The following is a 72,089-nucleotide window of genomic DNA, read 5'->3' on the forward strand; positions in this document are numbered from 1 at the left end:
TTTTCCTTTCCATTCTTTTAAAAGCAGGTTTAACTTTTCAGTGGAAGCATTTCTTTAAGCAATTTCTTCCACTGAAAAGTTAAACCTTCTAAAAAGAATAATGGAAGATTCTTTCAAAGCATTTGTTTAGCTGCATCTAATCAACTTCCATATGCCATGTTTTCATTTCCATGTAGTTCAAAGTGTTTTTAGCCAGTATAGCTTACTTGGCAAGTTCTAGAATAATAGGAGATCCTGTTTCAAAAGCCATTTTTCAAAGTCATTGCCTTCTTAATATATATTATACTTCCATTAGAAATTAAAACTATAATAATTTAGAAATATTTCTTCTGATTAGAATGATTTCCTCTCCATACCAGGAAGTGTTCTGCCCTGGAACTTTCAGTTTAGCTCTGTAGGACTCTCAGCATATGGTTTCATCTGACATTGTCCTCCCAACCCCAAGAATGGTAGCATCCATACAATGGTCAGAGGAGAAGAATAATGCATAAGCTGCTGGGTTTAGTTCCTCTTTTTCCCAACTGGAGATCATCCTGTCTTTTGGATTATTTGCATCAAGGCAAGATCTGGCAGACATGTTTTGAATATTGAGAAATAAATAGAATTTGTCAACGAAAGAAAGGCACAGATCTCAGATTATATTCATGTACCAGGACTTCTTTGGGGCTACCAACCAGCTCCCAAATGATGACATGGAGATTTTTTTATTAGTTATGAATTCTCAGCTTTATCTTATGCTTGTCCCACTAGCTCTTATAACTTAACCTGTGTCTCTTCATCTACATTTTGCCTGAGAGCTTTTAACCTTTTGTTCCTTCTGTACATCTTACTTTCACTGTTTCTCATATCTGGCTCTCTGGTGGCTATCTGGCTTCCAGCCCTGGACATGTCCCTCTCTTTCTCACTCATTTTCTCCTCTTCCTTCTCTCTAGAGCCTAGCTTTCTCCTCCTACATATTCTCTCTGCCTGCCAGTCCTGCCTATTCCCTTACCTGGTATTGGCCATTCATCTTTTTATTAGACCAATCAGGTGCCTTAGGTAGGCAAGGTGAAACAACATATTTTACATAATTACAAATGAGACATATTTTACATAATTAAACAAAGGCAGCATAAACAAATGAACACACCTTCAAATAGTTAAAGTAATATTTCACAACAGATTCATTTCGCATGGACTTGAATGTACAGGCATGGTTCATTTGTTAGTTGCTAAAATCTTATACTGTGTCAAGAGAATTTCTACCATTACCCAAAATCCTACATTTTACTGTGACAAGTGAATGTTGTTTATGGTCATTTTTATCCAGAGACAAATGACATTTCATAGAAGCAAACATATAATGTTAGCAATGCATTAGCCTTCTAGTACTGTAACTGAATATTTAAAATAATCTACTTACAAAAGATCAAAGATTTATGTTTGCTCAGAGTTTTGGAGGCTGGGTCCAAGTTCAGGCTTCAGGGTTTGTAGCAAGGTAGATCATCATGGTAGGATTGTATGACAGCCATGGCCTGATTACTTTGTGGTAGAGAATGATAGAGAGAAAAAAAAAAAGACATTGGGATCTCCTATCTCCCTAAGGATCAGAAGATCTCCCATGAGGCCCCACTTCTTAAGGGTTCCACTACTTCCCCCAAGGCTGGAGAACAAATCTTTAACATATGGGCCATGGGAGAACAGTTATCCAAAACATAGCAGGTGGCTTTATACAGATTGTCTTTGGATTGTGTGGGTTTCAGATGCCATGACGGAGGAAGAACTGGGATGCAGGGAATGAAGTATGAAGGGATGCAGTTTAAACCTCAGGAAAGATGAGTATCACTTCAGCATCCTAAGAGAAATACTGGAGACTTCATAAGGTAGGCTGCTGCATTTTCTTTCACAGGCACGTCTGAGGCAAAGATTCAAGTTGGAGACAGAAGATGATTATTCCGAATTAGACAGAACAATGACAGGTGGATCAGTGCATTGCTACTGTAAGGTGCTGGGCAATCACACCTTTATATTGTTAGAGCCCATGTAGCAAAGAAACACTCAGCTGCCCCAAATTCTACTCTGAAGTTAGCACAAGGAGGTCATCATGGAATTTTCCAAGTTATAAAGCAGGTTCAAGAGTAAGAAAATATGTAAGAATGAATGGGAGTGTTTCAGGCTAATTGGGTTATTGTTAAGTGAAATTCAGGTACTTCACAGGTATGAGCCTGACTGAAAGAATGTATGGAACTCAGCTGCAAAAGGAAGCAAGTATCTGAAGAGCAGAAACCCTTTAACAGTTTCCGTGGGTTCCTTGAAGTGAGTGCTTCTCAATTCAGTTTCACACTATCACCTCGAGTTACCTCAACAGCTCAAGGGACAGGACCCAGACACTGGTACTGAGGCATTTCCTGTAGAGTACCTAGAGCTGAGACTGACAAAAAGCTGACATCTATTATAGAATGTCACTTCTTGTCCCCATCCTCTCTCCTGGACCTTTCATTTTCTTAAGATTATTAAACAAGTTGTACAAGGAATTTGTGCTTTTGTTTGTTTTATTTTTGTTTTTAGAGACAGGATTGCTCTGTGTAACAGCCCTGGCTTTCCTGGAAATCACTTTGTAGACCAGGCTGGCCTGGAACTTACAGAGATCCACCTGCCTCTGACTCCAAAGTGCTGAGATTAAAAGCGTGGCACCATCATGCCTCACTGTAAAATAAATTTTGATAGTCTCACAAATATTTTAATCTACAACAACAAGCAATCCAACATTTAAATATAAGCTATGATCCTAAGGGAAAAGAAATGTTAACAGCCATTTCTTTTGCTGACTTAGAGGTCTCTTAATCATACATATCTCTCTTTTATTTCTCTTTACCCAACTGGATATAACATTTCTTCATCTTTAACCAGCAACATGAGTACCATTTAATCATGAAGATAATTACATGTGTGAGTAAGCTAGGTGGTAAGGAAAATAAAAGTTCTGGTTTATAGTTCTCTTAATATATGGTGTTTCCAGGATATTTTTAGATTTATTTTTATGGCTGGATGTGTTTAAGAAAAGAAAGTTGGCTTTTCTCTTGGAAACTTGTTTCTTCTATCTAAGCATTTATAAGATCTTTGGATCTTTTGAAAGTAATTTTCCAAAGTGAAGACTTTTGAGCCACTGAGGAATAATTATCTAAGATTTTTTAAAAGAAAAAAAATAAGGTATTGGAGACTTACTAGCATCACACAGAGCCAGCCAAGGTCCAATTTATAGAGCACAGTTCCAGCTTGTAGGTCCATGAGACCCACTCATCCTTAATTTAGCAAGAGCTGGCCACATTCTAATGCTTATTATCCATCACTACACACTTACTGGTACCTAGTTTATTTCAGTATCAGACATGCTTGTTTGGTTTAGTATGTGTTAATTTCCCAATTCTATATCAATGTTTATTTTTTAACTAAAAAGTTTAGATGTCAGTTATGCCCTTTGTTTATGAACTAGTTAATACTTTCTGGGTTGTTTACAAGATTCCTAATAGTTTTCATCTTTAGTTTTGCTGAGAACCCTAACCTGTTTTCCAGAAACAACAATTTCTGTTGAGAACAACATGTTCTATTGGAATCATTTGAAATCGTGTCACAGATTTACTCTTGGAGACCCCCGTGAGCCAGGTGTGGTGCTGTGCTCGCCTCAGCTAGTTATTTTGCTCTTGGCTTTGCCACAATCGATGCTCAGGTTGTATTAAGGACGTGACTTATTTAGGTTTCTGCTTGCCAACAGAGCCCAACATGCCCTCTCTCTGCTCCTCCTGACACATGCTGTTAAACATCAGAAGATGGCCAGCCCGATTCCTTTTTACTTACTGCCTTTCCTGGGCTGAGGTTCTGTTCTCTGCCCCGTCTCTGCTTTGTCTGTTAGGCTCTACTACCTAACACACTATCTGGAGGGCAGCCTTGGAATGAAATTCTGAGCAGAGGATTTAACCTTTCTTGAGGGAGTTGTTGTCAAAATCTATTTCAAATGACATGGCTTTGAAAATGAAGTTTTTGATGGTCCAAACTTTCTTTGAAGTCTGAAGAAGCTTCCTAATCCAAAATGAAATGCACATGCCTTTTAAGTCATTTAATTGTAGTAATTTATATAATCATGATTTTGTAGATATTGACACTTACTGAGTGCTAACCATACTATATGTACTGAACAACTTGTGTGTGTTATCTTAGTTAATACCATGGCCACTCTGTAGAGACTCATCTCTTCATCCTCAGTTCTTGGATGAGTCACAGGAACATGTCCAGTATCACTCGACTCCTGGATGATGAAGCCATGATTGGAATCTGCTTACAGATTCTGTAGCCTGCAGTCACCATTCATGGTAACAGAAGAAGATGTAAGTGGTAATTAAACAAACTCTTCTCATGGAAAATAACACTATAGTCTCATCTTATTTTGGAGGTCAAATTAATTGACTGTAGTTGACATACCTTATTAACTGTCTTTTGTGAGTGTGGCCATTTTGATGTCTTTTAAAATATAAAATCTACTTCTTACTCATTCAAAAGACATTGTTTGGTTAAGCATCTACTATTTGCCAAGCTATAAATGGGTAGATCATATAGGTAAGAAGGAATGCATTTCTTTTATCAAATTGATCCTCCTCAGATAAAAGATATGGCCTGGAAAACAAAAGTGAGGTAAACATCATGATGGGACATACATGGGACATCAAAGGATGAGGAGAGGGGAAGACACTCCGTTGCATTTATGACATTCTGTCAATGTAACCAGATGTTCATACAATATCCCTAGCAATTTGGCCTCTCGGGAAAGAACCTAAAACTCAAATTTTAGTCAAATCAACTTTTTCTCCAGGATATGTATTGGGGCTTAATAATGTAAAGTGGATCCAGGGTACCTGAGTTTGCATCTTGGCCTATAAATTTGTATAGAATACTTAGCTTCCCTGTATTTCAGTTTCCTCCTCTGAACACTAAGAATAGCTTTAATTAGAGAATTGTTGTGAGACTCAAACAAGCTCGAATTCTTTTGAAGAATAAATATATATATATATATATATATATATATATATATATATGTTGTATATAATAAGTAATTTGGCAAATATATAATATTAACATAATATCTATCAGTTACCTTGTACACTAGCTGTACATATGTATGTGTATTAATATGTATAGGCATACACATTGTAAGTAAACCCTGATCTTCAATGAACCATCTTTAAAGTCAGCATGACTATGTTCTTTCGATTGAACCAGGTGATAATAAAAACTGCATATACTGACTGAGCTGTTAATGTATTCTAGTTACCATGCTAGGATTGTTATACAAGTTCAATTCAGGATCTCAGGCATCATCAAATCCAGTAATTAAATACAGACCAAAAATAGCTAAGACATATGAGGACTTGTGTATTTAAATGGAAAGCTTAACTCAGTCTTGATTGGACCCAGAAATGCACCGTAAGGAAGGTGAGACTTCAGTTAGACCTCAAGGTACCCAGCTAAATGATATGATGGTCACTAACAGTGTGGGAACCAGGCAAAGATGGGAAAGTTTGGGGGGTATACATGGAAAAGAGCCTAGAGAGGATCGGGGAAGACAGACTTGGCTCTGATGATGAACTTTATAAACTACAGTTGACCATAAACATATCCTAGAACTTGAGCAAACAAAATGACATAGTAACACTTGTATTCTAGACAGATGACTCCAGTGCAACCAAAGTCAATGGATTTTAAGGATGTAAAATAAGTGTGGAAAAGCCTATTGAGAGATTATTGCAATGGGGCTGGAAAGAGGGCTCAGTAGTTAAGAGTACTTGCTGTGCTTGCAGAGAACCAGAGTTCAGTTTCCAACTTGCTCATACCAAACAGCTCACCTGGAACTCCAGCTCTGGGGAACCCAATGCCCGTGTTTGACCTCCATGGAGCCTGGTGCACACCTGAACAGATGCACACACATACACACAAATGAATAATAAATGAAATATTTTAAGAGGTGATTATTACAACAATTTTATGTGAGGAGAGACCATAAAAATAGGACGGTAACCAGGCTTGGTGGCGCATGCCTTTAATCCCAGCACTCAGGAGGCAGAGGCAGGCAGATCTCTGTGAGTTTGAGGCCAGCCTGGTCTCCAGAGCGAGTGCCAGGACAGGCTCCAAAGCTACACAGAGAAACCCTGTCTCGAAAAACCAAAAAAGAAAAAAAAAAAAAAAAGGATGGTAGTGAAGGGAAACAGAGAAGTGAGTAGATCTGAGAAACATGTCTAAGCCTTGGTTTGAATTTCCTATATCCAAATATAGGAACCGTGTATAATCATAAACATATTGAAAAATAATACCTATACTCTGAATTGGGGAAACATTTTCATTTTCACTGAATTAGCAGTTTAGTGGGGGAAATTCTTTTCATTTTGTTCTTGCTATGATTCTTAAGTGATTAAAAAATTTCAAATATTGCCGGGCGTTGGTGGCACACACCTTTAATCCCAGGACTCAGGAGGTAGAGGCAGGCAGATCTCTGTGAGTTCAAGGCCAGCCTGGTCTACAGAGTGAGTTCCAGGGCAGGCTCCAAAACAATACAGAAAAACACTATCTCGAAAAGCAAAAATTTTCATATATTTTGTAATATTCTAGTTTGGTCTTGCAGCCAAGAAGTAAGAGATGAATTTATTTTTAAATCAGAATTTAACATCATTCAAAGTAAAAGCTTCCCTTGTAATCACATCCAGAGCAAAAAAAAAAAAAAAAAAAAAAAAAAAAAAAAAAAAACATAAAAAGCAAGCAAATTATCAAAAGAAAATAAACATTTTAAAACAGCCAAAGCAGAAGCCTGGATGTGTTTCAGAAGCTGATACTCACAGAGTAATGTCTGTAAATTTTAATGTCTTCCTGATAAAAGTTGTTACCTAAAGAAGAGGAAATTCAAGAGACTCATGAAGGTCGCAAAGCTAACAAGTTGTCAAAGCTCTTGCTGGGATCTAGGTTCCTGTAATGCATGCTTCGGAAGACTGTATCCAGGTAAGGCTCTTTACTGCAGCTGCTGCTGCTGTCACAGATGGCTGTCTACTCAGGCTCTCTCCACCCTGCGCAGCACGACCGACATTTTGCACTGGATAGTTTTAGCTGTTGGACAAGCTCGAGTGCACGGTAGAGAGTGACAATATTCCTAGCTTTCTGCTCACCAGATGCCAGTAACACCCTCCTCTGCCCACAATGCTGATAACCAAAAGTGTCTCCGGACATTGACAGATATTCCCTCAGGGGAAAATGGCCCCAATTTAGAACAATTGCTCTCAAGTCTTCCCTGTCCTTTAAATACCATCAACTTTAGCCAAGAGGGGGAAAAAATGGGAGAAACTGCACAATTTCTCACACAGATTCTAAAATCCCTTCATTGGTATTTTCACCACGTTTGTACCCTTTTCTCAAAGTCTGGCTTTGAGATCGTCTTTTCCATTTCTGCCCGCACTCGGGCACAACCCCAGAGTTATTAATTTTGTTCCACGTTACATTTCAGTAAAATGTAAAATTAAAAACGTTTTTCTACTAACTACAAAGAAAATTTAGTTTTAGCTGTTGTGTTCAATAAGAAGATCCAGAGGGGTGTGATAGACCCTAGTGAGATATGGGCGCTCTTATTTATTTATTTGTTTGTTTGTTTATCGGCACTTATAGTACATCTGAAGCAAAACACAGACACCATAACAATAAAAAAGATGGTGATTTACACATCTGGATCATTCTTCAGTATTTCAACTTGAGACAATCTCATCATCAGTCATTGATATACCCGATGAAACGGGTTTTTGAAAAATCAGTGCTTTTGAAAAATCCCAGATTTACTGCCCTACAATTCTCTTGTCACTTAGAAATGAAGTTATTCCACTGCATAGATCCAGATGAACGTCGCCAGAAGCACAGAGCCACCTGAACACAATGACCAGACACCAAAGAAGCATCAACATAAACACTTTTTATTTTGAGAGAAAAAAAATACACATTCATGTTTTCTTATGCCCCCCCAGATTTAAATATGCTAAACACATGTGAGGATATCTGTAGTCTACCTAGGCAAGACATTAGAATAAGACTTTTGTTACTGATATTTACAGTACTCACTTATTTAAAGTTACAAAGCCAAAGCCAAAACTTAAATGGTGTTTATATAATAACTTGGTAAATCCGAGGATTCATTTGCTCCCAATCTGGCAGTACAGCACCATAGAAAACACCAAACCAAGAATCTAGAAATAAAACACAAGATTTAGACTGAGTCTCTCATGGGAAATTAGACTCCCAAGGAACAGAACAAAACTGAAGACTGAGCTCGGATCTCTCTGTTTCTGTCTCTGTCTCTGTCTCTGTCTCTGTGTGTGTGTGTGTGTGTGTGTGTGTGTGTGTGTATGTGTGTGTGTGTGTGTGTGTGTGTGTGTGTGTGTGTGTGTGTCTCCCTGCTTCATTGTGCAGTATTGACTATTACAGGATGCTCTCCCTTTGTGGTATACACACATCTTTCTGGAAAGCATTTGCCTCTGAGCTCTGGGTACCACCAGCCTGCGGGAGCTAAATATACTTCTTGATTCCACTGAAAGACCCTGGTCATCTGGTTTGGATCATCTGCATAGAAATCAAGGAGTCTAGAATTTCTCCTACTGAAGTTTTAGGCAATGCTTAGAAGTGAAAAAATTATGTACATTTTTTGAAGAAGGAAAAAAAGCACTTGTAAACTATGGGGAATAGCTTAACTCAGGAATTTTCTTTTGAAGTCACAAAACACAATTGAAAATCTAGGGCGTGGATTCCATCTCATTAGTTCTTCCTAGAGTAAAGAGCCTCCAAACTCACTCTAATTGACTCCGCAGTTGGTAACTTGAATGCTTTGGTTTTGATGTAGGAATGATAGAGTAGGGGTGTTTAAGATGACTCAGCAAATGGCAACTCCCTCTGCCCCAGCCCCCTTTCAAAGGAGACATAGAATGGGGAGGGTATGGGGGAGGCTGGGGGGAGTGGGGATTAGCAATTTCCATCTGTACTATGCACAGATTGAAGAATTTAATGAAACACTTTCAAATGGTAGTTTATATCAGGATTTTATCACTAACCTCACACTTCTTTCATTTCTTTATATCTGTTAAGAACATTCATGCTCGGAAAAACACAAAGGAGAGTCAACATTTTATGATGTGTGGACAAAGACTCACAATAAACTTGCTGCTGAGTGTTTAATCGTAGACTCCCACATGCCAAAGCTGTTTTTTAAAATGTGGTGAAATGACCATTACTCTGAATTGCTTTGTTCCTAGGACCTCATGTGAGGTTAGCTTTTGTCTTATCAAGTGTTGATTAGTCCATGTCATTTGATAACTCTTTGTTTAGTGAAAGTAAAACCACAAAATACTGACCACTTTTTAATAATAATAATAATAATAATAATAATAATAATAATAATAATAATAAATAATCTGCCTATTTAAATCCAAATAAGGATTCCAAACATCCACAGATGAAATTTTTCACAGAAATAAGTATGAGCACCTTATATGGAGTTTCTATTATGCAAGCTGAAAGGAGCCCCGAAGGCATACAGTGTTAACAAAACTTCCACCTAATGTCTAAATATGGAATATGATTTTTTTCTGAGAAGATTGTCTACATATATTTTCTGCATTAGGTCTGTACAGAATTGCTTCTATTTCCTTAGAAATGTTTATGAGAAGAGATTTTTCTCTCTGTTCATCTTTGTGTTTCCTGGAATTTAGAAGTCAGAAAGATTTAAGTGCTTCGAGATCCATCTAATGACTCTAAGACTGAAGCCTGTTTGGGGGCACATTTCTACTGACTGGGTAACAGGGGGCCATTTGCAAAGCTCTCTTTTGAATAAATTAAAATAAGGCACCAAATACTTTTTTTTTTACATAAAACTCTAGACTGAGAAATCAAAGAAAAGTGTCCAACAATTCTGCCAGTTAATTACTAACTATATCTACATATAATCAAGGCATCACAATTTCACTGGGCTCGCTAATGATTACACATTATGATAATACCACAAAACTCCTCAGTGGTAAATTACTGTACATAAAGTATTTTATTCAAGTATTACTGGAAAGTCATAGGAGAATTAACATTAACAATGTCCCTAAATGTGTGACAAGTACATGGAGTATATCAAATTCATAAAATATTAATATGTTTTATTCCTCTAGATCTGTCTAGATTCTTGGCAATAACTTTAGCTATGATATGCAAGACACCAATCTTTCCAATCAATCACATCCTTATTACTTTTGGCTCAGCTTCAACAAACCCCTTAAAAGCATATGTGAACTGTATTCAGTCAACGGCAACTCTCTGAATTTGAATCTAACATGAAATTTAATACTTAACCTCATTTAATACCTGCTTTCCCAATTTTAATTAGTTAGTTAGTGATTAAACCCTGGTCTCTGAGCATATTAATTTCATGCTCTACCACCAACCTATTATTCCTTTAAAATCAACTCTATTGAAACATAACTGTGTGTGTCATATGTTTATATGACCATGAGTATATATGTGATTCTTTACTCACCTTTGCAGCTATTATCTGTTATTTCTAAATTAGCATGATGCCAGAATACAAAGTAAATAATCAAAGGACACAGAAAAATTGTCAGAATCAACAGAAACAGACCTAATGCAAAGTAACATTTGACTTTGACTCATTTGGGCTATAAGAAGAGTAATTTTTTTGATGCTGGTAGTATCTAGGCTTTTCTAATACATGACTGAGAAATTCCACCAGTAACAACTTAGAACATTAAATTACTGTAATCTCAGCCAAAATTTGGACCTAGCAGTTATGTGACAGGAGGCTGCAAAGCCTCCAAAGGTCCTAAAGGGGCACTGCCCAGCATTCCATGAGAATGAAGCAAATGTCCTTTAGCAGCAGTCACCAGGGAAATACCACACAGTGCTTCAGTTCTTGCTAGTGTATTGACATTTACTCCTGAGTGATTCTGATTCATTTGGTATCTACATTTCTCAAGACCTGAGATAATTCCATAAATGCCCCTTTGAAAATATTTCATTTCATCTTCTTTGCAAATATTTGGAGGCCATATAAAAGCTATCCATCAGGTTGTAAAACGAAATGCCAAGAAAGTTCAAGATAGAAATCCCATGGAGGATATATTTTTCAACATCAATAATTAAATTGATGCAAGGGTCCACAAACTCCACCTGAAAGCTTTCCTGGAAATATCATCTAGTCCATTTATAGTATCTAAGCAGAGAGAATCCAAGGAAACTAATGAATTGGAGCCAAAACGTTTCCCCACTCTTGTGAGTTTGGCTTCTATTTTCTGTTTCAAGATTCTGGCTAGAAATAGCCAACTGTGATGGTTACTTTTTTTTTTTTTTTTTGCTTTTATTTCCTGCTCTTTTCCTCACTTCAAAAAGTTTTTAAACTTGTCTAAATACAGTTTTTATACAAAAGGGAGTATACCTACAAATAAGAATTATATAGATCTTAATTTTTTTTCTTAAGAAAACAAGAAGACAGTTACAAAGTAGCAGCCTCAGCCCTTCTTGGCTTACAGTACTATAATACTACCTGTTCCAGATTCAAGACTGATTCAGGGAGATGCTGCACCCTAGGCACTATGTACCAGTAATTTTTAGGCACCCTCCTTTGGCTTACCACAAGCATTTGTTACAACCAATGAGAAGTAGAATGAATGCAGAGGCAATGAAATGTTATACTGTACCTCAACAACTGCCAGTCCAAAAGCAATTCCAATGACTATAATAATGTTCTTTTCAAACAAATGTTTTATCGAAGAAGTACAGGTCTATCAAAACAAGAAAACAAATAAATGGCTTTAGTAAATTTTGACCTCATATTTATTCTACTTGACTTTTTATATTGTTAGCAAAGTCAACAAAAAGGAATTGAACTATTTCTTCTTCTACTGCCTTCATTCTTACTCTATGTGTTAAAGAGCATTTAAGCTAGAAAATGTTTTTTTGTTTTGTTTTTCGCTTTAGCTGCATAGTTCCTGAATGTTGGGATTGATAATCAATAGAGTAACAGTGGGTATAACATCCACTCCAGAACAGGCCTCATTGTCAGAGTACTTGACCAACATATATATAATCAACCCCCCAGTTTTTGTGTGTGTGTGAGCTTTTATTTGGTTACAGTTTGGTGAGGTTTTTTTGGAGGGGTGTATTTTGTTTTCTTGTACTGGGTTATTTTTTTTTTAAGAACTTAAAATTGAGATGGTAGGTTTGGGGAAAGGATCTCGGAAGACTTGGGGGAAGGGAAGAATATGATCAAAATAGATTTAAATTCAAAATTGTTTTAATACTAAAAAATATAATAAAAAAGAAAGTGAAAACTAAAATTATTTTGTGAAAATTTAAAAATAAATCCACACCAATATATCTCCAAACTATAATTTTTATAATCAAAAGAATATAAATAATTGTATCTTGTTTTTGGATTATTTATTTAAGAACTGGTGTTCCCCTAACTATGGATTTTTATGGGAGCTTGTGAGGTGCAGCAGGGAAAATCTCCTGTTGAGGCTACATACAGATATAGTACAGATGTTTCTCTTAAAGCCAAAAAGTTAAAATACTTTAATAATAAATATGAGTGCTATTTTTTACCTTAAATACATAATGTATACTTGTGCTATTTAAGTAAAAAGGAAAATTTGAAAAGCTGTTTAGCCAGTATATCGTTTTGAAATGTATTCAAGCAATCCTGGAAATCAAACTTTAAAGCATTTCAGGCAAATTCTAAACATTCCAGTAACTGAAAATTACAAAGGCAATTTTTTAAAATGGAAAACCACTGCACAACATAATCTGTAATGCCATGAGCTATGTCATCCCTCATGTGTGTGTGAAGACTGACCAAGTCATGCTCCCAGCTAGAAACAGTGGAAGATCTCCCCAAGGCTGGAGAGGTCTTCCCCTCCAACCCATTCCATTCCTTAATGTGACAGACTTCTCCATTCACTTCTGATCCAAAGCAGCAAACATCTGAGATTATCATCACATCGGTTAGGATCAAGAGGGGGATGGATGACTGTATCTATTGATTCACATTCATTATATCTGTCTTCTCCTGCACCCAAGACAATAAGGTTATCTTGGCAAGAGAGGGAAGAAAATAAAAGGAAACATGTATAGTGGCCATTACAGATTTCCTATTTTTCCAGACTTGCAAATGACACATGGCAGATGGAAGTAGTCAAAGAATTTATGACTTTCCTTTTAGGGTACTAAGACAGCTGTTGGCTTTTACTCAGCTGAATTATGTGCAAACTTTCAGAAAATATCTTTTTAATAAGGGCTTTTCAGAATGTATCTTAAGGGAAAACATCTTTCTACCGATCCTTTCGTAGGAAGCAGACATCCGTTCAACAGAGCCTCTGAATTTCCTCATCATCCTAAGTGGAAGCTTCCTACATTCATCTGTACCAGACAATGATTTCCACTCTACCTTAGAAACAGTGTGTTGGAGAAGGAAATCAGAGAAGAATACAAAATGTAAAAATAAAAAAATTAACTGCTATTATTTTTGACAATGAAATGACACAGTAATATTGCAATCTGGTAACTGCTTCCCCCATGGATCACTGTAAATGTGAGCTCCACCAATGCCACTTCAGAGAAGAACCTCATGAGCTCTGGAGACAACGTTCAGTAGTCCAGAGGAGAGAATTTTTCCCAGCAATTAAGTATTTTCTTTCATTTATTAATGACATCAACAATAGGCAAACAAAAACAATGCTAAATTGGGAATAACCTTCGGCTATCATGGACACTAATCTATTGTGAGCGGTAGTAGCATTTGTGGATCCCTCATAACTAGATATTAATTTAAAGGATGCTGAAGCCTTTTGATGTTACAATGGTAGAACAATAGAGTAGTCTCCAAAGAACAGCAGTTAAAAAAATTAAACATTAATGCCAATTGTCATGTCTGTACTAAGCCTTTCCAGGCAGAAGGAAGAGTGTAGAAAAAGCCTTGTGGTGGGTACGTGTCAGGACCTCCACGAACTTAGATGGGGACCACAAAAAATTGTGTTGTCTCCTACTCAAGCATTGTAGTTATCTTTCTAGCTGTCTAGTTATTTGGCAATCACATCTGTGAGTATAGGCTTTATACCATATGCATATACTGATCGCCAGGAACTAAATGACAGGGGAACTGTCCTGAGTGTTCACTGCTTTGGATCGGGTGTAAATGAAGACTGGACCTCCAGCAGGCCTGGCTTACAGGAGGTAGACAATAACTATTTGATAAATAGTCATAAATTTTTCATTAAGAAAATGCAGGAGAAATAGGAGACCATACCCACAAGTCAGACAGTTAGGAAGTATATAATACATAGAAGATAGAAACTCACCTTTTAAATTTATTTCAGACATTCAAAGCAATTTCCCAATGGCAACAATAAGTAGATTAAGATAGCAAGTATATTTAACACCCGGAAACTAAACTCCTAAATATTAAGTCCTTAATTTATACTTACATGGGTTCTTGGAAAAAGGTATTATGACTAGTGAAAAAAAGACTGCCTTTTGAAAAGTAAAGAAAAAGTATTAATTTCCAGAAATTTTATTACTATAGAAAACATAGAGGGTGTCAATTGTAGTCACCAAAGACAGAATAAAATAAACTTTCATGTTAGTTTGTACTGGACCTAACTTTGATCTATGAAAGTTGGATTTAAATGGTGCTAAACTCATTGACAAAAATACTTTCATTTTAAAATATCTTCTTTTATATTTAATAAAGATTGGTTTTACATTTGGATATTTGCTGTATTTTCACATCAGAGTTCCCCTGGTGCTTGCTGTATTTTAAGTTTTTACAGAGACTGTCATTGTGAAAAGAATATAACAGAACTACTTAATGTGCCAGATTGGATCTTATTCTCACCTGTGAATTAACTTCATTTCCCAGATGAGTAGAACACTGAGCTCCTGTTGTATCTGTACATTTACATGACTCTTGAGCCTCTGAAAAATTATTTCCCCAATCTTCAGCTCCTTTAACCAAACCACAGCATTGAAACTGTGAAAAGAGAAGTAGAAGGAAACACAGTCATTAACATAACCAAAAACAAGCCATGTATTGAATTGTTCTTCTAAACGTCATTACAAAGATACGTCTTATGCTACAATATAGATTTTATTTTATTTATGTGGTGTGTGTGTGTGTGTGTGTGTGTGTGTGTGTGTGTGTGTGTGTATTCGAGGTATGCCAGTCACATGCGCAAGGAAGCCAGAAGAGGGCATGGGATCTGATGGAGCTGCATTAAGGGAGTTGTAGCCCATTGTGAGCTGACACGGACCCTGAGAACTGAACACTGATCTGACCTCAGGCACTCTGAAAGAGCAGCAAGTACTCTTAACCACTAAGCCATGCCTGCAGTACTCTTTATGCTAACATATGACATGTCACCTTACCCGCACAGAACAAATGAACTCTATTTTGAGAAAGGAAGCAAAGTTTCATTTTGGTCTGAACAGAAATAAAATGAAAAATGACTGAGATAGTCAAAGTTTGAAGACATTGGAAATGGTGTTTTAAAAAATAAACAAAGTTCTTAACTTTTTTAATGGCAAGAGAAAGGGTAAACTGAGCTATGCACCCCAGGTACACAAAAAAGTCAAGTTCTCATTTTAAATATATATATATATTTAATATACATATTAAATATATATATTTATATATATATATGTATATATATTATATATTATATATTTTATTATATAATATAATATATATAATATATTATATATTATATAATTTTATATATAATATATATATATAATATAATAATTATTATATATATTATATAATATATATATTATTATATAATTATTATATATAATATAATATATATATAATATATATAATATATTATAATATATATATAATATATATATATATATATATATATATATATATATGGTGTGTGTGTGTGTGTGTGTGTGTGTGTGTGTGTGTGTGTGTCAAATTTTTTGAGAAATTAAAAAAATTAATCCTATCCCAGGATCCCTGGAATAGATAACTTTCAATCCCAGAACTTCCCTAGGATTTAATCTGTAAGCAAGCACAGATTAAAAATCAGTCTTTTGAAAAATAGAGATGAAAGCCCAGACTACAGTCCCTAAAGCAGGAGAGGTTGTGGCCATGCTCCAGGAAGGCAAGGAAGCAAGCATGACTCAGAATGGCACACTATGGATGAAGAAGAGAAAGCAATAATCTCCACCCCTCCTAACTCGTCTACTGAAAATATTCGTGGAGAAACTATTGGGAAAATTGGTAAATGAATAAATAAATAAATAAATAAATCAAACACTGGCTGATCTCTCAGGCCTGAACTTAATCTCAGCACTAGGAATCAGGCAAGTATCTGTGAGTTCGTGGCTAATCTGATTTACATGGTGAGCTCCAGGACAGTCAAGACTATATTATGAGATACCGACTCAAAATTTACTTAATTAATCAATTAGTAATTAATTAATTAAAATTTCTGAGAAAATGCCTTTAATCTCAGCCCTTGGGAGGCAGAGGCAGGCAGATCTTTGAATTTGAGGCCATCCTGGTCTACAGAGTGAGTTCCAGGACAGCCAGGGCTACACAGAGAAACCCTGTATTGAAAAAAAAAACAACCAATGTCTGCTTTAATTTGAGTTCCATACCAAGAGAGGGAGCCTAAGTCTTATAGTGCCTGGATCAAACAGAGGGTAGAACCAAATACAAATTTAAAAACATCAGTGAAATGATTCTTAATGATATTCTGCTATACTCATAGGCCTGTGCCTTGTCCAGTCATCATCAGAGAGGCTTCCAGGAGAGAGGGGTTGGGATGTACCCATAGCTAGACATTATGCAAAGAGAGAGTCTAAACTGGAGCTCTCTATCAGGTCCCTCTCCTCAGAAACTGGAAAGCCCCTCAGAAGAGGGGAAGGAAAGATTGTAGGGGCCAGAGCACGGAGAACATCATGAGAACATGGCCTACTGAATCTATTAAGAAGTGCTCACAGAGACTGAAGCAGAAAGCACAGGTCCTGCAGGGATTTGCATCAGGTCCTTAGAGTATATATTATGGCTGCTGGCTTGGCATTTTTGTGTGACTACTAAGAGTGGGAGCAGCTATGTTTCTGACTCTTTTGCCTGCTCTTGGGACTGTTTTCCTCCTGTTGGGCTGCCTTGTCCCCCCTTGATATGAGGCCTTTTTTCCTTGTCTTATTGTATCCTGGTTTGTCCTGTTTGGTTGTTATCTCTTGAAGATCTGCTCTTTTGTGAAGACAAGACAGAGGGGGGATGGATATGGGGAGAGGGCAGGTGGGAGGGGAAGCTACGAGGAGCAGAGGGGGAAGGAGGCAGGAAGAGAGGCAGGGAAAGAGGGAGCAAGGGAGAAGAGGGAAGAGGAAGAGATTTCTGTTCAAGAAGAGATCATCTCAAACAGCCAACACACAGTACATTTAGTAAGACACAGTTGGCACAGAGACCTTAACTCCCTGGAAATGGGCAGTACATGTGGCTCAGCACCTGTCCCAGAATCCCATTAAATCTCTATGATCTTTTGTCCCAGGCAGTTCACTAGAGAGGACCAAGTTTGCTCTGTATGCCCCATGGAAGGGCTCCACTATGACTGCCTATTGTCAACTAGAACTAATCTGTGCTCTGGAAGGAAATCATGTAGGAGGGGTGTGGGCAAGCAAAGGACACAGCTGTGGGAAGTTAGGAAAAAAAACTGCACCTCACACAGGAATTTAGGTGGGACCTAGCTCACCAGATTTCAGTTCTTGAAAACAATTGTTTTAAGCAGAATTTTTATAAGTTGGAGTCTGTCCAAATAGGAACTGGTAAATGATCAGGGAAAACCATGCCATCTGAGGCATAGTTTGAGAAATCAAGGATGTTTTGGCTTGAAAAGCAAACTTTGGGAATCAAACAACTATTTTCAAAGAAAAGGCCACTGTGTTTACAGACGTTCATAGACTTCTTTTTCCTATAAGTTTCAGAAATAAGACTAAATGATATGAATTCTAGGAAGATAGTTGGGTGTTTTTTTTTTCAAATTGAGGAAGAACACACTGTCAGCTAGTATAGAAGTGAGATGAGCAAAAATGGGCAGACTTTCAACTCAATAAATGGTAGATGGCAAATGCAAAATATTTCAATCAAAGAAAAAGGAGAATGGATAAAAATCCAGCCTTCCTATAATCTTCTAAGAATTTCCATGCCAAGCCACACCTACAGTGAATACTACATGTAGATAATATGATGGGATTTCCAAAATCTAAAGGTGTGGCTAGGAAGCCTCAGACTAAATAAAATTCCATCATTCTTTAAGCCCATGTATTCACAAAGGGGAAGAAAGGCAGGAAGTGCACTCCAAGGATATGGGATGATATAAAGTCAGGAAGACAGAGTTTCTCTATAGACCTTGACCTCACAAACCTGGTCTGACACAGCTTCCTTCGGAAGTAATACTCAGTAAAGGGAAGGAACCAGATCGTCAAATAGCTCTAATGCCTCCATTTGATTTTACCTTAAAACTAGTAGCCCCAACATAAAAATTAGGTCCCATGGATCTGGACTCAAATTCCAACCCCTTGCTATTTCAGTCCCCTCTCAACAATGGCATGCATCAGCATGATGTCACCATCTGCTTCGTTTTCATACTCTGTAGTCTTGTGTTGCAGCATTAGAGAACTTTTGTAAGGTGGGAACTGGGCCAAAAGGAATCACTCTCATGAACAGATTGCTGCTGGCTGCTGGTGGATAGGTTTGCAGGATGGAGTTAGTTCCTAAGAGAATGGGTTACCATGGAGGGGGGGAGGTTTTAAGCGAGATGGGGGAGTGATAGGATACATGTGACTTGTAACTTGAAAGGGACTACTAGGACCAGAAGGGTATAAGTGGTAAGAGGGGAGGGGTGGTGTGGAGGAGAGGAATCAAGCAAAACAAAGTATGCACAAAACTGACATCATGAAATCCACCATTAATATTTTGTAACGTGTGCTGATTATAGAGCAAAATTTTAGAACAAAATTTAAAAATCTGAACACTCAGATACATGAACAAAACCCAACAAAGAAAGAGCAGGACCTCCTCCTTTCCATACTTGCTTCTTGTCTGGAGTGGTCTCCCACCATTGTGACACCCTCCTCTGTGAGGACCTGACAGACCATGTCCTTCAACCTCCAAAACTGTGAGTACAACATACCTTTTTTCTGCCTGGCATGGTGGCACACGCCTTTAATTCCAGCATTCTGGAGGCAGAGGCAGGCAGATCTCTGTGAGTTTGAGGCCAGCCAGGTCTACAGAGGGAGTTCCAAGACAGTCAAGGTTATATAGTGAGAGCCAGTCTAAAACCAACAACCAGACAAACACACAAACAAAAACCCCATTAAACAAATAAATAAATATCTTTTATGTATTAAAGACTTAGTCTCAGGCATTTAGTCATAGCAACACAAAACAAATAAATCACCAGTTCATAGGGTTGCAAGGAATGTGAAGTGTTAGTTTTAAGTGGAAGGAGCTGACTTCTCAACGCACTAATCTTTCAGATTGTAAATATTAAAATAATTACTGGTTTCTCCCATAAAAGCTTTATTTGTTGTAAACATATCTTCTAATATATCCCCTAAATTGCATCAAATCCTAAGGCATTAGAAACCATTACAGATACTTCTTTTCTTATTACATTGTGAAATAATAATCGGTCAAAGTCTGCAAAATGGAGAATTTATCTTTATAGAATACACCATTTTTTCTTTTTTGGTTTTTCAAGACAGGATTTCTCTGGGTAGCTTTGGAGCCTATCCTGGCACTCGCTCTGGAGACTAGGCTGGCCTCGAACTCACAGAGATCCGCCTGCCTCTGCCTCCCGAGTGCTGGGATTAAAGGCGTGTGCCACCAACACCCGCCCAGAATATACCAATTTGAAAAATTAAATAGTGGACTGAAGAGAAGGCTAAATGGTCAAGAGCACTGGCTGCTGCTCCAGAGGTCCTGGGTTTGATTAACAGCAACCATGGGACAGCTCACTACTACACATAACTCTAGTTCCAGGGGATCCAATGCCTTCTTCTGGCTTCTGCAAGCAGCAGGAATGCATGTGGTTCACAGACATACACACAGCATAACATCACACACACAGTTTTTTTTTTAAAAAAAATGATAGTAATAACTTTTTGTTAAGTCCCAAACCCTGGGACGAATGTCTGAGGTGCTTATTTAACACGTCTAAACAGACCTGACCACCAGATTCTAGCAATCCTCAGTCCCTACCTGTTTCAGGATATGAATCGAGGTATAACCCCACCCTCTGCCCTGAACTCTCCAGCAGAGGGGCTGGGCTGCCCCAGAGGCTCTTCCCTCCATAAGTCAGACATTTTGGGTACCTGCCCCTTTTGGACCTTTGCCTTTTTGACTGCTACACCTAGTCCCCCTGTCTCCCCGGTCCCCCCACCTCTCCCCAAAGGCCCAGTTCAGTCTGGTCATGTCTGAAAGGTTCAGGCTTTGTTGCTGATAGGCTCTACAGACAGACCCGCCCCCTGACAATACTCAGGGCACGCACAGGGAAACTTACTTAATCATCACGTCACCTGCCACGGGCATGCGTGGAACCTCAGTGCGCATGTCCAGTCTTCCCTTTAAAAGCTCCAACTTTCCTGCTTCGCTCTCTCAGTCGGCTTCCTCTCTACTTCTCTCTCTGCTTCCTCTCTACTCTCCTTCTCTGTTTCTTCTTGGCTCTCCCTCACCTATGCACTCTCTCTGTCTCTATGGCGACTGGCCATGGCGGTCAGCCATTACCCCTGTTCCTCTTCTCTCTTAGTTTCCCTACTCTGCCGGGCCATATAATAAACTAGTCAACATGTCTCATCCTGAAGCTTTCTCTTTCCCTCTTTTTAAATAAAAGCATAACAATGTCCACTCTGGACTCTCCCAGACGTCCCTGTCTCTGCCTACAGTCTCCCTTTTACATACAATAAAATTTCTCCTCCACCATACCTCGGAGCAGTCATGTCCTTTCCTTTCCTTTTTATTTCTTGTTTTCATTCACTTTTTTAAAAAACTTAAAGTTAAACATTGAGAAATCATATTCAAACTTCCAAGCGGCCAAGAAATTCTAATTACCTCTTTTTGAAACGAAATTATGGCCTTCTGGAATTCTTTTGCCTCATCAGTCGTTTGAGTCAAAAGTTTTGCTTTTTCAGTGAGAGTTTCATTCAGAAGGCGGCTATACTGAAAATTGAAAATATGTGTATATAGTTAAATTATTCATGCCAGAGTGTAGAATTCCAATGCTTTAAGCCTTTCCAACAGTTGTCAAACATCAGCTGCGAGCATACCTCAGACTTGAAAGTAGCCCCCAGGATACCTGCTGCCACTTGCAAAAGCAGAATCAGGAGCAAGCCGATGAAAAACTGAAAGACAAGACAGGGATAGGTTGTTCTCAGAGTAACCAGACCAACAGCATTGCAGTGTCACGTGACCTCTGGCAGCTAGAACAACCTCAGAGGTGGAATACCAGTCTCAGCCTCCCTTTATTATGCCATTGTGTTGAAGCTATTACTACCCAGAAGGTCTGCTTCAAAAAGAAAAATTATCAAGGAAAGTGGTTGCAATGAAATCTCATTGGAAAGACTATTGTTGATTATGTCATATTAAAGGAAAGTAGGTTTGAAAGCCTAGAGGATCTAAGCATTGCTTCTCCATTCCTGTTTAAGTCGAGGTGAACACACACGCTCACGCACACACATGCACACACACACACACACACACACACACACACACACACACACACACACTTAAAACTGGTTTCAGAACACTATCTTCACTATGGGATTTACATGGATCCTTTTTCCCTGTGTAAATGCTGGACTCTGCCTGGAGGAGGGAGCCCACATACCAGTCTATATTTAAAACAAGTTCCTCAAGTAATTAAATGGCAAGAGAAGCCTCAGTACTCAAAAAGCTCTCTCCAGAGATGTTCCCAGAGTCCCTCACAGTCAACAGCTAAAGCACCATTACCCTCAGACATGTGCAGTGCTTCTTTAATTATAGAAACAGTTTAGATTCATTCACATTTATACCTGACAAATACTCCTTTTTCTAACAGTCTGCCAAGGTTTGTTCATAACTTTCTAGTGTATAAGTTAAAAACTAAATGCCTCTGGGCTATCCCAGTTTAACCCACCCTTCTGGAAAATCCTAAATCACACATCTGGTTATCTCCCTTGCAATTTCGTTAGCACATCGTGTACTTTACAGCCCACACAAATACACCTCCTATCATTACTGGAGAAAATAGCCTTTGCACTCTCTCCAGCCACACCCAAGACACTCCCATTCTTCACACATAGCAGCCCTGTATCCTAGGCTGTCTTCCGGGTAACCACATCGCTCCCTCATCTAGGCAGACAGATTAGACACTTCTATCTCTGTTTTGAAAGCTCCTCTCCGATTTTCACCTCTCTCCTCTGTGGCCATTTTCGCTGTAGTCTATTTTCACTTACTATTCTTTCCTCTATGGGTCTTGTCTTAAGGTGATCCATAAGCACTTAACACACAGAAACATAGTCACATAGCTTGAATTTTAAAGTTTAACCTCAAATTTAAACCAAGGTAATACAAAACCTGAGGCATAGTTTCTTCCAGATTCAAATTCTCTAAGATAAATTAGGGCTTCTTCAAGCTTGACCGATCACGGGGACAGAGTACCCTTGGGGTCTGGAGGGTGGATGCCGGGATTGGTCTGGAACTCACCAAGAGAAGCATGCAGCGGCTTTCTTTCACAGCACCACAGCATCCCAGGAAGCCCAGAACCATAATGATGGCCCCCACCGCAATCAACATGTTCACAGCAACCAACGGGTTCGCGCCAGCATCTCCGGAAGTGATGATCTAGAAACAGAAGAGATCGGCAGTGTGAATTCTTCATCTTGATGTTTACTTTTCTCTTTTCCCAAACATCCCTCAAGTACCCTCTAGGTGCCAGGCCCAGTTCTGAGACTCCGAGAAGATTTGTGATCGAAAACCATCGAAAGTTTCTGCCCTGGCAGAGCTCTGGGTCTGCTAAAATTCCACCTTCCTGAGTGGTTTAATTCTAGGATAATTCTCCTAGAATGAAACAGTAGATGTTGAATGGAGGAACTTTAAAAGTTGTTTCTAAAAGTTGAAAAAGAAAAGTGCTTTTCGTCCTTTTTGATGGGATCTTTGGGTTACACATTGTATATCTGATACGTAAATTGTTTTGTGACAATCTAATTATTTTGACTTAAAAACACCCACAGTCCTCAAGTCACTGATGATTGCAACATGAGTGTCAGAATCATGCTGAGCTGAAGAAGCCATACATAAAAGAGCAAGATGCTGTAAGATCTGTTTACATGGAGTTGAAGAACAGGCAAAGCTCTGGTGATCAAAATTAAAGCAGCTTGCCTTTGAGCAAAATAGGCAAGAAGGCAGGAACTGGCTAAAAAGGCACACCGGAAAACGGTTCCGGGTTAATAGGCACCCTCTTGCACTTGGTAAGGATACAATAAGCCCAGTTCCTGGTAGTTCATATCATACCTTATCTTCTCATTCCCAGAATGACTTAACCCAGAGACTAATTTTGCCAGACTCTCAAATGATGGGATGTTGAGGAAAATATCTTAGGTCTGTTTACGGTAGGTGAGTTACTAATCCGGTTTAACTCAGTTTTTCCACATGCAACACAAGTGTCTACTTGGACATTAACCTCTCAGCACCCCAATATCATATAGCATTTGTCTTCCTCCATGCAAGTTCAGTTGTCAATTAAACTAAAGATGGAGGTCTTGTGCCATTGTTACACATGCATGCTGCATACCTAGAACCTCTAGGTACTGGGCTATCTCCAAGGAAAGATACTCAAGATTCTGTATTCTGTTATGTCCAAGACCACCCACAGGTCACCTCCTTTACCAAATCAATGCAAAAATAACATGCCACTAGTGATCCTTCTGTTTTCAAAGCTTTTTAAAATCCATTCATAACCTATAGGAAATACTTATTCAATAGTCAGTATGAAAGCACGTACTAAAATTATAAAAGCCTAGATCCATATTCTACTTGGGGTCCCAATATGTAACAAGTGTGTAACCCCAGGCTGTAAGCTAACTTGAGGGCCCATTTGCAGTTTGTAAAAGAGAAATAGCCCAGTCTGTGGTTTGTAATGCCTCCCTTGTCTACAAAAGTATTTGCTTATACATAAAGTTTAGATTTACAAATTTAAAGCCTGATTAGGTCATAAGTTTTTAAATTTATTTTGAGGAGAGATTTTTGTTTGTATGTGTGTTTGTTTGTTTTGTTGCTAAGATTGGAGCCAGACTTCTTGGGAGGGAGAATTAGTTTTCTTTAAGGTTGTTGGTCCTGGTAGATAGACCACTCTGCTCTGGTGGAAAGCCCCACATGTGGGCAGCACAAATTGGGCTTTGTGGGTTATTACAACAACAACAATAGTAAAGACTAGAGTTTTGGAAGGGGTAGACTGAGTGGATCTAGGATCAGGGGAGGAGTGGGGGATGGATATAATCAAAATACCTCGTATTGAATGTATGGAATTCACAAAAAATTGATAAAAATATTATTTAAAAGGATTAGAAATTTATTATTTTGGTTTTTGAGACAGGGTTTCTCTGGAAAGCAGCTGTGACTGTCCTAAAACTTGCTCTGTAGCCCAGGTTGGCCTCGAACTCAGAGAGATGGACCTGCCTCTGCCTATCAGGTGCTGGGATTAAAGGTGTGCACCACCGACGTTACCGGGTGGATTAGAAAATTATTAAAACCAGAGAAATCATTGTTGTTAACAAGCAAGTATGAGGTCAGAGACAAAAAAAAATAGATATGTCAACATCAGGACATGCTGTGAAATCTAAACAAGTAGCAAGATTACTAGAACTCAGGACAGAACCAGAGATAACAGATGGACTATACTGGGAGCTTAAGTAGTATGGCTGACACCTGCACAGGCAGTAATTAAGGACTGTGGTGAGGCCACCCACCGCCAGGGACCAGGCAGAAAGAAAGCTGCTTGCTGACCCATTACCAGTCACTGTCGAAAGTTCAGCCCAACAAATGCCTATTCTTCCTGAAGAATGAGCTAGAAATCTGAGCCGGATGTTTGCTCCAGCAGAAACCCAGCAGTTTCCAAAGCTGTCCCATATAAACAGAGTCTGTGCATTTCTTAAGGAAAGGGGAGAACTCCAAAGAGGGGCTGCTGAGTCTGAAAGATGAGGCTGCTGGGATCTTCTTTAGATTAGAAGAGATGCCCAGAACAAGGGTGGTGCCCAATTTTGTTTGCTTGAAAGCTATTGAGTTTATCCTTAAAACATATCCTTCCAAGGCACGTTAGCAGAAAGAGATGTCTCCTCCCTGTCTTTCTTTTATGTGTTTGTTCCCATGTTGGCCCTTGTAAAACTACTAGTTCTGTTTCCCCAGGAATAAAATTCAGTTCTCCTTGAGAAGTCTTGATTCTTTGTCACTAACTGCAGACAAACATGCATCAAGCTAACTTCACTAAGCCAGGCTGGTCGCCCTGGCACTGACTTTAGTTCTGTGTTCAGGAGGCTGACAGCACAGGGCTCTAAATGTAACTAGCAGTGATGTCTAGCCCTTGTGCTCCATCTATTCCATTCCCAGATGTGGAGTCAGAGTCACATTCTGTCAAGGACAACGGCTCTCATTTAATGTGTTCAATGTGTGTCATTTCTTAACAGACTAAACACCAAATTTGCTTAACAGAAACACTGGGAAGAAAGAAAACATTGACCAGAAATCAAATAATAGTATAAAATTCAGGCTGTGCACACATCTTCAAAAGTCCAAAGTACCCACAGAGTGAAGATTGTTAATCTTTTTTTTTTTTTTTAATTATGAGCCTCAAACCCAGACAGATTACATACACCTTCAAAACCCTCTTCCTCTTCCTCTCAAATGCCAGATGCTGGGACCATCAGGAATTTAGAGACACATTTATCAGAATAAATAATGAGTGGAATTCTGATGAACTAGGAGGCAAGAGGACCTTTCTCACCCAGCCCCTCCCAGTTTAATCATCTGGAAAAGCATAGGATGAGCTCAGGGGTTCTCTGGACTCTTGGGATAGAAAAAAGTCATAAAAGAAGGATCTAGAGAGAGGAAAAGAAGGAAGAGAAGGAGGGAGGGAGGGAGGAAAGGAGGGAAGAGAAGGAGGAAGGGAGGGGAAATTAATATTTCTGGTAAATCTGTCCATATCAGAAAAGGAAACAAACCAGCTGCCAGTTTGCTTTTAATCCTTCTTTCCACTAAACCATGCCCCAAGGATATAGTAATAATAATTTAAATAATTTTAGAGGGTTGTCTTCACTGCTGGCTTAATATTATCTTTATAATATTCAATAGGAATCGGAATTCTTAAGAGAGGAAAACTATTGGTACAAACCCTTTGAAAAGGCCCTAACAATAGACGTGACCCCGCCAAGAGCCTGCCTTCATAACCAAGGGTGAGCAAAGAACAGGAGCTAAGAGTAGTAAAGGCCTGGGGGTGTGGGGCAGGGTGTGGGGAGGGGGAGTGGGGAGGGGGATGAGAGATGAGGGATGCACTCTTTGAACTGAGAGGGAAGAAGAGAATGGAAATAAGGGAGCCAAGAAACAGAGCCACTGTGGAGTTATTTTGGATAAGTCTGAAACAACAGAAGATCCACAAGCTTATCCTTCCCCCCTCTTTGCACATTTGTTATACCTCAGCATGGAAATGAAATAACATGCATTGAGTCTGAAGGCTGGGGCTGGAGTTGTGCCTAAAAACTAAACTTCCAAACCTTGGGACATATTGATAAAAGCTTTGTCCCTGGGATGAAAAGGTATGTGGAGTGAGGAGACTGACTGGTCTTGTTAACTGTTCATGTGATCCAGAAGCTGAACACCTCCCGAGTCACACTAGTGTGACAGCTTCTGGTTGAAGTGGTTACCTCCTACTCCGGTTGTTGGTAAATACCAGTTACCCTTGTACTGCGCTGCCCTGGAAATCTACCGTCACTTTCTTCTCCACTTTCATTTTGGACCAACCACCTTGGGATCCGCTACACCAGAATCAGAATCCACTATATCATTCTGGTGGGGATGAAAGGTGTTCTGTGTCTCCAAGCTGTTCATCCTGTTCAGCCTGGCCTTCAGTGATGATGCAATATTCTCCTTAGACCCCTGCCTGCATCTCCTTGTGTTAACGTCTTTCTAGTCTGAAAACAATGTACTAGAATTTGGGGGAGACCCCCACCTGGGGTGACACATGTTACCAGGGAAGCTGAGGTCACCACTCAAGGTTTTTAGTCTCACTGATAAAACAATTAGGAATGGGTTCGGAAGAAAGATCAAAGATAATTTTATTTGAGCTTAAATGAAAAACCCCAGGGCAGACAGACAGCCATAAATCTTGGCAGCTTCCTGAAGGAGGAAGATGGCTAAGAGGAAGAGAGGAAGCAATGCTATTTGAGTTGAGCGGCCATGTTCAACTGTGGAGATCAGACAAATAGTCATATGGCAAAAGCAGACATGGGTAGCAATGTAGTGGGCATCCTGTCGAATGCCTATTCTTCATTACCAATTACACAGAGTGCTGTGACTCTGGAAAGGAAAAATACATTATCTCATTAAGGATACAATTCCTTCTGTATTTTTAACATGGCTTATGGTAAATGAGCCTTCCAAGCGGCTGGTCCCTTGACCAAGTGACTTACCAGCCTAACTGGATTGACTAACTCTTATATTTTTGGGTAGCCTTCCCTTCACAAATATGGATACTTCTGTAGCCATAGCACACCCTGCTCAGCTCTCTAGAAGGACTGCTCCATGCAAGGCACATAACAAGCAATATTTTTTGTTGCTATTGTTTTGTTTTTCGAAACAGGGTTTCTCTGTGTAATGGTCCTGGCTGTCCTGGAACTCGATTTGTAGATCACCTGGAACTCACTGAGATCCACCTTCCTCTGACTCACAAGTGCTGGGATTAAAGGCATGCACCACCACCACTCAGCTCATAATAAGCAATTCTGGTGGCTTAAATTGTAAACCCATAAAACATCCCAAGTGGTAAGTGAGGCATTTAAGAAAAATGGTGTAGAACATCCATTACTTGCCATTATTACTGACATGCCCATTCACTATGGAGACAGAGTTGCTTTGTGTTTCTATAGTTACCTCTTTGCCATCCTTGCTTACTCTCACCCAGATTGCCAGTGCCAGGATCAAAGTTCCACATATCTGCAGAAATGGGGGGGAAAGAATGTTAGAGTACAAAGATAAAATGAAATACTAATTCCGTAAACTCCATTTATCTGGCTTCAGTGGTTTATTGATAACCAGACAATTACAGGCTGAAGTACTCCATAGCAGTCCATTCATAAAATAAGACTCATAAGATAAGAATAACAATCCATTCATAGTGTTAAGACAAGAAGCCATCTCTTCTAGGTGGAAAAAGATAGTTCACATGATTTTCATTCCACTCATGTGGGTTCTTTCCCCCTATGGTTGAAAGATAAGATATCCCTAAAATACTGCCAGACTTGACTCTTGAACTCTATTTTGGACCAAGAAAGAAAGGTATAACTCATTAATTATAAAATATGTATTCAGGATTTCTTAGGAAGATTGAAGTTTGCAAAGATAAACAGTAGAGAATTTAACAAAATGTGAAATTTAGCAATGGTGGTATATATTAATCAATATTTTTAAACACAAACCTTTTAAAAAAATAGATTCTTTTAGGTAGCGAGGCTTACCCAGAGAAAAGGAACAATGGTGAACAGTTTTTAAAGTCTTAAATTCCTTTAATGACTTTACCAGATTATTTAATTTGGACCACAGCCAACACATAAAATGTGAAACACATTTTACTTTAGTGTAAGGAAAACTCTTGACTCTGAAGGTTAAAAAAGAGAGAGATACATAGAGGCCTCAAACAATCCAAAATGCATTATTAGATAGATGTGCTAGGGGCAACCGTGGTGACATTCCAGCATAGTAGGCTTAGGAGGACTTTCTAGATGTTTCTAGCCTTTCTGACACTAACAAAGAAATGTCTGAGTTCTCCAAAACCCAGTGACCTTAGAGTGTCATTGCTTTTACGCATGCATGGTTGAACCACATGCCTGCAACCTTCAGCAGAACTTTTAGTGCTACTCATTAAGTTTGCAGTAGAAATAAGGCCAAGGGGCTTGCTAAAGGAATAGGGATACACAGAAGCTGAGAAGACATAGAATCTTTGCTGCCTAAAAGACCTCAAAAGCCATCAAAGTCCAAACTGTTAAGATAAAGTAGCTGAATCCTGATAGATTATAGTCCCAAGGTTGAAATCCAGGCCAACTCCTAACCAATCTGCCCTTCTTTCATGCTTTAACTCCTATAAAAATTGCCCCAATTATTCTAATGCAACTTAAGAAAAGAACAAAATTCTTTGTTCAGTAGACAATAACCTATGCAACTGACTCCCTTATACACACACATACAGACAGACACACACACATTCACATATTATACAACATAAATTAATAAAAGTTTAGAGTTGCAAGCCTCATTACCCTTCTTCCCAATGCTAATATTTACAAATGAGGATAAGAATCCAAGGTGCAAGTTATCAAGTCAGAGAGTGAGAATTAGTGTCAAATGATAAACTAAGGAGACCTTCTGATGGTGATTTTGTAATAACTGCATTTTTCTTGTTTCTTAATTGATTTCAGTGCTGGTATTTTCAGTCTTTTTCTTCTCCCTTTACAAGTACATTTATAGTGGTCACCATTTTCAAATTTATTCTTGGAGAATTTCATACAGTATTTTATCATCTTCTTTTCCATCCCCTACTCCCAGGCCATCCTGGCTCGCTTCCTACCCCAATTCATGGTCTTTCTTTCTTTTAAAAACAAAAAGAAGAGAAAAATCCACTAACAAGCATGAAGTCTGATTTGTGCTGGCCAGCTGCCCATGAGCATGGAGTCTGCCTGGAGAGTGGTTGATATACCCAGTGTCACTTCATTAAAGGAAACTGATTTTCCTTCTGTCAGCTGCTATAATTTGTGAACAGCTTCTTGCCTAGGGCTGGGAGATTGTGCCCACTTCCCCTCCTTTGTGCTGGGATTTTGTCTCTCCTGAGCATGTCCCATGAATGCTTTCACTGTCTCTGTGGATTCATATACATATCTGCCCTTTTGTGTCTGTTTCCTTACAGACACCCATTACCTCTGACTCTTACAATCTTTCTACTCCCTCTTCTGCACAGGGGAGAGATGTGATAAAAACAAAACAAATAAACAAAAAGATTCTACTCAGGGCTGAGCACTCCCAAGTCTTTCAGTCTGCACACTGTCCAGTTGTGCCTCTTTCGTTAATTCCCATCTACTGCAAGAAGAAGCTTCTCTGATGAGGGCTGAGGGAGGCACTGATCTATGGGTACAGCAATATGCCATTGGGAGTCATTTTATTGCTATCTTCACTTAGCAGAATAATAGTAAAAGGTTTTCTTTGGGGACCATGATCTATATAGTCTCAGGTTCTTGACCTCTTTAACAGTGTCAGGACTATGTTCCATGCCATGAAATCTAATTTTTTAAAAAAAGCAGTTGGTTTCTCCTATAACGTTCATGCCATTCTTGCACTAGTGAGCATATGTTAGAGGCAGGTTGTTATTACAGCTCTCAGAGTCATAACTGGAAGAAACCGATGATGACTTTTCTTCTTCAGTAGCATGTACAGCACTTAACCAGTAGGGATGAAGCTTTCCTTGGAATACCAGCCAGATTTCTCCGTGTTTGATAATATAAGCCTGTGGTGGATTAAACAGTAAGGTTGTAGAGGGCAGCTCATAGAATTAGTTGGCAATGGCCTGCAATGTTTGGGGGTGTCTATGGGAACCTTTTTGGCTAACAACTCAAAAAGATATAACCCACTTTGGGTACCAGAAGTTTTACTTGGTAGCATATGATGTCTAGTTGGGATATTGACTCCTCATTATATAGCAACTCCATTTAAATTTCTTTTATATATGTATAGACTTTAGGAAGCTTCTACAGTAGCAGGTTTTCATATGGCTTTCAAAAGGCCCTTTGTGTTGCTTATCCCATTCCATAATGCCTTGTCTACCATGGTCTTTGATTCCTCACACCTTTATGCTGATCATCTTAATGATTACTCTAATCTTTAAATTTAACTGAAAGTAATGTTAATTATTCTAGTAACTACTGTTTATCTTGGATTTATTATACTATCAAGGAGAAAGATTTAAGACAATCATGAAATGTTGAGAGCAGGAGAAACAGTCTTCCCTAGGAAAGAACACACCAATTGGTTTTCCAACACCAAATGCTCAGCCCTGTAAACTTATACATACAACACCTACAGATAATATATTTACATATGCCTACAACAATAATGGGGAAAAAGGCCATGGATTTGAAGAAGAGCCCAAAAGTGTAAATGGCAGACTTTGGAGGGAGGAAGTGATATGACTATATTATGATCTCAAAAAATAAGGTAATAGTAATAAAGAAATTTTATAGTAATAATGTGATAGTCTTTAAATCTTTATCTCCTTTTTGCATTACTATTTACTTCAAATTACTTAGAAATTGAACATCTATATCTTATCAACCGTATTTGACCCTCAAACGATGTTAGGCTTTCTCATCGACTGAATATCGTCAGTAACATTGACATTGAAAAGAGAGAGCACTCTATTATCTCAGAAGTCAAGAACATTTTGTCTAATTCCAGGCTTCAAAATTGGACAGAATCCTTTTGCACATGCACGAGAATGGGTGCATGCGCGCGCGCGCGCGCACACACACACACACACACACACACACACACACACACACACACACTAGCTAAATGTTCATGTTTGTTCACATTGCACGCTCTCTCTTTGTATTTTAGTTTTAAAAAAATTTACTGTTTAAAACACATCTTTATCAGATCATTGGAGAAACTCAAATGTAAGGATCACAAACATATCACCATTAGCACCTTCATGAACTCGATGGCTAATCTTAAAAGTAGATGCATCTTCTATCAAGTTGAGTAAATGCAAAGAAGTTTGACTGCCATTGCATTAAGATGGACCCTTGTAGTGAGTTCATGGGACCTTCCCAGTCCCCTCACCTTTGTTTCTAAGGATTTGTCATTCAGATATGCCCAGCTCTAGATATGTTTGGTTGTAAGACTGTGATAATACGTTGGCTCTAAGTCTGGCATCAGCAGATGCTGTAGAACTAACTGGCCAATCTTTATTCTGGTTTCACTTTCAGGAGAATCACTGTGGGTTTTACCAAGTTCTAACATGATGTCTTTGATTTTTACAATTAGGATGTGGTTGGTCAGAATCAGTGTTGTGAGAAGGTAGACAATTTTGACATTTGCATATGGACAAGGCATGGTCTGACTAGCATCTCCCTAGACTCTTATATAAAACACTGCTCCAATGACTACATTTAGAAATAGGACTTTAGGAGATAATTAAGGTTAAATGAACTCTCACTGAGGTAAAAATTCTAATCTAGTAAGATTGTGGACTTTATGAGAGAGATCTATCTCTCTCCACTAACTTAATCCCCAGGAAGAACCACGTGAGAACATAGTAAGAAGGCAGGAGAAGGACCCTCATCAGACACCCAAATGGCCATCACCTCAATCTTAGACCTCCCAGCTTTCAGAACTGTAGGAAATGAATTTCTGTTATTTCAACTAACAATCACAGTAATATCTTATGGAGGCCCAAGAAGACCGAGACAGAAAACATGCTGAATTCAACAAAACATTACAAAGAGAATTACATTACAAAGGAAGACATTCTAAACTAACTTCTTATTTGAACTCTGCAGGACTTGATAGAAATTCATGTGGGTTCCTGGAAACCAAAGCTCAGCTTTACAACTTCTCCCAATGCTCATTAGTGGAGGAGAATCTGTGTTATCCACAGTAACAGGATTGAAGCCACTTGGGTGGGGACATTTGGGGTCTCTAGAGTAGTGGCCAATATCATTGAGGGTATATTCCCATCATTCTCACGGACTCCTTGTCTTGTCAGAAAAAGAAGGGTCAAGTAGGACTAAACTTATGCTTATGTTTTAAAAGCCTTCCATGCATAAAATATGATCATCATTTGAGCTTTATATTAAAAAGCAATATGATCCATCACAGGAACAAAAAAATCAACTAAACTACCGTATACCAATCCTTGCTTATAAGTTTTTGTAAAAATTTTTTTGTAAAATTATCTTTGCAACTAACTTTCTAGGTGAAAACACCACCATCTTTATGAATGCAGAAAGGTGCCCAGAATGGCCAGTGAACATATATTAGCACACAAAGCAATAGGATGCTTTAAGGATCTGAATCAAAATTGTAGTTGGATGTTTTCTCTGTCTCCCCTGGTTCCACTGGACCAGTTTCTCTCCATCCCACTGGGTCCCCACAGCTGCTTATGAAGTTATCACTCAGAGGCTAATATATTCAATATAATTGTTTGGCCAATGGCTCGGGCTTTTTATTAGCTAGCTCTCTCTTATAAATTATCCCCTTTCTATTAATCTGTGTATTGCCATGAGGTTATGGCTTGCCAGTGATGCTCTGGCATGTTACTCTTTCAGAGGCTACAAGGGGACTCCCCAAGGTTGCCTTCCTTCTCTCTACATCCTTGTTTGGAATTCCTGCCTACCTGTATTTTGCCTGCCAATTGGCTGAAACAAATTTATTCATCAACCAAAGAAAGCAACGAATATTTGCAGCATAAGGACATCCCATCCCACATCACACAATTGGTGTGAATCCACATTTTTTCCCATTTCTTTAGCTGCGGTGGGAGAATTCTTGACTTATCATAAATTCTTTCAGTCTTAGTTCCTCCTCTGGTCCAAACTCCAACAAGGAAAATTATCCATCACATTATGAAATCTTTTCATACCTTTTTTCATTAAAATGCATATAAAATGCTGGTCAAAATGCCATTTTTGTAAACACTTATTGTTATGCATTTTAACTCATTCAATCATCACAATGATCTAAGGAGGTTTGTAGAGCTATGGTCATCATTTGTGGAGACAGAGAAGCTATTCCCTCCAAGGAAGGACAGTTGTTAAAGAGGCTGTATCTTGTTTGACCTAAGATCACTACAATTGGGCTCTCAAATCCTTGCTGTTGTGGGGGTTCAACTGAATAGCATTAATTGTACAATGACAAGCAGTCACTTTATTTACTGCTGGTCACAGGGCTTTCCATCAGCCAATGGGATAAAACATAATTGTGTATTAATATTTGTGATGTACCCTTATCTCAGAGATATGTCTGCTTTGCCTTCAAGCTCTTAATTCTACATCCAATGTAGAAAAGACAATGACCATAACACTGAATCACTGGTTCCTGGATTTAGTCCATGTTCAGACTACCTTCTGAACACTTCAAATCCATTATTCATTGCTCCCTTTGGGTGCAGATGCCTTTGGCTTTAGGGATTAGCCCCCTTTCTTCACTGTGCTCATTTGAAGACTGATAATGTGCTTTTCTTCATGAAATGTGATCTCTGCATAGTGCTCTGTGTCTGGTTTTTATTATCCTGCATCTTCCCATAAAAGGCCCCATACATATCCAGATGCCCAGGAAACCCTAAGCTCCTTTGACACTCCCAGGTCTGCCCCATCTAAGAAGGGTGTGAGAAAATTTGGGCATTTCCTATGTTTGACATATGACTCAGGGAAATGGGTTTTCTAGTATCCATAACACCTCTGATTCTCTCATTTGCAGCAATCTCCAGCATGATTGGGAATGATTTTCAATTCACATGTTTCTCTTTGATTAGTAATTCTATCACATGTAAACCATCACATATTTGTATGGCACATCAAGTTCTCCCTGAAGAGAAACCAGTATGTTTAGATCAAATGACCATATGCATATCTCAGAGATATTTCAACATCTGGCCCCACTTTACAAAAGCCAAGTTTCACAAGTTAGAACCAGAAAGAATGCATTTGAAAACACAAGGCCATGGACATCTACAAGAAAACCACATCAATGGGAACATTAAAATTTATGCTCATGTAAACATTAAGAATGTGACAAATTGCTAATTTCCTATGAAGGATCATAACTTTCCAACTGAGAACTCTGGGCTGAGGGGAGACACGAGAGTAGAAACAGAAATGCTCCTCCCTAGCCTCAGAAACAGCTCCAGTTGCCTGCATTTTGATTTAAAATTTTGATGTTGCATGTGACTCAGAAGTTATCATTGGTCTTCCCAACTATTGTCCTCACTGAGGGTCACTGTCCCTTACATAGAGGTTACAGGTCCCAACACACATGGGAAGGGGAAAAGCCTGTGAAGGAAGTTAGAATTATCTAACTGAAATCTACAGTTATCAGTAAGATTCCATGTGTGACCTCAGAGAAAGAGCAGATTGTAACCATAAAGTAATTAGAGTTCCCCCAGGAAAGCTGTGAGAGTGTCTGGGAATGTAATGGCACACAGAGAGAAGAGCCACAAGGGACCTTGAATCTCTTATCTTAAACCCATTACACGTCCCTTTCTGGGATTATCCTTATATAATGTTTCGGTTCAAAATCTGGATCTATTCCAAATTCCTGCTTGTGAATTAGACAGTGAATTCACTACTTCCATCAGAATGTCACATTCTCTGTTTATAAAATAATGATACATTTTAACTTTTTCCTAGTCTGAAGATAGTTTCTGGTGTTGGTACTTTCCAGACAGATTTTTTTTAACATCTTAAAAGCTGTGTTTACTAGTATATTAATATTTGGTTGTTAAAATGGGATATATATATATATATATATATATATATGAAATATAAACAACGGCTGTAGTTCTGTAAAAAGCAAAGATATCAGGATTTCTTAAAGAAATAGATAGTTCTAACTCTGACCAAGAAATGGGGAGATGAGCCCAAAATGCCTTGCCCCACTTAATAATAAGGAAGTTACAAAGATTATTATAGTCATGTCAAGAAGTCTCAGAAACCAAAGCAAAGAGCTTTTTGTCAAAAAGCCAAAATAAATTATACATCAATAAGGATAAGAACTGTATTAGACTATATTTTAATTTCATAAGGAAAATATTTCCTCATTGTTGAATGGTAGGAGAAAGCTAACTCACTTTGAAATCTGGTTTAAAAAGTAAGAAATATTTATACCACAATTGTGTGCACATTCACAATATTAAAATATGTGATATATATATATATATATATATATATATATATATATGTTCTCTCTCACACATGCACACAAATGCACACACATATATGTGTACACACCTGCATTGGTACCCATGCACACACACACATACACACACACACATACTGAATGCCCTGGCAACTAAACAATAAATTTCTCCTTAACTAACATGTGAAGAAATATTGATAGCTCTAGATTATCATCCATTTCAATATTTTAACAAACCAAAAATCAACTTGAGCATCATCACAGAGACACACCTGTGTATACTTCCTGTTGAAAGCATGTAGTATTACTTATGAAGTAGCAGTTTCTCCCCGACAAAAGACTAAGTTTTGTCAAGTGGCCTGATGTCATCACTAGCTTACAGAAATACAGGAGATAGAGAAGTATGGTAAGGTATACCTTGAGTGTGCAAACAACAAAACTCAAACCATATAAAATTCAATAAGATCAATAGAAATAACTATACAATATTTCAAAAAACAGAAAAATGATGAGGTTGGAGGGGGAATCTACAGATTTTAATTGTGGCACAAGCTCTATCAACTGACCACAATCTGCGGACCTTTTCTGAATCCTAGTTCAAATAACATTTTTTGGTGCAATTAGAAATTTAAACACTGATTAATACATTCTTGTTAAATTTTAAAGATGAGGATGACATTATAGATACATTAGTAAATGTAATTTTCTTTCAAGATACATGCTAGTATATTGATAGATGAATGATAACCCTGATAGTTTCTTACTAATTGCCTGGGCAAGTAAAGGAGAGTATGTGTGTAAGATTTGAGTGTTGTTTCAGGGTTTGAGAGTCCTGGTAATGGAGTTAATTTTCCAAATTTGTCTTTGTTTGTCAATGTTGGAAAGTTTGAAAGAAAGCCAAAGAACACATTTGTAGTCTACTCCCAGTGACTTTAATAATTCAAGAGAAGTGATCTATCAAATGATTTTTTAAATTTGTCATAAATTCTTGAGTTTCAAAATATTTTTCTAGTTTCTAGTATTTTCATTTTTTCTAGGAAAAATACAAAGTATAAGGAACAAAATGTTTTAATTGATATAAATAAATACTTATTTAATTAATTTAAGTCAAAAATGTCACCTATATTCACTAGGACTTCTGGCCATTGAGTAGAAAGTCATTTCATACAATAAAATTATATTAGTTTATTTAAATCCATCATTATTTTAATACAATGGAAGTTTATGAGATTGAAGCTTTTCCTTTCCTCCACTGCTCTGCCTAACTCTCTAATAAGCCCTTTACCCAAACTTAAGAAAGAAAAGAGAAGAAATTTATTGTACCAATACCAACCACAACTCTGTTAAAGGCCAAAAGGTTCAGATAGGAAACCATAGCTCCTTATTTTTAATAATGCATAACCTACTTTTCAATCCAGAATATAAAATTATATTTTTTTTCCATTTGAGCACTCTTGGATATTCACATTGATTTACCTGTGAACAAATAGACCACCCATTCACACCTTGATATTCATTTTTCAATGTTAAATGCTGTTTTCAATATATTTGTTTTAGCTACATCAGTGGGTTGAAACCCCATTGGGTTGGAACGACCCTTTCACAGAGGTCACATATCAGCTTGTGTATCAGATATTCACATTATGATTCACAGCAGTATCAAAATTGCAGTAATGGAGTATCAGCCATTATAATTTTATGGCTGGAAGTCAGCATAGCATGAGGAACTGCATTAAGGGGTCGAAACATTAGGAAGGTTGACAACCACTGGTCTACATCAACAGACATTCAAGCAAAATACACTCTGCTAGACACAAAGCCTGTTGTTTGAAAGGGTGGGTCGATGACACATCAAAATACTGACTTCAAAATACTGACTTCAAAATACTAATACACAGTCATCAGCTTTGCTAAATCCTATGATTAAATACTTGCTGCTTCTCCTAGAGTGTTTCAAGACCCATTCTTTTTTCCTGGGGGCTCTGAAAATGGTTCTCTCATATATTTATCATCCCACCACCCACAAGTCAGTCAGTCACCTGTTTCAAACCCAGATGTCATGGGAGGGAACCAGAAGCCAGACTGAAGCAAACTGTTTTCCTTGGAGTCCTTAAACCAGAGATTGCTGATTGACATATAACTAAGAATAATCACCCTTTAATTAAGGGATATTTTCCCCTGTGTTTAGTCTCCCAACAATATGAAAACATTTGGGAAATGTTTATCTTCAAAGAACTTGAGTACACTTTTTTTTTTGAGTCATTGGCTCATTTTCAGTTCCCGAAACAACCAAAGAGAGACAAACAAATCCAAACAGTTAAATGGAAAATGTCTTTTCCTCCTCATCCTCTAGCTCTATGTAAATCTGTTCTTGGTTATGATATTTATCTCAAGTTCCTCTTTCTTGTACAAAACTGATAATTAAAAGAAAAATACTTACCCAGAACAAGAAGTTGAAGAAAAACATAGAATATTTTAAACAGCCACTCACACCTGCCATTTCGGAGAAGGAACAGCCACCCAAGTACTGTGGAATGAAGTAGTTCTTACAGGGCTATCCCTCAGTAGGCTCTGGGGGATTTTGCCTGCAGAGTTCCTTGTGCCTGCAGCTTCAGGGCAGAAATGGAGAGCAAAGAAAAGGAAGTAGACTGAAGAAAAAAATCCAGTTATTAGAGTGGATAAAAATTTAACCCACACATTTAAATATCCCAAACGTTATCTTCAGGCGAGTGTGTTCTTTTCGCTTGTTATGGCTGCTAGGGCATTGGGCCAGTGTATTTATGATCTCTTCTCAAAACCCGCTCCCTCTCGAGTAAACAAATATCAGGTTAAGGGTGTGACTGGAGCAGAGGTGGAGAGAGGTACAGCAAGATAGCAGCTGGGGGGTGGGAGGCTTCTGAAGGCACAACCTGGCATTGCTGACCTCTGTTTTAAACACTGGGATATAGGCTGTTAGGCTCCCACGTAAATAGACCTGTGTCTCGTTTCATTTTGCATTACGTTTTAAAAAGAGCATGAAGTTTCTTTCCAAGGTAGCAATGGGTGTTTAGAAACCTGCAAAGCCTTCAGGTTTAGTTACAGCAACCTTTCTTCCATTGGTCAGTGCTTCCTTTCCAACTCTGTGTGTCATAAGTTAGTCTGTTAATTTGTTAGTTGCTTTCCTTCCAAACAAATCAGGAGGGGAAGCTTCCTTAAATACCTGTCACTTTCAAGAACTGAAGGGGAGGTGGCCTTGCCTATGAGGGTAAGACCACTCAGGGTTTATCTTTACCTCTTTGTGTGAAAAGGAAAAAAAAAAAGAAGAAGAAGAAGAAGAAGAAGGAAGAAACTCTGGGGAGCTGCTCCTGACTGCCCCTATTGTGTTCAGTTTATAACACAGTTGCCAGGTTTGATAGCCTGGTTTGTTTTTAAGGTGAACTCTGTGGTTTCATTCTTCTGAGAAATGACCTAGAGCAACAATTCCACTCTAAGTCAGTTTCTGGGTTCTGGGCAGTTGACAAAAAAAAAAAAAAAAAAAAAAAAAAATCCCACAGGGACCTGCTTGTGAACTCATGAAAGCAGCCCATTCAGCTGTTTCTGGGGCTAAGGGATGGAGCCTTCCCCAGGTATTAACTCAGGGTCCTGTGATCTACTGAGGAGGTAGGTTGCTCTGAGGAAACAATCTGGGTTTTGGGTATTTTCATGTCCTGCCTCTCAGAGGAAGTTCCTCGGCCCCTAAATAAAACATCCCACATTTACTAGAAAGATAATTCCTTAAAAATCTTTATTAAATACAATGTAACAAGTGACTGGGATCTTATCCTTATCTCACTAAAATATCTTTCTGTTTTTCACTAACATAGACTATACTCTGTAGCTATAAAAAATTAATTTTGGTGCATTGTTAGCTCTAATATTTAGTGTAACAGATCAAATTTAGGAATAGTTCCCTAAAGAATACCAAACCAGAAGCTCATCAATTACTAGGACAATGCACTTTGTAATTCTGTCTCTACCCACCCCAGTACAGTAGCTACGAAGGAAGGTGTTCTACCTCACTACATTTTTACTTGGGAGCTGGAGAACCAAAGTCAGGTCTCCATGCTTCTGCTACAGGCACTGTATAAGCTGAGCCACCATCTCCCCAGCCCTGTGACCATTATGATCTGAACAAACCTCTACACCCTCTTATATTCATTTATTCATGTTTCTCTCCTACTTGGCCCTTTCTGCCAGAAAAGAAGAGACCCTGCCCCGTTACCCTTTGTAGTCATAACATATAATATCAGAGATAAAGGGGAATGGACCTGCATTCCACATGCCCAGAAAGTTCAATTAGTGACTCCTTCACTGAGCTCCCTAGGCTATGAGTGTTATCCAAAACATCAAGCACATTTCTCCATTTCAAACCTTCCTGGGACATTTAACTTTCAAATATTCATGCTTTCTAATATTCATGCAGCAACACACAAATGAACACAGCCATAGAATACCATTCCAGAAAGATATCTAGAACCACGGTCACAGATTTAGATATATGGTCAGAAACTTGGATCTACACAAAAGCTCAAACTTGATACTTCAAGGAAGTGTCGCTCCGTTCACAAAACTGGCTTGTGACGGAGTCCTTTCTAGAAACAAAACCAAGTGATGATTGGCAGATTTGAATTCTGTCCACTGACATTAACTGTTGAGTTTTGAAGTTCGAGTCATTTATTACCTTAATTGCTGTGGATTTCGTAGCAGGAGTAGGGTGGAGTAGGGTGGGTGAGGTGAGGTGGGGTCATAAGTCATAAGTCATAAGTCTTAACCATTACAGAAGATCAAACCAAGAAAGAGAAGCAAAGGCAAGTGGGATATAGTAAGGGCAGATGACAACTGGGAAAGGGCAGGAAGTCCAAATAAATTTAGATATCATTTCCCCAATATTGCTATCATGCCAATTCCTATTACTCATAGTGAAACACATAGGGTAAATAAAGGTGGAGAGAATTTGTATGTGACTAATCATGAAAACCCTCCATGGCACAGTCACTACTGAGTCAGGTTTGCTGACACCATGGGAATCCTGGCAGGGGAGAAAGGAAGATTTCTTATGCTCAGGGTGTTGGGAAGGGGATGAGTAAGAGCATCGGGGTCCTTATACTTAATATAGCATTTCCTGTAGCTATCAGATTTCCATCTGGAAACTACTGAGACATGAATGTGTTCACAAAAGCTCACATGGTAGAAACCTAATATCCAACACAACAGTGCTCAGAGGTGGAGCCTGTCATAGGTGATTAGGTTATGAGGGATTTACAGTGTTGTAGTGGGAATGGGTTCCTGTTTTAAAATATTTATTTATTTATTTATTTATTTATTTATTTATTTATTTATTTATTTATTATGTATACAGTGTTCTGTCTCCAGGCCAGAAGAGGGCACCAGATCTCATTACAGATGGTTGTGAGCCATCATGTGATTGCTGGTATTTGAACTCCGGACCTTTGGAATAACAGCTAATGTTCTTAGCCACTGAGCCATCTCTCCATCCTGGGAGTGGGTTCTTACATTGAGAATTTTTTTTTTGTAAAAGTGTGGTCTGCCTTTCCCATATCCTTTCCTCCATAGCATAATCTCCCTCAATCCCTCCTCTCTCCTCCTTCTTTCTCTCTGTCTTTCTGTCTCTCTGTCTTTCTGTCTCTCTGTCTCTCTGTCTCTCTCTGTCTCTCTCTCTCACACACACACCACATGTGTACATGTGTGCACATACACATATACTCTCCTGAGTTTCCACCATCTGCCATGAAGTATTGCAAAATGAAGGCATTCATCCTTACAACTTCTTGGACTTGAATTTCCTAAACTGCCAAACCGTAAGAAAGAAGTCTCTCTTCCTCAAGACTTACTCATTCTGGTATATTCTGTTTTAGCAGCATAAGACAAGTGCAGATAGGACTTCCTGAGAAAGTAGTCATAACAATTACATCACCGTGATAGTCTCTTCTCCTTTACAGGACATATTCCAAAACTCCATCCCTCAAACTATATCCAGGGTACCCTACTAATTTGGAACATAGCAGTTTACAAACCAAGATTTAAAATAACCATTTTCAAAAGATTTATAGGAAGAAGACAGCTTCCTCTTTATATTTATACTTTCAAAATCCAGGAATCCAAAATGTAATTGTCATTGGAGTAGCTATTAGAAACCCAGATGACGCTGGGTGGTGGTGGCACACCCAGCACTAGGGAGGCAGAGGCAGGCAGATCTCTATGAGTTCAAAGCCAGCCTGGTCTACAGAGTGAGTTCCAGGACAGCTAGGACTGTTACACAGAGAAACCCTGTCTCAAAAAACTAAACCCAAACAAAACAAAATAAAAAACCAAATGTCATATTTGGGGGGGGGCAAAGGAATGTTCCTATATTGTCATCCATAATTTTATGACACTATCATGCTGATATGCACATATCACATTGTGAATAATGATTTCATTTTCTCAAAGATTAATATCAGTGGTGAGAAAATGGTGTTGTAAGGTTGTGATGACTGTACTTAGAAGCGGGTGTGTGAGGGCATCATGTCACAAATCTTAAATAACTCAAGTGAAAAGAAAGTTCTCTATTCTCATTTGGAACCTCTACCCCTGTCCTTTGGGGAAAGCTAAGGGGTGGGGATTCCACTTTGTGATCCTCTAATCCAGATGCTGCCTGCCTGAGTGTCCTTCAGCTCTTGCTTCCTTCCCTGTATGCTCACACAGCCAGCCAGCTCATGAATGCTCTCCTGTGTTCCCACTGGGCAGTATCTGATATGAGGACAGCCCCTGACCCACTCTTTTGTAACACATTTTAAACAGAAAGCTGTACTGTACCAATTACAACTCAGAATTAAATGTAGTTTACAATTATAAATACCAATATCCTCTATAAGTATTTTGATTTTTAAAATACTCATGGTTTGTTCCTGGACATAAGATTTCCCTTAAGCATAAGAGAAAACACGAAAGTGTGTGTGTGACAAAAATAGAATTCAGATCACTTAAATCTGTTGGTAAATGATTATAACTAAAACTTGAGGCACAACGGGTGCCGTGGCTGAAAGTGAAACCAGAACATGGTGGACTTGAGATGCCTGTAAATTCTTCCCTGGTGTCTCTACCACCATATACTGCTGCATACTCCTTTGATGAAAGCTGAGAAAAAAGCCAGATGCTGCCTGGGAGCCCCTTTGGCAGCCCTTGAAGATCAGCTTTGCCAGCCTTTCCGGGGGTGAACTAATTGTTAAGAGATTCACCGTAAATGACTGAAGTGCCATTTTCTTTAGTTTATAATGAGAAATATATCTATCATCTATCTATAAACAAGACAGTAGCTGTTCAGAAAATCTTCTCCCTATAAAACAAAGTACAAGACTCAAAGCATTGATGATGTCTTGGTGTGGATTCAGTAAAATAATCAGTATCTGTGTTGCCAAAGTTTGCTAGGCTCCTGAGCCTAGAACTCCTGGGATCCAGTCGATCAGTCAGACCCTCCAGATGGGACTCTCAGTGTTCTCAGCATACTCACCAGGAATGTTACTGCGACCTGTCATCAGCTTTTTCTTTTCAAGTATGCCTTTTCTCTATCTAGATTGCCAGCAACCTCCAGACCAGGATTCTTTATTAGGTTTCTCTCTGCTGGATTGTCATTACGACTCTGTCTTCCTTCTAAGATTGCACTCTTCTAAAATCCTTCACTTATAAATCATTGATCTATTTCTTCAGTCCTAAAGACTTTACTGCCTGATCTCTTGGAAGTTAATCTTGTTTTTTCTTTTCCTTCAAATTAGGATTCATAACCATGTTCAGACCATAATGCTCATCAAGAGAATAAGGAATGCAAACCAGGATTTTGAAATGACCAGGTCAGCTTCATTGGACAGTCCATTTTCTTCTACCAAATATATGCCTGGTTGTTTGTCTCTTAAGTTTAAATGACAGCCCGGTTTTCCATGAGCTCTATGAATAAGTCCTCTGTTTGGCGCATTCACAAAGTTTACATTAGCTGTTGAGCATGATTAGCTTCTGAGTTAATGGTGATTAAACATTAGGAAGTGGGCAAAGGTCACCAACGAAATTTATAAGTAAAGAAATAGGAACAGCAGAGTTAGGCAGAGGTGCTTAAGGCTTTTGTTGGACACCAACCTTTAAAACTGAGAGAGCCAATGGAACACACACTGAATTCTACACAGGCTTGCCCCATGACTGATCATAAATAAACAGACATTTATTCATAATACAAATTAGAATGTCACAAGTGACTAATTCCAAGTCAGAAAGGTTTGTTCAAGAGAGTAGGAACGTGATGCATGGCCCTTCTGGTTCCTAGAGAACGATAAAATAATAGGAATTCGTGGGGAAAGCTTGTTTATGAGGAAATCCTACAACCTCTGACACCTTCCTAAGAAGCAAAAAAAAAAAAAAAAAAAAACCAAATAAACTCAGGTAGGGGGAAAAACCTGCTCTTGTTTAAGTAGTTCTTATCCACCAAGAGTCCTCTTCTAAGTTTTCTCTATGAGACCTGATTCTTTTCTTAGTATAAAAGGAAGACATGAAGAGAGAGATAGAGAAAAAATGAGAGTATCCAAAGAAACCTGTAGCTAAATAACTATATCACTGTTCCAAAAATGAGAGAACAATAGTCTACCTGTGTTATCCTCACTCCATCCCAAATTAATGGACCACTCCAATTCGAATCAGTTTAAGTAGATGGCTTGAAAAATACACTGTGTCCATACATTTATAGGTTTAAAGTAGTTACTTCACAATGGAACAATGCTCCTCCCATCAACCATAAACTTTGAACACAAACCAAACACTAGGACAGAGAAGTTCCCTTTGAATTGTTGGTCAAAGGGTTCCAAAAGAACCCTAAATCAGTATAGACTATTGCTGTTGCTCTTGGTTTCCTACCAGAATACAAAGATAAGAGTCCATTTCTGAAGACACCCACACACTTTGGTCATAGGACTTAGATAAATAAAGCTGATACTGATCTGAAAAGCTCCTCACTGAGAATTAGCTCCATAGGAATCATGCAAGCTGTCAAGATATAAAAGTAATCAATAGTCACACCCAGCTTGAAAACCATAACAAGATGAACTGGTGAGATATCCCCAAAGGCACAATAGTGGTATTTCTATCTTGGGGTCATACAACCCCTGTTGGATTAGACCAAAAGCTTGCTCATTTGGAAAGAACCTATACCTGGCATTATAAACCTAGCCAAGAACTCTTGGCTGGAGAGGTCACATGCCTTAGAGGAGAACCTACTACCTCCATATTACTAAAATAACATAGTGTCCAGCCCCCTCCTGTAGACTCATCTTTATACTCAGATAAGAGCAACACTTATACCTCATCCTTATGTTATTTTTGTAGCAGATAGAGACTAGTTTAGAGATCCACAACTGGTTAAAATGCAGAGAAATAAGTGACCATGGGATTCCCAGGCTCAACTGGGACATTTATAACATGACTTCTACTCTAAAGTTTAGGGAACATTGTGGAGAAAGGGGTTGAAAGGCTGTATGAGTCTGAGGACCAAGATGTCTACTGTGTGGTGGTTCCTTCTGGCAAGAATAGGATGCTGTTCCCATGAACTCTCAACACTATGGGGCCTTGAACAGACCCACGAAGGCCATGCCAATCAACATACCCTTGCAGATGAAGGAAATTTTACAGGCCTCCATCCATAAATGAATAGCTATATGTAGTTAATGGATACTGGGAGAAGTATCAGATTTTTTTCTTTTTAGATTTACAGGGATATGACTCCCAGGCCTAGGGGACTGGGCCTAAACAATTGGGAAATGATGATTGAACTCAGTAGATTCAAGTGTGTGTGTGTGTGTGTGTGTCTGTGTGTATGCCTGTGTGTGTATCTGTGTCTATGTGTGTGTGGTGTGTGTATGAATATTGTGTCTGTGTGTGTGTGTTTGTGTGTGTGTCTGTGTGAGTGTGTGTGTCTGTGTGTGTGTGGTGTTTGTGTGAGTATTGTATCTGTGTGTATGTTTGTGTGTGTCTGTGTGAGTGTGTGTGTGTGTGTGTGTGTGTGTGTGTGTATCTGTGTGTGTGTGTTAATTTGAGAGGGTGTGGTTGCGGGATATAGGAGGAGTTTGAGAAGAAAAGAGGGGTAAAAGGGCTACAAACAGAGTACTCCCGTATGAGATGCTCAAAACTGAAAAAAAAAAAAACAAAAAAAACTTACAAAAGAGACTATATTATGTACAAACACAGTCTTTCTAGAAACCAGGAAGTAAATACATACAATCTCTCAGAACATGCTTTGGCTTCCTTTTTCATGTATGGCCAGATCTTAACTGTCCTTTCCCAACCTTTTCAGTAAGTCTCTTACTTATTAACATCATGGGTGACACAGAAACGTCTCTCCGTGGACCAACCATGTGACAAAGTCGAACTGTGTTTTTAAAAACATTAAAAAACATCCAAATGCCTGTGGGTCAAACAAATCCCAGGGATTGTTTTGTTTTAAACAGTCCATTGACCTCTACATTTGCCTACATTAATCATTAAACCTTAAGAAAATATTCCAGAGGAAACCTTCCTGGGTTTTGGTCTTTTTTGGTTTGTCTTTTAATTGTGGAAAGGACCCAAACTATGCTTACTCTTTATAACATGTTCTTCCTTGAAGATTTAGGCAGCTAGGAAGTTTCTGTGATCATCCAGCAGTCCTTCCTCTCCCTTCACACTTCTTGTTTTTTTTAGAACACATGAGTGTGAAGAGACATTGTTAAGCCAGAAACACTGACCAAGCCAAGGCCCTTAAAAAGTGTACAAATATGGGAATACATTCCAGAATTTTTAGCTACCATCATAGGGCCTGGTGTGTGAGGACCAGCCAGGAATGTCAAGAGTCCTAGGAACTGTATTCTCTGCCAGCCCCCCCAGGAACTCTATGAGCAAAAAAATTGTTCCTAAAGCAAATCTCTGCTGCAAAAGATTATGTCACCCCCGCAGCTTTGAACCCTAATGGATTCCCGTCACTGTTAAAATAAAATCCAAAGCCATAGAAGATGGGTTCCCAGCTGTCTGGCCAGCCTCCCACCCTCCCTCCTTCTCTCTCTCTAAACACCTCTGGATTCTTTGCCATTTCTGAGATGTGCCAAGTACATTCTTCATGGAGAGCTTTCTTATCCTTTCCACTTCAGAACAGGACTCTGGCACGTCTTGTTCTTCTGTGGTATTATATATTTGTCTACCTGTTGTTTTCTTTTCTGGATCCTTTCTTGAATTCAGGAAGCAAGGGGATTTCCCCCCCCCATATTTTTAAGTAACAATTTTCAGGTGCTGGGATATAGAAAACGCACAATAACTCTTTATTATGTCAGTGTCTGAATAGCAAGCTGCCTAGATGATTGTTTATTAATCAGATTGTTTATAAGAATTGTTTGTTAATAAGAATGAATAGCATATGCTCTTGTGCTATGGTTATATTCCTATTGTCTGGCAAAAATGTGCTGGCTAGTTCCATGTCAACCTGACACAAGCTAGGATCATCTTGAAAGAGGGAACCACAACTGAGAAAAGGTATATTTACTGGATTGGTCTGTGGCATAACTGTGATGAAGTTTAATTGCTGAGAGGTATGGAAGGACCCGGATCACTGTCAGAGGAGCCACCTCTGGACCTGTGGTCTAGGATGCTATAAAAAAAAAAAGGTAGTCAGAGCAGACCATGAGAGTAGCCAGTAAGCAGTGATCTTCCATGGTTTCTCCTCCAGTTCTTGTCTCTGGGTTCCTGCCCCAAGCCACTTCCCTGGTTTCCCTCAGTGATGGACTTACAAGTTGTAAGGTTAAACAAATCTTTTCCCCCCAAGTCATTTTTGATTATATTTTTTTATTACAGCATCAGAAACCCTAACTAAGACACACAGTGTCTGCAGATTATAGAGGAAAATCAGCAATGTGGTGTCCAGGAAATGAGCGAGAAAAAAATAGTGATTTAAAGAGAGAGATGGGGAACTGCCAAGAACTGTAAAGAGAGAAGTCTAGTAAGATGAGAACTTCTGTGCTGGTCTGAGCAGGACAGTCATCACACGATGCTCGAGAGAAAACCAGTTTTAGTTACATAACCGGAACCGAGTCCCAGTGGGAAGGACTGAAGAAAGGATGAGAAGTATTCAAATCACATTATGACTTAAATGATCATTTCAAGTTTCACCACAAAAGGAAGCACTCAATGTATGGACATGCCACAGTCCTCCGGAACGTTCAGAGGGAAAATGCATTTCTGTAATGTGTTTCTTACTATGTGCACAAGTAATACTGTGTCACATGGATTTAAACTCTTCAATGACTCTGTAAAAGCCTGTAGAAAGTCTTAAATGCAGTAAATGCTCAGTACAATGCAATAGAAAATAGAAATACAGGGCTCCTTGGATAGTAGCTTCCTTATATAGTCACTCAAATGGATCTCTTTCAAATGCCACAGTACCTAGGATTCATACTGAAGAACAGAATCTGACATTCCATGAGGCCAAAGAAAGAGGTAGAAATCCAGGATTATATAATACCCCTGGATGACCTACAGTGTGTGCAGATATAAGTATGCAAGGAAGAGCATCCATTCTAGGGTGAGAACTTTTGCTCCTGGTTTTCACTTGAATTTTTCCTCACTATAAAGACTAAAGGGTACATGTCATGATTTTCCTGGTGGGGCAAAGCTAGAGAAACAGAACAACTGGAGTTCCCACTGAAGCTGGAAACTAATGATGATAGTGAGGGAAAAGTGCTAGATCCTTGTTAACGGCCCGTGGAGCTGAAGTCCCAGGTCTGTTACCTGTCTACAGAGGTATACCAGCCACATAAAAGCAGCATTTTGAATTAGGTTCATCTTGAGCATCCCACTAGCTTTAATAAAACTTCTCAATAGTGATTCTTTTGTATCCAGCCTTTTTTCCCTCTTAATGTCACTTTGTTCCCTGATTATTAAATCTCTTTGTATGTCATCTAATATCTTAACATCTCTCAGAACCTCAAACTCAATACTGTCAAATTAAAATGGTTTATTCTTACAAAAAAACTAAGACCTGTTATTTTGCATTGTTTTAAATTAACACACTAATGTTTTGTAGTAGTTACAGGTTTAAAAAGAAACTAAGCAAAAAATAAGACCTTCCCACCTACTACAGCCCCCAACTCCACTACAATTTCCCAAATTGCTAACATCTTGCCTTGCTGTAGAATATATACATTTTAATGTTGATGAGCCACTGTTGATATGTTATGACTAAACAAAGTTTGTAGGGCCATCTACTTGAGTGTGGGCAACACACCAAGAGCCACACCCATGAGGAAAACTGATTCTCCCTTCTCCACCAGTCATTGACTGCCATGGCTCCTTCACTGCAGACAGTGCTTCATGAACTCCTTCCCCTGTCCATGCTGGAATGTTGATGTGCTTGATACTGTGAAGGTCCTATGCAGGAAACCGAAGGTCCTGTGAGTGTGTGAAAACAACACTGTTTTGGGCTACTGGCTCTGACTTCTGTCTCTTCAAATATTTCTCATCTGTTTCCTGTGATGTTTCCTAAGCCTCCATCAGTAAGAGGCATGATGGAGAGGTCCCATTATCTCTGAGTCTCTTAATCTATCAGTTGTTCAATCTCTGTATTAACCAAAAATCCACTGCAAAAAGAAGCTTTTCTGATGAGGTATGAGAGTTGCACTAATTTCTGGGAATAAGGATAGGTATTTAAAAGACAGTTTGAACTCTGAGATACCATCTTACTCCTGTCAGAATGGCTAAAATGAAAAAAAAAACAATGACAGTTTATGCTGGAGAGGATGTGAAGAAAGGGAATACTCCTCCATTGCTGGTGGGAGTGCAAACTCATACAGCCACTTTGGAAATCAGTATGGCAGTTTCTCAGGAAAATAGGAATCAGTCTACCTCAAGATCGAGCAATTCCTCTCTTGGACATATACCCAAAGAATGCACATTCATACAACAAGGACATATGTTCAACTATGTTCATAGCAGCATTATTTGTAATAGATAGAAACTGGAAGCAACCTAGATGTCACTCAAGTGAAGAATGGATAGAGAAAATGTGGTACATTTAAACAATGAAGTACTATTCAGAGGAAAAAAGCAATGGAATCTTGAAATTCCCAGGCAAATGGTGGCAGTAGAAGAAACCAACCTTAGTGAAACCTCACAAAAGACAAACATGGTATGTACTCACTCATATATGGATTTTAGACATAGATCAAAGGATTACTAGCCTACAATACACACTGCCAAAGAAGCTAGGAAATAAGGAGGACCCTAAGAGAGACATACATGGTCCCTGGGAGAAGAGGTAATGGACAAGATCTCCTGAACTAATTGGGAGCATGGGGAAAGGGGACAGGGAGTTAGGAGAAAGAGAATGGGAGAAGAGGAGGGGAGAGGAGGTCATGAGAGAGCAATCTTGAGTCGGGGAAGAATAGAGGAGAGCAAGAAAAGAGATACCATAATAGAAGGAGCCATTATAGGTTTAAAGAGAAATCTGGCACTAGGGAAATGTCTGGAGATCTACAAGGTTGACCCCAACTAACAATCTAAGCAATAGTAGAGAGGCTTCCTTAAATGCCCTACTTTGATAATGAGATTGATGACTACCTTATATGCCATCCTAGAGCCTTCATACATTAGCTGATGGAAGCAGAAGCAGACACCCACAGCTAAACACTGAGCTAAACTCTGGAATCCAGTTGCAGAGAGGGAGGAGTGATGAGCAAAGAGGTCGGGACCAAGCTGGAGAAACCCAGAGAAACAGCTGACCTGGACAAGGGAGAGCTCATGGCTCCCAGACTGATAGCTGAGAAACCAGAATAGGACTGTTCCAGAACCCCTGAACAAGGATATCAGTTTGGAGGTCTGATTAATCTATGGGGCCTCTGGTAGTGGATCATTATTTATCCCTAGTACACGAAAGGACTTTGGGAGCCCCCTCCACATAGAGGGATGCTCTCTCAACCTAGGCACATGGGGGGAGGGCCTAGGTCCTGCTCCAAATGATGTGACAGACTTTGAAGATTCCCCCACGGAAGGCCTCACCCTCCCTTAGGAGCAGAAAGGGCATGGTAAAGGGGGTTGGTGGGGGTCAGGGGAGGAGTGGAGGGAGAGGGAACTGGCATTGACATGTAAAACAAGCTTTTTTCTAATTTAAATTTTAAAAGGGAAAAAATAAAATACTTGTAAACCAAATTTTAAAAAAAGTAAAAGGCAATTTGATGCTAACACCTAATAACATTAGTAGTAGTTTATCCCCTAGGGGTTATGACTTCCCCAGGCTCAGGTTCTTGGCTCATTTAATTGGTATGAGGCATGTGTTTCTCCCTGTGGGGTAAGTCTCAAATCCAATCAGAAAACTGTTCATTACATTCATCCCATTTTTCCACCAATTAGCATATCTTGCCACACTCATCATTATTGTAGATTATAGGATTGACAATTGAGTAAATCTGTCAATTTTCTTCCCCAGAAGTTTGCATAGCATCTTCCAGTACTATAAAAGCTAGCTTCAAGACAAATATGAACATGACTTCCCCTGACTCTGTGACCAAAATGTGTGGTATCTTCAACAATCAGGTCTTACCATCAAGTTCTGGTGGGCAACCAAGAGCAATAGCAATAGCCTGTATAAATTTGGGGGAGGTCTCTGAGACCTCCTAATAAAATTAAAGCAGGTTCCCTAACCTCCCTGGTAGTGAGGTTTTTAATTACCAGGAAACACAATATATGGTAAATCATATCTAGGTTTATAAGCAGCCTCCAAAAAAAGTTGCACAATAAACTGTTTTATACTCTTGCAGGCAATGAATACGAATTTTTATTGTTTTATATCTTTATCAGCATTTGATGTCTTTCCTTTGGATTTTAGCCATTCTAACAGATATACAGTGGACTCTTCCTTCCCCCTCCACCCTGACCTCTGTTGAGTGAGTGTCCCCTCTGCTTCGGCCCGACTTCCACCATCACCCCTTGAATACTGGCATAGAGTGGACCCACCCAGACAGGGAGGATCTTCCTGAGTCCAGAAACACCTCACTCTTGGTTCCCACTCTTCCCTGACCTCTGCTGAGGTGAGTGTCCCCTCTGCTCCAGCTCACCCCTTGGATCTCTCTGGGCTGGCACCTGGCATAGAATGGACCTGCCCAGACAGAGAGGACCTCCCTGAGTCTGGAAACAACTCAAGCTTGGTTTGCCTTCCACCCTGATCTCTGTTGAATGAGGAAAATACCAGGGGAGGCAAGACCATCCAGAGATGCAGACACTGAAGTCTTGGCCCACATATACCACCAGGTGACAAGAGGAGATAGAGAAACCCCACCTGCACCCACTGAAAGAAGAGATGGGAAGAAGACAGATTAAGAACACACTCAACAACAGAAAGACCAATATGACACCACCAGAATCTAGGGACTCCACACCAGCAAGATCTGAAAAGCACAACATAGAGGAAGAAGAAAAGCCAGACCTTTAAAACTACTTTATGAAGATAATAGAGTCCTTTAAAGAGGAAATGAGAAAATCTCTTAAAGAAATAGAAGAAAAAATAAACAACAAATAAATAAATAAATAATATCTTAAAAAATCTAAAGAAAGACAAGAAAAAATAACCAAACAAGTGAAGGAAACAATAGAAACAGTTCAAGGCATGAAAGCTGAAATAGAAACAATAAAGAAAATTCAGAATGAGGGGATGCTGGAAATAAAAAGGCTGCATAAACAATCAGAAACTAAAGATGTAAATATAACCAATAGAATACAAGAGATGGAAGAGAAAATCTCAGTTGTTGAAGACTTGCTAGAGGATATATAGTCATCGTCCAAAGAAAATCTCAAGTCCAACAAATCCTTAACACAAAATATCCAGGAAATATGGGACACTGTGAAAAGACCAAACCTAAGAATAATAGGCATAGAAGAAGGTGAAGAAATTCAGCTCAAAGGTACAGAAAACATATTCAACAAAATCATAGAAGAAAACTTCCCCAACCTATAGAAGGACATGCCTATGAAAGTACAAGAAGCTTACAGAACACCAAATAGACTAGACCACAAAAAAGAAGACCCCTTGCCACATAATAATCAAAACGCCAAAATTACAGAATAAATAGAAAATATTAAGAGCAGCAAAGGAAAAAGGCCAAGTAATATATAAAGGCTGACCTATCAGAATTACACCTGACTTTTCAATGGAAAATTTGAAAGCCAGAAGGTCCTGGATAGATGTCCTACAAACACTAAGGGAACATGGATGCCAACCCAGACTACTGTACCCAGAAAAACTTTCAATAACTATAGATGGAGAAAACAAGATATTCCACAACAAAACCAGATTTAAACAATATATACCTACAAATCCAGCCCTATAGAAATTACTGGAAGGAAAACTCCAACCCAATGAAGATAACTACACTCACAAAAACATCGAAATAGATAATCCCACTTTACCAAACATGAAAAGAAAAAGGAGGGTGAAAACTGCACACAATGACACCAACAACAACCAATCCAAAACAAACAAGAGTCCACAATCAGTGGTCATTAATATCCCTCAATGTCAATGGTCTTAACCTGCCTATAAAAAGATACAGGCTAACAGAATGGATAAGAAAACAGAATCTATCCTTCTACTGTATACAAGAAACACATCTCAACTTCAAAAACAGACATTACCTCAGTGTAAAGGGTTGGGAAAAGATTTTCCTATCAAATGGACCCAAGAAACAAGCTGGTGTAGTATTCCTAATATCTAACAAATTAGACTTCAAACTAAAATCAAACCAAAGAGATGAAGAAGGGCATTTCATACTCATCACACGAAAAGTCCATGAAGATGAAATCTCAATCCTGAACATCTATGCCCCCAATACAAGGGCACCCACATTTGTTAAAAAAAAAAACTGATAATCTTTTACTCTGTCTAAAATCCACATATGAATGAGTATATACCATGTTTGTCTTCTTGTGACTGGATTACCAGCCTACAATCCACACTGCCAGAGAAATTAGTAAACAAGGAGGATGCTAAGAGAGACATACATGGTCCCCTGGAGAAGGGGAAAGGGACAAGATCTCCTGAGCAAATTGGGAGCATGGGAGGAGTGGGGAGGGAGCTAGAGAATGAGAAGGGGAGAAGAGGAGGGGTGAGGAGGACATGGGGGAGCAGAAAGGTTGAGTCGGGGGAAGAATAGAAGAAAACAAGAAAGGAGTTACCATAATGGAGGGAGACATTTTAGGTTTAAATTGAAATCAGGCACTAGGGAAATGTCTGGAGATCTACAAAGATGACACAAACTAACAATATAAGCAACAGAGGAGAGGCTACCTTAAATGCCCTCCCCTGATAATGAGATTGAGGACTGACTTATATGCCATCCTATATGCTAGCCTTCATCCAGCAGCTGGTGGAAGTAGAAGCAGACACCCACAACTAATCACTGAACTGAACTGGAATCCAGTTGCAGAGAAGGACGAGTGATGAGCAAAGGGGTCCAGACCAGGCTGGTGAAACCCACAGAAACAGCTGACCTGAACAACTGGGAGCTCTTGGCCCTCAGACTGATAGCTGGGAAGCCAGCGCCAGACAGATCCAGACCACAGGAATGTGGGTATCGGTGAGAAGACCTCGGAAATCTATGGGGCCTCCTGTAGTAAATCAGTACTTATCCCTAGCATAGGTGTGGACTTTGGGAGCCCATTCCACATAGTGGGATACTCCCTGAGCCAAGACACATTGGGAAGGGCCTGGGCCCTATCCCAAAGGATATGACAGATTCTGATGACCCCCCCCCCCCCCGCTATGGAAGACCTCAACCTCCCTGGGGAGCAGAAAGGATATATGATAGGTAGGGTTTTAGATGGAGGGGGAGTGGCAAGGGAGGAGGGGAGGGAAAGGGAACTGGGATTGACATGCAAAACAATCTTGTTTCTAATTCAAATGAAAAACCTCACACACTTATAGTAGGAGACTTCAACACCACACTCTCACCACTAGACAGGACCACCAGACAGAAACTTAACAAAGAAACAAAGGATCAAAAGTTATGACCCAGTTGGTTTTAACAGACATCTATAGAAAATTCCATCCAAACACAAAAAGAATATACCTTCTCAGCGCCACATGGAACCTTCTCTAAAACTGACCACATACTTGGAAACTTAACAAACCTCCACAGATACAAAATTGGAGTAACCCCCTGTATCTTATCAGACCACCATGCTTTAAAGTTAGAATTAAACAACAACACAAATTGCAGAAACCATACAAACTCATGGAAATTAAATAATGCCCAATTGCACCATTTCTGGGTCAAGAAAGAAATTTAAAAAAAAAAAAGAAATTAAAGACTTCCTAGAATTTAATGAGAATGAAGACACAACATACGCAAACTTATGGAACACTTTGAAATCAGTGCTAAGAGGAAAGTTCATAGCACTAAGTGCCCACATGAAGAAACTGGAGAATAGTCACACTAGAGATTTGACAGAACAACTGAAAGCTGCTTTAGAACAACAAGAAGCAAACTCACCATGGAGGAGTAGACACCAGGATATAATCAAACTGAGGCCTGAATTCAATAAAGTAGAAACTAGGAAAACATTACAAAAAGTCAATGAAACAAAGAGTTGGTTCTTTGAGAAAATCAACAAGATAGACAAACCTCTATCCAAACTAACCAAAAGGCAAAGAGAGAGCATGCTAATTAACAAAATCAGAAATGAGAAGCGGGATATAACAACAGGCACGGAGGAAGGAAATCCAGAGAATCAACAGGTCATACTTTGAAAACCTGTACTCCACAAATTCAAAAATCTAAAGGAAATGGACAATTTTCTGGATAGATATCACTTACCAAAATTAAATCAAGAACAGATAAGCAATTTAAATCAACCTATAACCCTCAATGAAATAGAAGCAGTCATCAAAAGTCTCCCAACCAAAAAAAGCCCAGGGCCAGATGGCTTCAGTGCAGAATACTACCAGAAATTCAAACAAGAGCTAATACCTATACTCCTCAAATTGTTCCACACAATAGAAGCAGAAGGGTCATTACCAAACTCTTTTTACGAGGCTACAATTACCTCGGTACCCAAGCCACACAGACACAACGTAAAAAGAGAACTACAGACCAATATCCCTCATGAACATTGATGCAAAACTACTCAACAAAATATTGGCGAATCAAATCCAAGAACACATCAGAAAAATCATCCACCGTGATCAAGTAGGCTTCATCCCAGTGATGCAAGTATGGTTCAACACATGAAAATCCATCAATGTGATCCACCATATAAACAAACTGAAAAAGAAAACCACATGATCATCTCACTAGATGCTGAAAAAGCCCTTGACAAAATCCAACATCCCTTCATGATAAAGATCTTGGAGAGAACAGGAATAACAGGACCATGTCTAAACACGATAAAAGCAATATACAGCAAACCAACAGCCAACATCAAACTAAACGGAGAAAAACTCAAAGCAATTCCTCTAAAATCAGGAACAAGACAAGGCTGTCCACTCTTTCCATATCTCTTCAATATTGTACTTGAAGTTCTAGCTAGAGCAATAAGACAAGAAAAAGGAGATCAAGGGGATACAAATTGAAAAGGAAAAAGTTAAACTTGCACTATTTGCAGATGATATGATAGTCTACATATGTGACTCGGAAAAACCCCACCAGGAAACTCCTACAGCTGATAAACACCTTTAGCAAAGTAGCAGGATACAAAATTAACTAAAAAAAAAATCAGTAGCCCTACTATATACAGATGATAAACACAATGAGAAAGAAATCAGAGAAACATCACCCTTCACAATATCCACAAACAACATAAAATATCTTCAGGAAACTCTAACGAAAAAAGTGAAAGACCTGTACTGTAAGAACTTTGAGTCTTTAAAGAAAGAAATTAAAGAAGATACCAGAAAATAGAAAGATTTCCCATGCTCTTGGATAGGTAGGATCAACATAGTAAAAATGACAATCTTGCCAAAAGCAATCTACAGATTCAGTGCAATCCCCATCAAAACCCCAACACAGTTCTTCACAAACCTTGAAAGAACAGTACTCAACTTTATATGGAAAAACAAAAAAACCCAGGATAGCCAAAACAACCCTGTACAATAAAGGAACTTCTTGTCCTGACTTCAAGTTCTATTATAGAGCCATAGTCCTAAAACAGCTTGGTCTTGGCACAAAAATAGACAGATAGATCATAGAATTGAAAACCCTGATATTAACCCACACACCTACGGACACCTGATTTTTGACAAAGAAGCTAAATTTATACAATGGAATAAAGAAAGCATCTTCAACAAATTGTGCTGGCACTATCAGATTCGGACATGCAGATGATTGCAGATAGATCCATATCTATCACCATACACAAAACTTAAGGCCAAATGGATCAAAGGCCTCAGCCACACTGAACCTGCTAGAAGAGAAAGTAGGAGATACCCTTGAATGAGTTGGTACAGGAGACTGCTTCCTGAGCATAACACCAGTAGCACAGACATTGAGATCTACAATTAATAAATGGCACCTCCTGAAATTGAGAAGCTTCTGTAAGGCAAACCACACAGTCAGAAAGACAAAACAACAGCCCACAGAATGGGAAAAGATCTCCACCAACCCCACATCTGACAGAAGGCTGATATCCAAAATATACACTGAACTCAAGAACCTAGCCACCGAAACAGCAAACAATGAAATTAAAAGGTGGTGTGCAGAACTAAACAGAGTATTCTCAACAGCAGAGTCTAAAATGGCTGAAAGACATTTAAGAAAGTGCTCAAAATCCTTAGCCATTAGGGAAATGCAACTCAAAACAACTCTGAGATGCCATCTTACACCAGCTAGAATGGCTAAAATCAAAAACACCAATGACAGTCTATGCTGGAGATGTTGTGGAGAAAAAGAAACACTCCTCCATTGCTGGTGGGAGTGCCAACTTGCACAACCATTTTGGAAATCAATATGGCAGTTTCTTAGGAAAATGGGAATCAGTCTACCTCAAGATCCAGCAATTCCTCTCTTGGACATATACCCAAAGAATGCACATTCATACAACAAGGACATATGTTCAACTATGTTCATAGCAGCATTATTTGTAATAGATAGAAACTGGAAGCAACCTAGATGTCACTCAAGTGAAGAATGGATAGAGAAAATGTGGTACATTTACACAATGGAGTACTACTCAGAGGAAAAAAGCAATGGAATCTTGAAATTGGCAAGCAAATGGATGGCAGTAGAAGAAACCAACCTGAGTGAGGTAACCCACTCACAAAAAGACAAACATGGTATGTACTCACTCATATATGAGTTTTAGACATAGAGCAAAGTATTACCAGCCTACAGTCCTCATCACCAAAGGAACTAGGAAACAAGAAGGACTTTAAGAGAAGAATGCATGGCCCCTGAGAAGGCGGAGGGTCCAGATCTCCTGAGCTAATTGGGAGCATGAGGGTAGGGGAGAGGGAGCTGGGAGAATGAGAGGGGGAGAAGAGATAGGGAGAGGAGGAAATTGGGGAGCAGGGAGGTTGAGTTCGGGGAAGAATAGAGAAGAGCAGGATGAGAGGTACCATAATAGAGGGAGCCATTATAGGTTCGAGGAGAGATCTGGCACTAGGGAGTTTTCCAGAGATCTACAAGGATGACACCAACTGACAATATAAGCAATAGTGGAGAGGCTACCCTAAATGCCCTTCCCCTATAATGAGACTGATGACTACCATATATGCCATCCTAGAGCCCTCATCCAGTGGCTGATGGAAGCAGAGGCAGACACCCACAGCTAAACATTAAACTGGACTCTGGAACCCGGTTGCAGAGAAAGAGGAGTGAAGAGCAAAGAGGTCGGGACCAAGCTGGTGAAACCCACAGAAACAGCTGACCTGAACAAGGTGGAGTGTATGGACCCAGATTGATGTCTGGGAAGCCAGCATGGGACTGATCCCGACCCCTGAATCTGGATGTCAATGAGGAGGCCTCGGCACTCCACTGGTAGTGGATCAATATTTATCCCTGGCATAAGAAGGGACTTTGAGAGCCCATTCCACATGAAGGGATGCTCTCTCAGCCTGGGCACTTGGGGGAGGGCCTAGGCCCTGCCCAGGATGATATGATAGACTTTGGGGAACCCCCATGGAGGGCCTTACCTTCCTTGGGGAGCAGAGAGGAGATGAGGTGGGAGGGAGTGGGGATCTGGGGGGAGGGGAGGGAGAGGGAGAAGGGGTTGACATGTGAAGCAAGCTTGTTTCTAGTTTGAACTAATAAAAATAGTCTCTTGGGAAGAAAAACAGCTATACAGTGAATCCCATTGTTGACTTACTTTGCTATTCTCTAATGGCATATGATAATGAGCACATTTCCACATGCTTATTTGCTTTATGTGTATCTTCTTTTGTGAGTTCTTCAGATCTTTTGGCCCATTTTTAACTTTACAAATAAAGACTAAGAGTAAAGAACTTGTTCCTCGCCATTGTCTCTTTTGAAGTGTGTTGAAGAGAGCCCGAGTGGAAGAAGAGGAAATTCTCATAGGCCTTCTCAGTGTCCTCAGTGATGCCCTCAGTGCACAGAGCGATGGTGCTCAGAGCATGCTCAGAGTAGCTTTCCCTGGGGATTTTACTGTCAGAATGAAAGACTTTCTCACAAATGCTTTGCCTTGAGTGTTCCTCAGGGGATACAGATCACGAAGAAGAGGCTGGGGCATGAGGCTGACTGGCAATGCCACTCCTTATCGTCAGAGAGCATCTGAAGTATGCCAAAAAGGCTCTAAGAAAGAGATGTCTTGTGTAGGACAGTCTGCTGGACCTCAGTCTCTCATGTAGGTCATGCGTGACTTGATGTTTGATTACCTTGGTCCAGCTCTACCCCATGTTGAGGGGGCTTTTGAGTTGACACTCAAGCTAGCCACAGCCTCACAAGATGATGCCTGAGGACTGGAATTCTAAGTGGGAATTTCTGCATGCATTGCTCTCTTTACCATCTTCTGTGTTCCAACAAACAGGTAGCCTGATTTACTATAGCAACTCACCTGTAAGAAATATGGCAGTAAATTATTTGTTCATCACTGACATTATTAGAGTTTTTGTTTGTGTGTTTCTATGTTTAGACTTTGGAGCACTGTAGCTCAAAATGCAAGTGTTTTCTTTTCTTAAACTTGCTGTAATGTTGCAGCGTAATGTAAAAGTAGTTGAGCAAAACCAAAGAGCATATTCTGGCTTGTCAACATCCCTCTTTTTTATCCCTTTCATCTCCACAAAAATCCTCCTCCAGCTTTCCTAACCGGTTAACATCCCTCAAATGCTTTCATGTCAGCATTGATCATCATGAAGTTACCTTGAGCAACCCAGCCCTCCCAAGAGGAGACCAGGTTCTAATTAAGCTGACAGACAGCAGGGTGAAGACAGTGTCCACTGAGATCAGAATAACAGTGTTTTCAATAACGAAAGGATCACAACCCCCTATTTACCCACTCCTGGAAACGGTGACATATAAGACAACTTGGCTTAGAAGGACGATAGTTTGGCTCCGATACTGAAGCTGTGAGGTGAAGGGGAAAACTAAGTAGATAGTGAGCTAACAAGACAAATAAAATCAAAGGCTCTTAGTGAAAGTGTGAGTTTTACCTTTTCAAAGTCTAGGTTTGTAAATAAGATACCGACTCTGACCTATTTAGAGTATTCCTTTGTTCATCCAACAAATCATTTTTAGGTGCCTGAAAATTGCTGAATTGATAAAGCAATGTCATCTCGGCCTTGATAGATTTTACATTCTAGTAAAGCATAGAGGAAAAGCAAATAAGCTAGCCAACAAATTTATACTAGCTAGTTACCAAAATGCTAATTTATACTGATTAGTAACCATAAATGCTAATTTATGCTGATTAGTTACCATATAAGTGTCACAAAAAAGAAACACAAGGCATCGTGAAACACATGGTTCTAAGAGCCTGGGCTGTAGCTTGGGCTAGACTTAGAGAAATTATTTGAGTTGATGCAAAACACATCCAGGGGTCTGAGCTCTGTCAAGTGCTTGATGTACAAACCTGAGGACCCGAGCTCAGTTTCCCAGAGCCCAAATCAAAAGTCCAGGCATGTAATACATAATCATAGAGCTGTGGGGCCACACACTGGAAGATCTTTGTGTCTTTCTGGTTAGCCACTCTAACCAGATTGTTGAGCCTCAAGACAAAATAGACCCCTGTCTTAAAAAACAAGGTGGACAAATCCTAAGACATGACATCCAAGGTTGTCTGTCCTCTGGTCTCTGTATGCATGCATGCATATCTGTGCAAACACATACATGCTTGAACGAGCACACACACACATACACACACACACACACTCACACACACACACACACACACACACACACACACACATACACACACTCACACACACTCACTTTAAGGAACTAGCCACATAGAATGTCAGAGAAATAACTAAGCCAGAAATTAAGGATACTTCAGGCCATCTACAAAATGAGTATTCTTATGGGAGGTTACATATGAAGTATTTAACACTGACTGACACTTTGTAAAATTCTTTTTTTATTTAAAAAATTATTTTTTTATTTTACATACCAACCCAAGTTCCCTATCCCTCCCGTTCTCTGCCCCCACTCCTCCTTCCCACCCCCATCCACTCCTCAGTGGGTGTAAGGCCTTCTTTGGGCAGTCAACAAAGTCTGACATACCAAGTTGAGGTAGGACCAAGCCCCTCCCCCGTATCAAGGCTGAGCTTCTTAGCAAGTAGTTGTTGACCGTGTGCATTCTGTAGCCAGTCTAGAAAACCATAGAATCACCAAACAATCCTTTAAACCCCAAAAGACACCTACACCTTACACATATACAGTTACATATTTTAAGTAGACAGAAGTATGTAAGGAATTTCATTAAATATAGAGAAAAATCTTATAAAAGTCTTAGTCTCTTTTTCTTGATTAGTTTCTCATTTGGATTTTTGCAAGACGGCAAAATTTTACTAACCTGTGCTGACAATTAGGGATTTTACATTTGTTCTTGGGAGCAAATGAATAATGTAATCAAAATTCGAGGAGGCAGAATATTTAACTAGAAACCCATAGTTTCTAAGGGCTAGAACCACAACATTTGCATATAATTAATGTGTTGATTACAAATGGCTTGGATTTTCTCATTACCGAGGCACGACCTTGGTAAACGTGTGCTTCTTGACTAAGTTTGCCCTCAGTCAGTTCTGCAGCTCATTTAGACTGTGGTTTTGGGTTTTTTTTTCTTCACTTACTCCAAATTAGAATTTTCTGTGTCTGATCCTAAGCTGACCCTTTCCTCTTAGAAGCTTTTGATAATTTACACCTTGTCATTTCCCAGAAGGCAAGGTAGATTCTTTACGCTTAAATGATCTTGGTAATATTTATAATTTGATAAAAAATGAAGGGGCACTCAAAGATGCAATTTTCCTTTCTTTATTTTTCTGCCAGATCTTTATTTCTGTGATCCACAAGACTATTCTCACGTCTCTGATTCCATATGCCCAGAACTCCATAAGGGCCCCATATGACTCTCTGCATGCCTAAAACTTGCCTTTGTTCTCTGTCTCATGGAAAGGCATGAGTTGTTAGAAGAATTGGGCAAGTTTTATCGAAAACACACAGAAATTAGGCCTCATCTTGACAAAGCATCCCAAACTTGGCCTGGAATGACCAATGTGACTCATGAATTTTGAACCATTATCTTGGTGTCCCATTTGAGAAATGTTTTTTTTTTTAATCATCTCAAGAGCATTATCTTTTTTTTTCTGTTCATTTTTATGCAGTTCCCTACCTCCTTCCAGTCCCTCCTCTCCATCTTCCCTCTGCCTCCCCCTCCCCCATCCCCTCTGCTTCCATTTCTAATCAGAAAATGACAGGCCTCCTATCATATCAACAAAACATGACATAGTAGTAGTTGTAGTAAGACTAAGCACCTAGACTTGTATTAAGACTAGGCAAGGCAGCCCAGTATGAGGACTAGGGTCCCAAAAGCCAGCAAAATAGAGACAGACCATGCTCCCACTGTTAGGAGTCCCACCAGAAAACCAAGTTACACAATTGTCATATATGAAGCGGGCCTAGGTCAGTCCCATGCAGGCTCCCTGGTTGTTCATTCAGTCTCTGTGAGCTCTGAGGCCAGGTTAATTGGTTCTGTGGGTTTTCTTGTGATGTCCTTGACCCCTCTGTTTCCTACAATCCTTGCTCCCCCTGATCTGCAGGGTACCTCAAGTTCAGACTAATGTTTGGCCATGGGTCTCTGCATCTGTTTTCACCAGTTGCTAGATGAAGCCTGTCTGATGACAATTGGGTTAGGCACCAGTCTATAAGTATAGCAGAGTATCATTAGGCATCATTACATTGATTTTTTTTCTCCAGTTGTATTTGGTTCTATCCTCGGTTTCTGAGTCATTCAGCCACTGAGTCATGGTGCTCCAGGCAGTGTCAGGGGTAGGCTCACTCTTGTGACATGGGTCTCAGGCTGGACCAATCATTGGTTGGCACTCCCAGAATCTCTATGACACCCTTACCCCAGCACATCCCATAGGCAGGACAGACTGTAAGTTGAAGGTTGTATGTCTGAGTGGGTGTCTCAGTCTCTCTGCTGGAAGTCTTGTCTGGTCACAAGAGATGACCAGTCACAAGAGATGACCTACATATCCAGCTAGGAGTCTTAGCTGGGATTGTCTATGTAGATTCTTGGGAGTTTCCCTTGTACCAAGTTTTAACCTGACCCTGAAACATCCCCCCCCCTTTCCAGTCATCTTTTTCAGTATTCTCACCCCACAACCCATCCCTACCTGCTCTCTCATGTTTCAAGAGCATATCTTATTCAAGTGTCAATATCATCAGTGTTAAAGGGATAACATCTTTAAAAGTATAGTTATGACTGCCACACAGATGATATTGAATAACTTTTTAATTCTTTCTTTTTAAAAGATTTATTTATTTATTATGTGTACAGAATTCTGCCTACATGTCTGCCTGCAAACCAGAAGGGCCAGAAGAAGGCACCAGATCTAATTACAGATGGTTGGGAGCCACCATATGGTTGCTGGGAATCAAACTCAGGACCACTGGAAGACCAGCCAGTGCTCTTAACCACTGAGCCATCTCTCCACTCCTGACAATGAATAACTTTTAAAGACATTACTGTTTGTCATTAATGAGGTCATTGGGAATAAGTTACCAACAAATCAAGGAAGAATTCAAGAAACAACTTATTAATCTTAAATATGGAAATAAAATTGAAAATGGAAGCAAACGCCTCCTACTTTCATAGTGTGAGAGAAGTCACTCTCTACTGAGTTTAATCTACTTGCATGTTCTAAACAGTATTATTCATTGCTATAAGTCTATCACAGAGCTGTAAAATACCACACCATCAAAGATATCATAAGCCTCTACGTTGTCTAAATCTATTACTCCAAGGGATCACATTAATGATGTAATTTTTCCACCACCACCATCACCATCATGTAAAATGTAGAGGCAAAAGAATTTAGATATTCTACTACCAGTGATGAATGACTGTAAGATGGCATAATGATGTTTACAGGTTAATTTACTGGGAAGCTGGGATAAGCAGGAAAAACATGAGAAGAAAAGAAATCTGGAAGAACAGGTGTTTTAGTTGTAGATGTATTGAGTTTGAAATGAAAACATCCTAAATAAAATGTGCATTTTCTTATTGCAAGCAGGAAAAATGGGCATAATTACATGGATAAAAGCAAAACCAACCACCCCAACATTACAAGAAACTCAGTGTCCAACATCTGAGACTCATTAATGATCTTCTGGGCCCCGAAGAGTTTGGGTAGCTCTGCCTCTCTGACTCTGCCATCCCAGTAAATACAGCCTGTTTTGTAAGCTCAGGCCTGTTCCCCTCAATACCTTCTACTGTCTTAAGTGGTCATTTCAAGATCCTAGCATCTCCAATATTTTGAGTCTCAACTGCAACTGAGGCCACACTTTAACCAATGGTGTTTTTGTCGTTGCTGTTGTTGTTTGTTTTGTTTTGTTTTGTTTTGAGATACGGTTTCTCTGTGTAACAGCCCTGAGCAGTCCTGGGATTCACTCTGTAGACTAGGCTGACCTTGAACTCACAGATATCTGCCTGCCTCTGCCTCCTGAGTGCTGGGATCAAAGGTGTGTGCCACCACTGTCCTGCCCTCACCAATGGTTTTTTATGATCTTCTGGGGGACTCTGCCCCTGCCACATGGTGTCATTCCTCAGCTTCTTCCCACAACTTCTTCAGTCCTACAGCTTCATTTTTATCAAAACCAGTAGCATGTGGGAGACTCTTCAACATTACCAAGTTTGACTTCCAGATTGAGATTTTGCCTGAGCTCTCTCTAGACCACAGCTTCTGTGTATTGACTCTGAGGAAACAATCCCAGATTTTACCTCAATGGTGCTGGTTTCATATTAATACCAGCAAAATATTTCAGCCCCAGATAACCAGTATTGGTTGTCAACATAGAGTAAAGGTGTCATCCCACATATTCTTAATACAAAATATGGAATGAGCAGCCCTGAGAGAGTCTTTGCTTTCCTCTGAAATTTCATAAGACAGGCTTCCACCATTAACATTTCTCTCAGCATTCTTAATCTTTCATGCTGCCACATAACAGCCCATTAACTTTTGCATTCTCAAAGGTGTTTTCAACCCAAAGGTCTAAACACTTTCATAATCATTCCCGGAAACAACATGGTCAGATCTGTCACAGAAACGTTTTCCTCTCTGGTACCAATTTCTGTCTTGGTTTGCATTTGATTGCCGTGGTAAAGCACTAAGCAAAAGCATTTGGGGAAAAGAAAGAGTTTGTTTGGCTTATGGGTATCATACTTATTAAGTATCATAGCCAGTGACATGTTTTAAACTCTGCTCATTGTCTTTTATGATGCAGGAACACTGCCCAATATCTTAGTCACACGTAAGTATAAGATCATTCAACAGCTATTTCTATATAAGGCTTATTTTGAACAACTTGAGGCTTAGCAGTTCATCTAAGTGGTACAAAGAGATGTCCTGGTCCTTCTAGTAAACAACTGCATTCCCCTGGGTAGCTTCAATTATTTCCTGGTAGAACAGTCTTGCTAGGCATTAAGTTCTATTGCCTTACAATAATCAAAGGGCAGCACCTTCTTATGATGAGTAAGAAACAACGGCCTGTCTCCTACGGAACATTTACCTCTCAAAATTAGCCTGGCCAAAAGAGGATAGATGAGAAAACTGCCCTTGGACATTACGTCCCCAAGGTTTATTGGGAAATTTGGACCATCTGAGGTGTTTAATATTGCCTTCCATCTTTTTATTTGACTATTGAGAGGGTGTTTATATGTTTATGTCAGTTGGAATGCACAGAAGACATAAGCAGCACAGTCCTCTTGTTATAAAAAACAAGTGTCCTCAGAAACTAGAAATGATTAGTTGGGTTCCTTTCTCAAGAATTTATATCATATAGTAGTTTTAATTTCACAACCATGCTGAGCAGAAAGCACAGTGCAAAGCACATCTCATTATCAACATTTCCCACCAGAGATGTGCATTTGTGACAGATGATGAGTCCACAGGAACCACCAATGCCACTCAAAGGCTGTAGTTTATGAGTTCACACTCTTGTACAGTAAATTCAATGGGTTTGGACACAAGGTAGATGACATGGATTGGACTACAACTCAGACTATTTTAACTGCCCCTAAAAATCATAGTCACCTCTATTCATTTCTTTCTAAAGTTGCACAAACTTCTGCTTTTCTTCTAAGGAACCCAGATATATTAAGGACATCAAAAATAGCAAGCTTACTCTGTCGGGAGAGAGGCATGGATTTGCAAACAGATGCCATCCGTACCCACAGCAGACTTCAACATACAAAAGAGTTCCACATTTGTAACTATGCAAAGCATTCCAAATACGAAGCTGTCTCACCCAAGGGAGAGACACAAATTTGAAAATCTCATCACTTCTTTGACTTGTTGGGCACTTGTACTCTTCTCCCATTTCATGCTGCATCATGTGTTGCTGTTTCATCAAAGCCAACAGTTTGTTTCATTTATGATCACTTCAGGAGCTTTAGTGGCAACAGCTGCAGTGCAGCTCCTTTCTCATTGCTACAGCTGAGGGTTTTTTGTTTTATTTTTTATGTTTCCAGTCTAAGGATGATTAACCATATTTTCAAAAGGTTTGTGGCACCTGGTTCCAAGTCAATAGTGAATTATTGTTTTCTGTAAGTGAGTAGAAGAATCAATGAATAACCTTAGTGTAAATTTAGAGGGAAGAGAAATGTGCTATTAATTTGGGTAAGAGGGAGGGAAGAAAATATTTTATAAGGTTTCTGTGGTCCTTTTGGTGGTGGTTGTGTTGTTTTGGCAAGACTTATCATTACCATGGTTGTACTGTTGTTATAAAAATCAATTATTCCTGCAGAGGCAGGAAGTATCCTTTCCCTTTGGTCACTGACTTTAGCTCAGAAAATATAGGGGTGAATCTTACACATGCTTTCTAGCATGGGTTCATTTGGCCTGTGACTTTTTATTCCCCAAGTTGGAAGAGATAAACTGGTCTTTATTATTATTATTATTATTATTATTATTATTATTATTATTATTATTATTAGAAACAAGCCTGTTTTACATGTCAATCCCAGTTCCCTCTCCCTCCCCTCCTCCCCTGACCCCCACCAACCCTCTTTCCTATCCCCTTTCTGCTCCCAAGGGAAGGTGAGGCCTTCCATGGGGGAATCTTCAAAGTCTGTCACATTATTTGGAGCAGGGACTAGGCCCTCCCCCATGTGTCTAGGCTGAGAGAGTATCCCTCTATGTGGAGTGGGCTCCCGAAGTCCTTTCGTGTACTAGGGATAAATAATGATCCACTACCAGAGGCCCTATAGATTAATCAGACCTCCAAACTGATATCCTTGTTCAGGGGTTCTGGAACAGTCCTATTCTGGTTTCTCAGCTATCAGTCTGGGAGCCATGAGCTCTCCCTTGTCCAGGTCAGCTGTTTCTCTGGGTTTCTCCAGCTTGGTCCCGACCTCTTTGCTCATCACTCCTCCCTCTCTGCAACTGGATTCCAGAGTTAAGCTCAGTGTTTAGCTGTGAGTGTCTGCTTCTGCTTCCATCAGCTAATGTATGAAGGCTCTAGGATGGCATATAAGGTAGTCATCAATCTCATTATCAAAGTAGGGCATTTAAGGAAGCCTCTCTACTATTGCTTAGATTGTTAGTTGGGGTCAACCTTGTAGATCTCCGGACATTTCCCTAGTGCCAGATTTCTCTTTAAACCTATAATGGCTCCTTCTATTATGGTATCTCTTTTCTTGCTCTCCTCTATTCTTCCCCGACTCAAGATTGCTCTCTCATGACCTCCTCTCCCCTCCTCTTCTCCCATTCTCTTTCTCCTAACTCCCTGTCCCCTTTCCCCATGCTCCCAATTAGTTCAGGAGATCTTGTCCATTACCTCTTCTCCCAGGGACCATGTATGTCTCTCTTAGGGTCCTCCTTATTTCCTAGCTTCTTTGGCAGTGTGTATTGTAGGCTGGTAATCCTTTGCTCTATGTCTAAAATCCATATATGAGTGAGTACATACCATGTTTGTCTTTTTGTGAGTGGGTTACCTCACTCAGGTTGGTTTCTTCTACTGCCATCCATTTGCTTGCCAATTTCAAGATTCCATTGCTTTTTTCCTCTGAGTAGTACTTCATTGTTTAAATGTACCACATTTTCTCTATCCATTCTTCACTTGAGTGACATCTAGGTTGCTTCCAGTTTCTATCTATTACAAATAATGCTGCTATGAACATAGTTGAACATATGTCCTTGTTGTATGAATGTGTATTCTTTGGGTATATGTCCAAGAGAGGAATTGCTGGATCTTGAGATAGACTGATTCCTATTTTCCTGAGAAACTACCATACTGATTTACAAAGTGGCCGTATGAGTTTGCACTCCCACCAGCAATGGAGGAGTGTTCCCCTTTCTTCACATCCTCTCCAGCATAAACTGTCATTTTTTTTTTCATTTTAGCCATTCTGACAGGAGTAAGATGGTATCTCAGAGTTCAAACTGTCTTTTAAATACCTATCCTTATTCCCAGAAATTAGTGCAACTCTCATACCTCCTCAGAAAAGCTTCTCTTTTTTTTCTTTTTTTATTAAATTATTAATATTTTTACATGTACTTTACCTCTCCCTCTCCCTCCCCCCACCCCCCAATTCCTTCTCCCCCACCTCCAACCTACCCCCCACCCCATCCACCCTCCACTCCCCAGGCAGGGTAGGGCCCCAACCGGGGCTCCACCAAGTCCACCAAATCTTCCTGTGCTGGGCCTAGGCGCCTCCCCATGTGTTCAGAGACAGGGCAAATCCCTTCAAGTGGGATGGGCTCTCGAAGTCCCTCCCACCCACCAGGGCAAAACACCAGTCCACCTCCAGAGGCTCCCAGGAGTGCAGGGGCCTCCCCTTTGGCATCCATGATCAGGGGGCTGGATTAGTCCTGTACTGACCTCCCAAAGAGCATCTGGGGTCGATATGCTTTCCCTTTTTCAGGCCAACTGTTTCTGTGGGTTTCTCCAACCAGGTACAGACCCCTTCGTTCTTCATTCCTCCCTCTCTTCAACTAAGTTCCAGATTTCAGCTCAGTGTATTTCTGTGGATGTCTGTCTCTGCTTCCATCAGCCACTGGATGAGGACTCTAGGATAGCATAGAGAGTAGTCATCAATCTCTTTCTAGGGGAAGGGTTTCTAGGCCATCCTCTCCTCCACTGCCCGGACTGTCAGATCGTGTAATCCTTATAGGTCTCTGGAGATCTTCCTAGTTCCAGCTCTCTTCTCGGACCTATAGTGGCTCCCTCTGATATGGTATCTCTCATCATGCTCTCTCTCCTCTATTCTCCCCCCAACTCAATATATCTGCTCCTCCATTTCTTCTCCTCTACTCTTCTTCTTGTGCTCTTATTGTGGCAGCACCCACTCCCCTACCCTCATGCTCTCAATTAGCTCGGGAGTTTATGCCACTTCCCATTCCTGGGGTCCATTTATCCCTTAGAGTCATTCATGATTTCTAGTTTCCTTGGGGTAGAGGATTATAGGCTGGTAAACCTTTACTCTATGTCTAAAAATCATATATGAGTGAGACAAACATATATGTTTGTCTTTTTGTGATTGGGTTACCTCACTCAGGATGGTTTCTTCTAGTTCCATCCATTTGCCTGCGAATTTCAAGATTCCATTGCTTTTTTCTGCTGAGTAGTACTCCATTGTATAAATGTACCACATTTTCTCTTTCCATTCTTCAATTGAGGGGCATCTAGGTTGCTTGTTCAGGTCAGCTGTTTCTGTGGGTTTCTCCAGCCTAGTCTTGACCCCTTTGCTCATCAGTCCTCCCTCTCTGCAACTGGATTCCAGGAGTTCGGCTCAGTGTTTAGCTGTGATGTCTGCTTCTGCTTCCATCAGCTACTGGATGAGGGCTCTAGGATGGCATATAAGGTAGTCATCAATCTCATTATCAAAGTAGGGCATTTAAGGAAGCCTCTCTACTATTGCTTAGATTGTTAGTTGGGGTCATCCTTGTAGATCTCTGGACATTTCCCTAGCGCCAGATTTCTCTTTAAACCTATAATGCCTCCCTCTACTAAGGTATCTCTCTTCTTGCTCTCTTGTATTTTTCCCTGTATTTTTCCTGACTCAATCTTCCTGCTCCCTCATGTCCTCCTCTCCCTTCCTCTTCTCCCCTTCTCTTTCTCCTAACTCTCTCTCCCCCCTTCCCCCATACTCCCAATTAGCTTAGGAGATCTTGCCTCTTTCTTCTTCTCTAGGGGACCATGTATGTCTCTCTTAGAGTCCTCCTTGAATAAGCAGGTCTTGTAGCCATTAGTTTAATAATTTGCCTTTGTGTACTGTACTGCAAATTGGTTTCAGTTCAACAAACTTGTGTAGGAAAGAACAAAAAAGTGTAGCTAAAAGTCAATGAGCAAAGAAATAAGACATTTGAAGTGTTAAAAGGAACATGCATGCTTTCCGCTTTAACAAAGCAATTGAACACTCTTCTATGTGTTGTACACAGAGAGACCATGAATAAAGTGGAAATGCAAAGGCTCAGTCCTGGAAATCAACTGAGGAAACTCTGGTGCTAAATTTACACAAGTTCTGAGTGTATAGCATTAATCCTCCGATTCTCTTTAGGTTTACATATATGGTGTTCTTTCCTGTAAATTTCCATACACAAAGACATAATAAAGGCATAGGTTTTATGTTGTTCTGTAAAGCAATGTGGTTCCTTTTGGAGCTGCCTAAAAGCAACTTTGCAAATACAGGCCTTTTCGATAGGGGCAGGTGGGATGTTGGCAGGGAGGGGAGGGAGAGGGAGAAGGGATTGACATCTGAAGCAAGCTTGTTCCTAATTTGAACTAATAAAAAAAAATACAGGCCTTTTCATTGAGACAAAATATTCAGAAGACTTGGACATTAATGTCCCCAGGATGTAGGATTATAAAAACCTGGCAGTGCAAAAAAGAGTCTCAAAAGCCATGAATGCTAACTCAATACCACAAGTCATTTATAGCAGAGACTATGCCAATGGCATCTACCATCATAGATATATGATCGACTAGACTACCTTATGTGGAAAAGAGCCTTGTCTAGGATTAACTATCTGTACAGAATATGGTGTTCTAGGCTGTGATCAAACATTATGGGTATAGAATAGATGCATTAAAAAGTAATCCCAGGTTTCATCTAATTACAACTCTACCCTCTCAACTGAAGGAAATGGAAAAGTTCCCCC

The 72,089-nt window shown here is 39.5% G+C and overlaps 1 protein-coding gene across 1 annotated transcript; it reads right to left on the reverse strand.

Annotated features, from left to right (window-relative positions):
• Window positions 1-8,020: 8,020 nt before the first annotated feature.
• On the reverse strand, window positions 8,021-38,889 carry Tspan8 (tetraspanin 8). Its single transcript, XM_027392379.2, has 8 exons — window positions 38,703-38,889; window positions 28,235-28,297; window positions 22,802-22,939; window positions 21,385-21,459; window positions 21,170-21,277; window positions 14,942-15,076; window positions 11,748-11,831; window positions 8,021-8,243 (listed from the first exon to the last, which is right to left on the reverse strand). Exons 1-8 carry the CDS (start codon window positions 38,760-38,762, stop codon window positions 8,190-8,192), a joined length of 717 nt encoding a protein of 238 aa, XP_027248180.1. The 5' UTR covers window positions 38,763-38,889; the 3' UTR covers window positions 8,021-8,189.
• Between the last annotated feature and the right edge of the window lie 33,200 nt (window positions 38,890-72,089).

Source organism: Cricetulus griseus, assembly GCF_003668045.3.
Source record: "Cricetulus griseus strain 17A/GY chromosome 1 unlocalized genomic scaffold, alternate assembly CriGri-PICRH-1.0 chr1_0, whole genome shotgun sequence".
Classification (NCBI taxonomy): Eukaryota; Metazoa; Chordata; class Mammalia; order Rodentia; family Cricetidae; genus Cricetulus; species Cricetulus griseus.

Excerpts from the sequence above, each read along its gene's own strand:
- Tspan8 (XM_027392379.2), bottom strand. The coding sequence starts at position 38,762 with ATGGCAGGTGTGAGTGGCTGTTTAAAATATTCTATGTTTTTCTTCAAC. Across the intron at positions 28,298-38,702 it reads TCTTCAACTTCTTGTTCTGG|ATATGTGGAACTTTGATCCT; the intron begins GTAAGTATTTTT and ends CCATTTCTGCAG. Across the intron at positions 22,940-28,234 it reads TAAGCAAGGATGGCAAAGAG|ATCATCACTTCCGGAGATGC; the intron begins GTAACTATAGAA and ends TTCTGTTTCTAG.